Consider the following 72,089-nt stretch of genomic DNA (forward strand, 5'->3'; position numbering starts at 1 on the left):
TATGGCTTAGCCTATGTACGTACATACATATTTGTGTTCTGAACTCCCAGCAAAACAATACTTATTAATATACACATATGCATCTACATACAACCGCACACACAGGCCGCTCACTTTATTCCTGTAAATGCGTATGTCGTCCAAAGCTAAAATTCTATGCCTAGCGACTACAAGAACAAAATGCATTAATAGGCGCAGGCGTAGCGGCCATCATCCTAGTTGCAATAGCGCTGAACAGTCGCGGCGGCGCCGAACAGTTTCAACTATTGTACTGTGCAACAAAAACTCATCATCAAAAAATTGATTTATAAATTCGAGCTCATAGTTCTAAGGGCAAGTACTTTCATTCATAAAACGAGCCGCCCATATGCTAATTTTCTCGACAATTCGAAAATAGTCAATATTGGAATATTTCGCGTAGAATTATTTGCCAATATTCAATTTTTGTCAAGTCGAGTGCCCGCGGCTCCGTAAATATGTTTGCACCCATATATGTATGTAAATATATGTTTCTAAATGCTCGACAACCGCAGCTGCCTGTTCAAGGTTACTGTACATTAGGCCGGGTCGATTTGTGGGAAGGCAAAAAAATCGCCCATTGCTCTGTGAAAATCATATTCTAGGGATCAGAATAAGAAATTTTGCCGAAGGAACCATACCTCTAAAACGATTTCTGATGTCCCCCAATATGGGTCGAACTTTTTAGTTTCTTTTCTACAACTCACATTCATTCATTTACATATGTTCTGACTAAATAAATTCCTTAAGAGAAAAAATAGATAATATTATAAATAAATAAAAATAAAGAAAAAACATAGCCATTTAGCTGATTTTTTCATGTAAAGGCCAAAAATGGTGATATTTTGAAATTGGGGGACATCAGAATTCGTTTTAGAGGTATGGTTCCTTCGGCAAAGTTTCTTATTTTGATCCCTAGAATACGATTTTCATAGAGCAATGAGCGATTTTTAAATAGACCCGCCCTACTGTACATGCAATGCTGTGCCTATGAATGCGCGCTGGATTTCTTGAGAAATTTTACCGTATGTTTTGCTGTGGCGAGGCACATATGTACATACACACAACATATATACATATATCCGCATATATACATACATATATAAATTCACAAATTTAAATTTGCTTATGCCATCCTTCTGTGTGCCTGGTAATGAAGCATTTTCTATACATACATATATACAGTAGGTTCTGTTTTTATGCGGTAGATACGTTCCGCAAGAAACCGCATAAAAAAAAACAGCATAAAAAAGCTACTAGTTCTATAGTAAAACTATAGATACGTTTCAAATGCTAAAACCGCATAAATCTGAAATAATGTAATAAAATCGCATAAAAAAGGGCACTAGTCCCATATTATTACTATAGATACGTTCCATAGACCGCATGAATCTGAAATAAATAAATAAAATCGCATAAACAAAATATTGTATCTTTGAAAATTATATCTTTATATATCTTCCATACTTGTAGGGTTAGCATTTCTGATGTAATCTGTGATGAGTTTTTTCTTAGCTGGTTTAGAATCTTGTTTATATGTATATTACAATTCCCGATAGCTCGACATGCATTTTGTAATTTAAAAAAAAAACCGCACTATTTCAAAACCGCATAAAAAAAAGCCGCATAAAAACAGAACCTACTGTATACGTATATCTTTTTTCTTCTTCTTTTTGGTGTCGCTTTTTCGTTTCATCGAGTCTCAAATCACTCCCAACGATTCTAAAGAAGTTTTCACTTCAAAAATCAAATGTGCTATCATTTTGACGCTGACTGTATGTAACACTATAAGAATTGAAGATGCAATTGAACTTTTGCGCAAACATAGCTAATATAATATATGTATATATTAAAGTACAGAAACATACATACACATTCATATGTATATCAATATACCTATGAATTCTCGTCTAAAATTAATTTCGACTCGAAAAATTAGTAAACATTTTCATCAAATTTGTATGAAGATTTAAGTTTACTAAAACGCATACAAAAAATATCAGGTCGTTTATAAAGTATTTTTCTTCGTTTTAAATTAAATCAACAAACATTAAAGTTACTTTGAATTTAAATGTTGGCGCATATAAATAATTTCAAATTAGGTTTGTTTGAAAACATAAATTGAATAAATTTTCGTTTATCAAGGGAACATAAAATGCACAAGCAAATTCTTTGTAAAATGCCAACGGCTATTCGTCAATTTGATTTCCTAGAGAAGCCAAAAACTGTGCAGAACCAATATACTAAAGAGGAATTCACTGCAATCAACACCACGGCGGTGTTTAGACTTCATTTTTGACAATTCACAAAATTCGTAGCTCGTGAGACTTCTCTATACATTAACGTTCTCTGCACATTGTAACATTGCCAAAAATGAAGTGAAACTGCGAAGACTTTTTCACCTCGTTCAACGCGACCGCGGGGAACTTCTTAACAGAGCTGATTACAGTGAATTATGTACAAGTACATTGGCTCTGCTCAGTTTTTGGTTTCTGTATGAAATCAAATTGACGAATAGCCGACGGCGTTTTGCAAGGAATTTTCTTGTGCATTTCTATGTTCCCTTGATAAACGAAAATGTATTCAATTTATATTTTCAAACAAACTTAAGTGATTGATTGATGAATGAAAATGGTTATCTATTATATAGATAATAGCCAACAAAAAAACGTTAACATATTTGATTAATAAAACAAAGTTTTCAAAATTTACGAGAAAGGAACAAAACACATGAAATATGGCGCCACTCAAAATTACCCAGTTATTTAAATTTCGTTATATACATAAAAAATTATAAATTTCCTTAAAACTAATATTTTGTCGGGTAACCTCTTTGATTTATTACCGATTTTAACCTATGGATTCCACGATTTTTTTTGTACAGTCTGGAGATATTTTCTCCCACTCCTCTGTTAGGGCAGTCTTGAGGTCGTTTATATTTGGTATTGCTCGGTTCCGAATTTCAACTTCCAATTTTTGCCATAAATTCTCTATTATATTTAAATCGGGAAACTGTGGAGGTGTTTTCAAGACTTTACGGCAATTTTACAATAACCATTATTTGACGATGTGGGCAGAATGCTTTGGGTCGTTATCTTGATACAAGTTAAATGTATTCTCCATTCCCAGCTTTTGTGCACTTTGTTTTAGATTTTCTCGCAAAATTTGCAAATATTGAAATTTGTACATATTCCCCTGCCCGAAGCATAAATTTCAGACCTGAAGCCGAACAAACAGACCACACCATCACGTTCCCACCACCGCGTCATTTTTCATGTGTTTTGTTCCTTTCTCGTAAATTTTGAAAACTTTATTTTATTAATGAAATATGTTCACATATTTTTGTTGGCTATTATTTATAATTTAAGAAAAATAAAACAGTTGAAAAACAATATATACCCTTTTGGAATTACACCACGTTTTGTAAACTTTTTTCATGTACGCCATTTTGAGTGGCACTCACTGTATATCAATATATACATATATTATGTTAGTTACGTTTGTGCAAAAGTTCAATTGCATCTTCAATTCTTATAGTGTATGGGTATGCACACTGCAGCAACCATGAACTATCTCACGACGCATGGCCTCATCATATTTATGTATGGTACATTTGAATAAGCATTTATTTGTTCCTTTGCCAAACGAATTTTTTTTTTCAATTTATATTTATTACAATAATATAGTATGTATGCATTTTATAGATAGTATAAAACATTGAAATTTAAAATAAATAAAAGAAAACTTTAAAGAAACGTATTTGTATGGGACAACTAAGTTCAATTGCATCTTTAATAAATATAATGTTGCACGCATATTTATGCACTGAAGCAACCATGACCTACCTCACGAGCATCGCCTTATCATATTTCATGCAATAATTAGGGAGTAAATATCCTAATAATCAAATTCCTGCCTAACAAATGCTAAAACAATTATCTTTTGCATATGCATGCACATATTTGTATGTGCGCATGCACAAATGATGCCCTAGCCTATGTACGTACAGATTTGTGTTCTGAACTTCCAGCAAAACAATGCTTATTAATATACACATACGCATGTACATACAACCGCACACACGGGCCACTCACTCTATTGCGTATGTCGCCCAAAGCTAAGATTCTATGCCTAGTGACTACAAGAACAAAATGCATTAATATGCGCAACCGTAGCGGCCATCTCTCTAGTTGCCATAGTGCTGATCAGTCTGAAATACATAGTCGCGGCGGCGCCGAACAGTTTCAACTATTGTACTGTACAACAAAAACTCATCATCAAAAAATTCATTGATAAATTCGAGCTCATAGTTTCATTCATAAACGGAGCCACCCATATTCCAATTTTCAGGACCATTCGAAAATAGTCAATATTGGAACATTTCGCCTTGAATTATTTGCCAATATTTGGTAAGTCTTGAATTTTTGTCAAGTCGAGTGCCCGCGGCTCCCTACATATGTATGCATCAAATTATGTATGTAAATATGTCTTTCTAAATGCTCGACAACCGCAGCTTCTGTGCGTCAAGTGCGTGCATGAGCATACCGTAAGTTGCAGAAAACAGCACAAGTAGTATATAAAAAAGTTCTGTGTCGGACATTTCAATACTGGGAGAAAATCTCGAAACAATTATTTTTTGTTCTCTGATAGTAGGTTACTAGTTAATTAGTAGTTTACTTTACGTACATATGTATGTAGTTCTTCAATTGATAAAAAGTGCGCAAAACATATGCATACATCTGCAAGGTTAGAAACTTACTCTGAAATCAGAGTATTTGAAGGTTCCTGTACATATTTGAAGGTTACTATACATACAATGCTGCGCCTGTGAATGCGCGCTGGATTTCTTGAGAGGTTTTTCCGTAATATTTTTTGCTGTGGGAAATGCACATATGTACATACACACAGCATATATACATGCGCATATGTATATAAATTCACAAATTTAAATTTGCATATGACATCTTCCTGTGTGCCTGGTAATGAATCAATTCTTTATAAAGGATTTTGATTTGGTTGTTCATAACAACAGCACAATGCTTGGCCATTTTTTGCGATATTTTTTCTCTGGCAAGTGCACGCGGCCGCATATGTATAAATTCACATATTTAAAGTTGCATATGCCATCTTCCTGTGTGCCTGGTAATGAAGTGTTTTCTATAGAGGGAATTCAACAAAGTTTTACAGAGCACCGGACAGACAGACATAATATATGTATATAATTTTGGATGATTTGGAAAAAAAATCAAATTATAGGTCATATTTAAAATTCCATACGTTCCTGTCATTGAGACTTCTTATATAGTAACGTTTTCTGCTTCTTCTTCACAAACAAGTAATTTCCCTTCCTTTTGCTTGTTTATTCATCCGCTCTTGCGAGAAGGCGAATTCGTAAGGTGGAATCGTTATTCTATCATTCTTGGTATCACTCTATACTCGGCGTATTTTGACAGAAGAGAACAGTTGATATAGTTTATAGTTTTGGTTTTGAGTGATTTGAGATTTCGTGCTATTCAAAAAATATTTTCGCAATTTAAAGAAACGAAAACTTTTCGCAAAAATAAAAGTGAAACTAAGTTCGAAAAATTGGGATAAAGAAGAAGCGTTGACTGATGCGTCTACAAAACTATTTTTCTTTGATCTTCAACAGTGCCTTGCTGCGCCTTTTTCTTTTTACAAATATTCCGACACTTTCACGTATAATCCAACACTTACAGAATTTGGAAACTGGTACGAAACAAATTATTGTTTAAAAAGATCAAGCGGAGAAAGACTTGGCTTCACTTGGTGTGTCCAATTGGCGCCAGTTAGCACAAGAAAGAAACGTAAGCGGTTATCGCGCCAATTAAGAAGAAGAAGAAAAAAGTAGGGTTGAGATAATTCATTACATACCGACCACGCTTTAACCCTACAGTAGTCGCGCCCCTGAAACTGACGTAATTGGTCGCGCGGTCTACATATGTAATCCATTTTAAAATAAAAAAACAAAAGATAAATATTTAATTCTTCCATTACTTTTGTTTTAAATATTCTTGATATTGCTTAATTTATTAATATTAATCAAAAATAACATAAATAAACTTTTTTTTAACAAAAAATTAAGATACTTCACAAAAGTATAAAATATATATAAAACAACCAGAAGATAATTGAGATGTTTTAATTGTTTTCAAAACATGACAAACATACAGTCTTGGAATGATCAGAACAAATGCGTTTATTGCGAGCGTTACTCACTTTACGGGTGCTTTTATTACGGGCCCTTCCACAATCGTAGCAACGACCGACGTAGTTATTGTGCGTTGGACCTTGATGAGATACAACTTGTGGAAGATCCAGGAAGTCTTTTATTTTAAATCTCAGTGTTCTAGGTAGCGTGGTAAGTGTTAATCTTTGGTGAGCCAGTGGTTTCATCCAAGACCATAAGAAATCAGAGTATATGGAGAGCGGAATCCAAATTTTGAGGAGCATATTGGATTGCCTCTAGCTATTCTAAATTCCCGGGGAACTTCTCTTTTATTTGTTCGAACGATAGCAACCATTGTAATTCCATTATCAAACAATTGCTTTGCAATTTTCAGAGAGGAGAACGAATTGTCCATAGTAATATTGATATGTCTATTCGAAATTGGTTGCACCATTCACATCACGATATCAAATCTCTCGTTGCTTAACCGAAATGGACTTTTGGGTGGTTGGCCGGCGTAAATTTCTAAGTTATAGGTGGCTAGTTTATCGATGCTTGCACGATCTTGACGGTCAGTAATATCATCAAAGCGTATAACTCTAGGAAGGAACTTAAATCGTTGTTGAGGCATGGTCAAATATATTGAACCTATTCCAGTATGTTTTTCCTTATCAAATATTTGACTTGTACTTGAACGGCTAACCTTTAACACACCAGCCATTAGTAAAATTCCTAAAAATCTTTTGATTTCAATTTCATCTGTTGAAGTGGCATCCCTTTCACGTGCATATTTAGTCTTAATACTTTCAATTTTTATATTAGTATATTTTATAATGAGGCTAATTATATCATCGCCTAAAAAAAGTAACATGCAGTCCTCGGGTTTTTTGTCGAGCGATTCCTTTAGGACCGGGGGGACGAACACAATATTATGCCTTCTTATTCTACCACTATTAGCGGAGGCATTCTTGGTCCACAAAGTATTATCAACACCTAGGTATATTTCTCCACGTCTGTCTCGCTGAGGGGGCTCATTATCGTAGTCAGATACTTGATTACAAACGTCTTGCTCTTGCTCGGATTCTGTGTTATACCACTCCTCTCCAATAAAGTCCTCTTCGTCTTCTGAACATGATAAATCGTCATCGAATTCATCACTTTCAATTTCGTCCAACCACGCTGCAATCTGATTTTCTTTCCTATTTGCCATGATCTCCAAACCCAAAGAAATTTATATGTACGAGCAGCATGCATATGTAAATATTATCAGAAAAGTTCCACAAAATTTTAAAATGAAAAAGTATGACAAAAGTTCACTTTTCTTTACAAAGTATAACTAGCTATTAGCATAAAACCTAATTTAAAATACTTACGTAATCGGTCGCGCGGCATATTTACGTAGACCAGGAATTTCACGAACCTCTAGCGCCACAACTGCGCGCGACAATTAACAGCGGAACACTGAGAGTGACTCTCTATTTGTTAGTTACAAGTAGCAAAAATCTCCCATGAAATCGATGCACGATTTTCAAGAAATTTAAAATTTAACAATGGTGGATTACATATTATATGTAGACCGCGTTTACTGCAGGGTTAATTAAAAAAAAGAGTAATTTCTCTGTTAATACCGATGCACAAAAATATGGATCTGAATGATATGAATAGGTCAAATGACTACTTTTTCTCTGCAAAATTAATTACAGCTAGAAAATCATGATATTCAAACAAAACTACTCAGCAATTCATAGTAAGAATAAATCTTAAAAAAAATCTGGATTTAACAACCATAAAATATAATTAACACCTGTGCAGCAATTAATGTAAACGTGTAATATAAACAACTTCACTTTCATTAATTTCGCCGTCTTGGTTGTTAAGATTAAATTCTTCGCAACATAATTGTCCAATTACTTCTGAACGAAGTGTGGAACGTTTACGGTTTTGTAAGCGTCTATTTAAGAATAGTGGGAAATTAATGGATCTGAAGTATCGACAGCCCTATTAAATACGTCTAACAGATTATTGGTGCGGTTGCTTCTGCGAGCGTGATGCAATCTGTCAGCTTTGTATATTTTATGGCGCGATTCAGCAGAATCTTCACCAAAAGAGCCAATTGAAAGTACAGTGTTTTTTATAATTTGTTTTGAGTGTATAAGTACATTATGTAGCGTAGAAGGCATTGGCAATCAGGACTTACTTGAATTAATTTTGAACAAACAGGATAAACAAATCAAAATTATTTTCGAACGAAATAGTCAACATCAGTTATTTCAGAAAAAATGGCATGTTCAGTAAAAGTTCGTCGAGCAATGTTTCCCCCATTTGTGGAAGCGAAGCCGCCTACTATGGGCATGTCTGCGCAAAGTCCAAGCTTTTTCCAAAAATCATTTTGTATGTCTCTTTATCTTGTTAGAACATACCTTATCCTCTCCTCTTATCTGCTACTTCTTCAATTTACACTTATAGCCTAAATGCAATAAGAATTCGAAAAACCTTAACCAGCAATGAAGGGGACTAAATCCAAATGTTAAGTTTCCCTCTTTTGCACGAAATATTTCACTTTTATAGTTCAATGTATACATAAAGTCCTTAGGTGTAGCAGCACAAATGGGGCAAGCCTGGTTTGACTTAGTTCCAGTTATAATGTTTAAAACTTTGCCATCAATTATGGTCAAAAATAATTTAAATGATACTTCAATAGATTTTCCAGCACCAATAGAAATTCGTAGATTTTTCAAAGCGTTAATTTCTTCTTTCAAGGCCAAGTCGTCCTTTAAAATAACTTCTTTTGTCTCTTCTACGAGCTTCAATTTAATGGGCCGACAAAATCTTACATTATTATTCCAAATTGGTTTTACCGATAAGAACAGTAACCTTAATGGAATTACAGTAGTGGCGAAAAGAGAGGAATCACTGCTATTCGAAGAACCTGGTACATCAAACGTTTGTATAAATTGAGCTTGACCAGTGCTACTATCAAATCCATAGCTTAATAATAATTGAGATTTGCATTATACTGCTCTTTTGAAAAATTATTTTCAAGAAGGAAAGCTAAAGCGTCATCTGCAGGAAGTTGAATTGGCGATTTGGTAGCTTGAATACAGAACTTCCGCATTTTTAATGGCCTTGTTGGGCTTTCCATACTTTCTTTTAGGATTGCAGCGAAATCGGTATGCCCTTGCTTACGAGCCGATGTTGTTGCTGCACGAACAAGAAGATTAGTATCAGCTTTTTCTGTTGAAAGGTCTGCTGCTTCTTTTCTTTCCAAATTCTGATTTTTCGCTGAATGGCACACGCGGAAGACCAACAATGGTATTATTGCTTTTTTGGGAATGCTATTTACCACCAACTTTAACTCCGAGTTCAGCCACACATGATTTTGATCCTTAAAGACGTTTATTTTTCTGTGGCATTTCTCCCCCTTTTGCGTTAATTTTACAGTAAAGACGTTTATTTTTCTTAAAGACGTTTATTTTTCTGTGGCATTTCTCCCCCTTTTGCGTTAATTTTACAGTAAAAAATTATTTCTTGCATTAAATTAATTTCATCAGAAATATTAATGACCTTAATTTTTCCAAGAACATGATTAAAAACGGCATACTTTTTTTTGTGAACGTTCTTTTCACCATATTTCAATCATATCGTGTTTTTTTTTATACAGGGAATGCTTAAAGAAAGGTGGAATTACTCTTAAACCGCAAAAAACGCAATTTGGGGTCAAAATTTTATAGGGCTTCCAGAAAATCAATGTGGAACATAACTTTTATCACTTCAAGGTTATGTAGGCTAATAAGTTATTTACAAATATAGCAGCATAAATATAAAGCGTTTTGATTAAATACATACATATACATATTTTCCATTTTACACTAATGAATTATTTTCAACACAATTCGAGAAACGCGGACTTAAAGTTCACCAAGCACTGCTGAACTGGCAAACAAATTTATACGACAAATTGCGTCGATTGACTTTGACGCGTGCCTGTGTAACGGTGCTTTTTATTAGGTGAAAATAAAATCCACGCACCTCTGTTTTGAATTATTTCTAGTTACGAAACAACAACAACAAAATTAAAACGGCACTTTCATTCCTATCTCTTTTGCACTGCAAAAACGGTCATTTGACCTAAAGTGCAATGGTTAATATTCATCGTTCTCGAGAATGGTTCCAATTTATATGGACGATTAGGATCAAGAACTAATTTTCGGGGTACCCGAAATGCAACGTGAAAACATTTTGGATTTTGCGTTGAAGGGCAAAAATTCAGTTGATAAGAAATAAAGAGGAAAGTTTCACTAAGAATATGGGGATATTTTTGTAAAATATCACTAACTGAAGAAGAACCTTTTAGGCTAATCAACATAAAAAAACAAGTGTGAACAAAACTCAGGTGAAAGGCTTGGAAGGTTGTTATTATTCATCAATACCAATGAGCAATAAAAAGAAAGTTAATTTATTTGAAATGTTGCCGTTAGTTGAGGAAAATTATAAAAACTTTAATCAAAATTTGGTCATGCAAGAGTAAAATACAGATTTGGCTGAATTCGATGAAAATTAATAAAAAAATGAGTGTTAAGAGCAAAACATGTGTCCGCCTTATCATGACATACACAGTCGAAACACGCGCAGATATGACCACAACACAGCGTATCCTTACCACCAAGGAAATGCAAACGCTTTGTAGGAGCAAAAGGTTTAAATATATCAGAAACGAAGAGATCCGTTTATTATATGATATTCAAGGCATCTGCAAATGGGGCCCAATGCGACGGAAAGAATGACAAAAGCATCTGAAGGAAATGGGTGCCGATCGTGTAGCAAGAATTGCACTAGAGAGAGAACCAATCGCCAATAGACCACCAGGAAGGCCATCGGAAGAAGGACACGATTGTTGGACGTCTGAGTCGCAAAATGACTGAATTATATACATGTGTATCGAATTGTTTATTGTTAAATTTTTAAGAAATCAGTTTATTAGTGAATTCAGAATTGTTGGTGAATTTGCAATTTGAATGCATTGTGCACGGATCTATGTACCAAATTGAAAAGTTGGATGAAGGTAACTATGACTCCTGGAGAATGCTTAGCGTTTTGGTGCAGGCAGAGACTTGGAAGGTAATGGGCGGACAGTGCAGCAGCAGAGCTGGTATGGGCTCAACAAAAAAGCTTTGGTAATGATCACATTAAGCGTATCGCCTTCGCAGTTGTGCTAATTAAATGAGAAGTTAGCAGTCATAAAATTGCTCTCAAGTTTGCAGTATGAGAATTTCGTAATAGCCATGGAAACACGCTACAGTTTGCAGAGAACGTTAATGTATAGAGAAGTCTCACGAGCTACGAATAGTGTGAATTGCCAAAAATGAAGTGAAACCGCGAAGACTTTTTCCCCTCGTTTAACTCGACAGCGGGGAACTTCTTAACAGAGCTGATTACAGTGAGTTATGTACAAGTACATTGGCTCTGCTCAGTTTTTGGTTTCTGTATGAAATCAAATTGACGAATAGCCGACGGCGTTTTGCAAGGAATTTTCTTGTGCATTTCTATGTTTCCTTGATAAACGAAAATGTATTCAATTTATATTGTCAAACAAACTAAATGATTGAGAGAAGTTTGAATTATGCAACATTTAAAATCAAAGTAACTTTAATGTTTGTTGATTTAATTTAAAAAGAATAATTTAAACAAAATGAAGCATATGCGTATACACACTTGATTCCCTAGCCTATGTACGTACATATTACACTGTGTGACAAAAAAAAAATATTATATACTTTTATGGAGATCTAGCACAACTTGTGGCTATAGAAAAACTAAACAAAATGGTATAGGAGAAATTTCCAATACACCCCCAAAATCTCATTTTATGGCCATAAAACTGTTTTTCGGTTGGTTGATGTGAAGAATCACTCCTAACATCGCCAATTTCCATCCGATTTCGAATTTGTTTTTTTAGTTCGAAAGAATAAAAACAAGCCTTTTTGACAGTATGTTGACAATTTTTCTGAAATGACAACTGACGAGACTGTAGACGGAAGTATTTGGAATTTTTTTATTTTTTCTCTATTTTTTCAACTTTGAAATAATTTTTACGATATTATCCGATATTGAGGATTTTTTTAGTACACTACTGTTATAGTAAATTTAATTTTGCGTCGAATGAGCTATATTTGACTGTAATTGAATTAAAATTAATAGAGTTGTGTGAGTTTTAAGATTTTTTTTTTTTTTTTACTAATTTGGTATGTAGGCATCGAAGCATGAAAATGATAACAAGTGTCATTATAAACACATAATATTTATTGGAGTATTGTGCAGTGCAGCACTGTACGGTATGGTACGGTGCGGTATGGTGCAGTACACAACGGAACTGGTTCCAAAATGCATTGGAAACGGTCTTTGGAGTTTAGTATGATACGGTACATTTGTCATTCTCTTCATAAGTTTTGAATACTTCTCTGTAAGAAATTCGATCATCATCATTCATCTGAAGTCGTATCAACTAAATTCAATTGTTTAAATCAAAAAGCGAGCGTTTCAGATTGTCTTCCCGATAGAAGTAAATCCCGAGAAAGATCCTGAAAGTCTGAATTTGATACAATGTGTCGTTCTGAAGACTTAGAACCAGACGGAAAGTACTCTTCATCATCAGGTTTATTGTTATCAGTTTGATCATCATCAGCAATGAGTTGAACTTCCTTCAGTTCCCGCAGTTGAGTCAATCATATCGTCCAAGACTACGGGGTTCTTAACAATTGCAACATCAGCATACTTTATGTGCTTTCGAGCTTTATAATGATGGCCGTTTACGTCCGTTTTATAAAAATAACAATCATCTGGTATATGATAAGGCTGATGATGCCACATCATCGGAGAATATTGAGAAATTCAACTTTTCTGGCAACGTTTTGATTTATATCTCTTGAATTTCAATGAAACAAACAATAAAACTTTGACGTTTTAATAAGGTTAAATTATAATAACAAACTTATTTTGTTAATCAATGTATCAAAGTATAAACTTTGGTACACTTGAAAGCTTTTTCATATTTCTATTGAAAAAAAAAGTGTGATAATAGGTATGCCAGATATTTTCGTAAGTTTTAACCAGTTCTGTTGTATGCAGTACAGTACATATATACTCCAATAAATATTACATATCTATAATAACGCATCAAAACACGTCCTTATTCCCATTTAGCGTAAGTTATACCTACATACCAAATTAGTAATTAATTTTTAATCAATTACAGTCAACTATAGCTCATTCGACCCAAAATTAAATTTACTACAACAGTAGAGTACTAAAAAAAATCCTCAATATCGGATAATATCGAAAAAATTATGTCAAAGTTGAAAAAAAAGAGAAAAAATAAAAAAAATCCAAATACTACAGTCTCGTCAGTTGTGATTTCAGAAAAATTGTCAACAAACTGTCAAAAAGGCTTGTTTTTGTTCTTTCGAACTAAAAAAACAAATTCGAAATCGGATGGAAATTGGCGAAGTTAGGAGTGATTGTTCTCATCAACCTACTGAAAAAACGGTTTTATGGCCATAAAATGAGATTTTGGGGGTGTATTGGAAATTTCTCCTATACCATTTTTCTTAGTTTTACTATACCTACAAGTTGTACTAGGTTTCCATAAAAGTATAAAATCACAGTCGCACAGTGTTATGTGTTCTGATATACCTATATACATATATATTGATCAAATCAAAAAATTCTTTTTAGAAAACGCTTCATTACCAGGCACACAGGAAGATGGCAAATGCTAATTTAAATATGCGAAGTTTTTATACATATGCTATATTATGGCAACTAGAATCATGGCTTAGCCTATGTACGTACATACATATTTGTGTTCTGAACTCCCAGCAAAACAATACTTATTAATATACACATATGCATGTACATACAACCGCACACAAAGGGCACTCACTTTATTCCTCTAAATGCTTATATCGTACTAAGCTAAAATTCTATGCCTAGTAACTTCAAGAACAAAATGCATTAATAGGCGCAGACATAGCGGCCATCATGCTAGATGCCATGGTGCTGAACAGCCTAAAATAGTCGCGACGGCGCCGAAATCATCAAAAAATTCATAGATAAAGTCGAGCTCATATTTCTCCGAGCAAAGTACTTGCATTCATAAAACGAAAATAGTCAATATTGGAATATGTCGCGTTGAATTATTTGCCAATATTTGGTAAATCTTGAATTTTTGTCAAGTCGAATGTCCGCGGCTCTGTGTATATCTATGCATCAATACATGTATGTATGTAAATATGTCTTTCTAAATGCTCGACAGCCGCAGCTTCTGTGCGCCAAGTGCGCGAGTTATGTTCCTATCTTTTAAAGGATAGAAAAAAAACAATGCACTACTTTGTTTCACCACTGAATTACAACTCATTCTTTTATTAAGAGTGTTTAAAAATGAAACTTATAATTTAATTACAAAATTGCTTATTCTGCATTTAATACTAACTAAATCAATTTCTCAATAATGTTAATATTGCTTAATTAGCATTTTACAAGTTTTTGTTAATTCGGCAATCGGTAATATGAAGCTTATAAATTTATTGTAAAATTGCTTATTTTGTATTCTAATAATTCTTATGAACTCAATTTAATTACAATTTGCTTATTCTATATTTTAATAGTAATTCTTATAAACTCAAATTACAAATTGCTTATTCTATACTTTAACAATAATTCTTATGATTTTAATTTAGTTCATTGACTTAGTTATTATATAATATACTAGCGAAAACCCGCCCGTTCCGCTGGTCATCTTTAAAAAAATCTAGATTGATAAATTAAATTAAGCCGAAAAATACTGTGTTTTTTATAAAAATTCTCGCGCATGAATAGTAATGAAAGAAGTTTTAAATAGTAGTAGCAATTAAAACACGTTTGATGTGATTTACTTCATTAGTTTTGTTATTGTAATGCTCTTTGGTATACAATATTCTTCGTTTTTCCATGCGTTGTTGAATAAATGAACAACACCGATGGCTTACCAACTCTTGAGCATGAAACATAAAGTTGGCCATGAGAAAAACATGGGTATTCTAAATCAATACCACAAATTGATAAAGTTTGGCCTTGTGACTTATTAATAGTAATCGCGAATGCAAAGCGAACAGGAAATTGAAGACGTTTGAATTCAAACGGCATATCCGATGGTATCATTGGTATTCGCGGTATTAAAATTGTTGCTTCAATGACGTTATTCATCAATCTCTTAACTGTTAATCGAGTGCCATTACATAGTCGTGGTTGATTTATGTTTCTCAACATAATAATCGGTGCTCCTATTTTCATGTTTAGCATGTGTGGCGGTAATCCAGGTAAATCAAGGGAATTCAATAATTCAGTGGGATAATTTACAATATCATCTTGATTTGTAACAGTGTCAACGGATCGATATGTTTGTTCTGGACTTGGTATGTTAGCCAAAATAGCCGCATTTATTTCATTCACATCTTTATTTTTGATTTCATTCACATACTTATTTGACAAAAGTTTGGTTGTAAAGTTATTAAGCAGGTTAAATTATCGACAGGAACTTTGCCATTTCCAATATCCAATAATTGCTGTGAAAAGTCAGCAGCTGATGGATCATTTTGCATTAGAACACGTACATTTGTAGTTAGTTTGAGTGTTTGCACATGTCTCCACAAATATGATGATTTCAAACATGCAGCCAATTCATCTGCTACAGTTGCTCGAGGAATAACAGGCAGTGTTTGTCTAAAATCGCCTGCCAGCAGCACTAAGGCACGACCAAACATTTCATTTTTACTAATAGGACTATGAATAAGTTCGTGCGGTTTTTTTCGAAATTTGAAACTTTATTGACGTAAAATGGTTACAAATTTAATATTCAAAATATTGTCCATCGCTTACTACTACTTTTTCCCATCTTTCTGGCAATTCACGGATTCCCTTTGTGAAAAATTCGGTCGGTTTTGCCGCAATCCACGAATCGATCCATTTTTTGACTTCATCGTAATTACGGAAGTGCTGGTCAGCCAGGCCATGTTGCATCGATCGGAAGAGATAGTAATCGGATGGCGCAAGGTCTGGACTATACGGCGGGTGGGGTAGGACATCCCATTTGAGCGTTTCTAAGTATGTTTTGACCACTTGTGCAACATGTGGCCGAGCATTGTCATGTTGCAAAATAACTTTGTCGTGTCTATCGGCGTATTGCGGCCGTTTTTCTCGCAGTGCTCGGCTCAAACGCATCAATTGTCGTCGGTAGACATCCCCCGTAATCGTTTCATTCGGTTTCAGTAGCTCATAATACACAACACCCAGCTGGTCCCACCAGATACACAGCATAACCTTCAGGCCATGAATATTCTGCGCCGACGTCGATGTTGAAGCATGGCCAGGGTATCCATACGTTGCCCGACGTTTTGGATTGTCGTAATGGACCCACTTTTCATCGCCAGTCACAATTCGATGCAAAAAACCCTTTCTTTTGTGCCGTTGAAGCAGTTGTTCGCATGCCATAAAACGGCGTTCAACGTCTCTTGGCTTCAATTCATACGGCACCCAATGGCCTACCTTTCGGATCATTCCCATGGCTTTTAAACGTTTGGAAATGGTTGATTGATCAACTCCCAAAGTTTTTGCAACCTCTTCTTGCGTTTGAGCCGGATCTTGATCGAGCAATTCCTCCAATTCGGTATCCATGAACTTTGGCGGCGCACCCTCGCGTTCTTCGTCTTCCAAGCCAAAATCACCACTTTTAAAGCGTGCAAACCACTTCTGGCACGTTCGCTCAGATAGAGCATGCTCACCATAAACTTCCACCAAGATACGATGACTTTCGGCTGCTTTTTTCTTCATATTAAAATAATGAAGAAGAATTCCCCGCAAAAACACATTATTTGGCACGAAATTCGACATTTTCAAGTGTGGTAAAAATATTGTTGTTTACGCTTCAAATAAAAAACTTATACTGACGTTTGTGCCTTACGACAGTAGCTCTCCAATGAATGTTTGGAAATGTGGATCGATGGAATAATAATCAAGTTACGCCATCTGTTGTAAAACCGTAACGAACTTATTCATAGTCCTATTACGTAAATCTCGTAATGTCCTATCAAGCGCTTCCAGTGCCATCGTGCACTCATCCCATACAATTACGTGTGCGAAAAAGCGGAGAAGGAGAAGAGAACTGTTCTATTTCCCCCCGCTTTAACCCAACTATGTTTTCAGGTGCAAATGACTTTTTTGCGTGAAGTCTGATATAAAATAAGTTCTAATTACTCTTCTTAAATTTATATAAACTTTTTCAGGCGAAGTAAAAAAACTGACATATATTTGCTTCAACCGTATATTTGTGAGTACACAGGTAATACGTAAATATATGAATGATATAGGTAATATCTCATATTAGCATAACCTTTCTGCAAAAAATTAAGGACACGATCACCAATCACGCCGGCAATGATACAATGAGTTTTTCACTATGACTGACTTCAGATTAACGATTATATAATAAGCGTATATGTATATTAACATTTTAAAATTTTTTTAGATTTTTTTTTAATTTTTAATAATAAGTGGTCTTCCTCTTCCTGGAGCTATTCCTTTTCCTCTTCCATCTCCATCTCCTTTCTTTATCCCGGAAACGGGCAGTAATTATTACTTCACTTAAAAGCTTTCATCAACAGCTTCCATCTGATACCCATATTGTAAAAACACATCCAAGGGTACCTTGGTCCACCTTTTCGGCTATATCTCGAGACCCTGGTCACTCAGAGATCTAAAAATACTCTGTATTAAAGCACTCATCAGTAGCTTTGATTTGATATCCACAATGTAAAAACACATCCTAGGGTTACCCGGATCCTCATTTTGGCCTTCGGCAGCGCCACCTGGTGGCGAGTGGAACCAATAAGCATATTATACTAACCTTCACCTTGGAAAAATATATATATATATACCAAATTTCATAATAATCGGCCTAGACACACACGACCAAAATGTATTCCATTTTTTTTTCTTTGTAGATTTCGCCGTTGACATTGATTGAACAGTTGTTGTAGTAGAGGAGAGCTGTACCCTTAACTTCGTAAGTGTCGTTGTTGCAGCTAGTTGTTACGGTAGTCTTGTTTGTATTGATGAAGAGAATATAGTTTGGTTCAGGTTGTATGATTAAGTTTATATTGCCAACATCTTCTAGGTCGCACAGAGCATCTTTGTTGTTTATTATTTGTCCAATGCAGGTGGAGTTGGTTGTATATTCAGTATATGGTGATTTTTTGCAGTAGTAGGTGTTCTCGACTCTTGGACAAGGTTTGTTAAAAAATTGGATGTGGTTTTTATTGTATGTTAAATATGGTTTTATTTTTATCTTTTTAGTGTTATTTAAGGGGAGTGGAAGTATATGATAAAGGTCATAGTTTTCTTTTGATACATTTGGTATTTGTACATTGAATATAATATTTGAATTATTATAATATGCTTGTAGTCCAAGCAGTTCGTATATTTGCTCTTTAGAGCTAATTTTTATTGATTGATTTTCCATATAGTTATATATTTGGTCTAGCTCTGTAGTGCTTAGTATGAATTTCGATATCACATTTAGTTTTGCTAGGACAATTGATTCCGCAATGCTTTCTAAGAGATTGTTTAAAAGGTCTATATTATAATTAATTTGGCTGATATACTGAAGTTCAAAAAGTCGGTCATCTCCTTTCAAGATATTGTTTGCTATTTTGTTTATGTACAATATGTTTCTATTTTATCCTGTTCCTTGTTTATGTGGATAGTGACGTTTTGCAATCTTTCTTGCATGATTGAATTTATTTGGTTCTGGTTATTCAATATAGTCTCGATATGTGTTGTATTAGTTTTAATGTCTTGAATTTGTTTATTTATGGAAAGTGCGTCATTGGCATCCATATTCCCCGTGATGAATTTCACGGCTGTCCCTAGTCCGTTGATGAGTCCACGTTTATGTCGTTTATGTGGAGTAAGTGTCTGTACTTTATTTTCTAGTTCCTTGAGTTTTAACCTAGTTACTTTTGTCAAGCTTGTAGTTCTGAGGGTGTTCTCGAAGACTGAGACAGTGTCCTGTATTTTATTGACAGTTTTAGTGTATTCGTCCAGGTTAACAATATGTATGAGGTAATTGTGATTAGTGATTATTCTTGCGGGTCCTAATCGGAATCTAACTACTTTCTGATGTTTGTTTATTTCTGTTATGTCTATCGTTTGAGGAAATGCTAGTGGTATCCTATGAATGAAGAAAAGGTTTAATTAGAAGTTTTTGGTTTTGAGTGTATCTTTTTTAATTTTGACTTGTGAAATTTGTTGTTATGATCTGTTATAATAGTTACTCTACTTCTCTTTCTTCACTTTGTGTTTTGTAAATCTGGGTGTAATTTTATTACGTTTTGCTTCTTTTCGATAAATAGTTTGATTTTCTAAATTTTCCGGGTCTGAGCGGATTTCGTTCAGTTTGTTTATCCTATTGCTAGTTGCATTTTCCATTTTTTCTTTGATTTGTGGGTATAAAACGTTTTGGAATTCGTTAAGTTTTGTAATGTATTCATGTTCGTTGTTGAAAGTGACAGTATTACTAAATTTGAAGGTTCTACCGAAAAATAGTTCGAATGGGGTAAATTTCGTAGTACTGTGAATTGAGTTGTTGTAAGTGACTAACGTTTCTGTAAGTATGTCGTCATGGTCTTCGCTGAGGTGATTCTCTTTTCTGGTAGTTAACCCTAGAACACACACCCAGAAAATACCACGTAAACACACACCCGGGATACGTTTGTACCCGGGACCTTATTTTGCGGTTTTTTTAATGCTTATTCAACCGATTTCTATGATTTCTTTTTGAAATGTATATTTTAATATATAGAAAGTATTTTGTCTTTTGTTTCATTCGAATATTCCTACTGGTTCCAGCGATATGGGCAAATAAAGTCAGGACATGCAACAGTGGATTTTTGTTTTTGTTGTTGTCCTGATAAATGCAAAACAAAATAATATAATTTATAATAATATACTTGTAGAGTAACAACGAATACACATTTTGGTTTTTATTTCATTGAAATATTCTACCTGGTTCAAAAGATATGTGCAAAAAGGTCGCGCAAGGTATGGAAACGTAGGTAGCAAATACGCTGGTATAACTGGTTTTTGTATTTTATATGCAGCTGCAAGGGTTGTTTTCACACGAGGTGTTGTTATAAATGCTGCCTGTTGATATTTTCATTATTGTTTTGGTGCTCAAAAGTGTTAGAAGTGAAAATATAAGTGAAAATAAATATAACTGAAACTATAAATAACTGGATACGAAATGACTTCAAGAAGAAACGAATATATATTTATCAAGTGCAGCATATAGAAGGTAAAAAATGTAAAATAAGCAACAATGTAAACATATACTAATTTTTTTTATTATGCAGGCTAACTGAGGAACAGCGAGAATCATATATACAATCTTTATTTGATGAAATTTGTGACGATGACGCTCCCTATGACTTTGACTCAGAAGATGAAGAAGAAATTCAATTCAATGACATTGAAATTGCTGATGACGATGCTGAAGTTTCGCAAAGTGCCGCAGAAGTATTACCTGATTATGCGGACTATGAGGATGATGAAGAAGAAGAAGTAGAAGAAAATAATGAATTACCTGCTAGTGGCGAAAAATTTGTTGCACGTGATGGTACTGAGTGGATGAAAGAACCAAATGTAAGTCGTCAGGTACTCAGACAAAATATTATAAGAGAACGTTCTGGACCAGCTAGATGCACTGAAATGTTGTCAATAGAGCAAACATTCAAATGTTTCATGAACGTTGAAATGGCTGATATAATTATGCGCCACACAAATAAGTTAGCAAAAGAAACTTATAATGCTTACAACAATGCGCATCCAAACACAACTCCTAAGTCATGGACGCCTGTGTCAATAACAGAGCTGTATGCATTTTTTGGCATACTTATTATGACTGGTGCGAACCATAGCAATGGAGAACATGTTCGAGATTTATGGAGCGTCAAAAACTATCCTTTATATCGCGCCACAATGGGAGTCAACCGTTTCTGTTCGATATTGCGGTTCCTAAGATTTTACGATAAAAACACTCGTGCCACACGCTTACTAACTGATAAAGCAGCACCGATCAGTGAGTTGTGGACGATGATGAACAATAATCTTGCTGCACATTACAAGCCCAGCTCATGCTTGACGATTGATGAACAATTATTTCCTTACCGTGGACGCACACGGTTTACGCAGTACATACCATCAAAACCTGCTAAATATGGTGTCAAGGTTTGGTGGATTTGCGATGCCACAAATGCATATCCACTGCATGGACAAATATATACTGGCCAAGCAGAAACTGGTAGGGAAACGAACAAAGGCGAACGAGTGGTGAAGGATTTGTCTGCCAAATACCAAGGAAGTGGCCGAAACATTACAATGGACAATTTTTTTACGACCTTGCCAGTTGCAGAACTGCTTCTCACCTGGAAACACACGATCGGTGGAACTTTGCGCAAAAACAAATCATATATTCCTCAAGAAATGAAGCAGAACAAAAACAGGACAATTGGTTCAACGACATTTGGCTTCAAAAATAATGTGACAATGTGCTCTTATGTTCCCAAAAAAAATAAAGCAGTAATTTTGCTTTCGACCATGCATAATGATGCTGAAATAGCTGACAGTGGGAAACCTGAAATAATTGAATATTATAATCGTACCAAAGGTGGTGTTGATCGAATGGACCAAATGTTTGCGGAATATCCAACACAAAGACAAACAAAACGATGGCCACTAGCGATGTTCTTCAACATGTTGGACATTACAGCTCTTGCAGCCTACATTGTCTACGATTTGAATAACCCTATGTTGCCTTGGAGAACAAACAACAAGCGTAAGCAGATCCTGCGCAGCTTGGCTGAAGCATTGTGTATGCCCATTATTGAAGCCAGAGCCATAAATCGTCAAGTGACGCGAAATTTTTCGACCAAAATTGCTATTGAAGCATATTTCAACCGACCGCTGGAATCAATGGTGTCAACAGCAGCATCAACATCTGCCGCAGCGCGCACGCCAAAACCTGTGTCCGGATCTTGCTACTTATGTTACGCACAAGAGGAAAAACGCCGTAGAAAAACCAGAAAGCTGTGCGCCAAATGTAAGAAGCCAATGTGTCTTGAACATTCGGTCACATCAACAAATTGCTCTATTTGCCATGATTTTCCTTAGCTATAAGATGCATTCTTATAATTTTTATAATAAAAGTCAATAATATAATTTGTGAAATGAATATTTTTAATTTTTCAAATAAAAAAATAATATAAAAAATGTTTGTTTTTGATTATTATGAGGATTTTTACTATTGGGGTACAAACGTATCCCGGGTGTGTGTTTACGTATATAATGTGTTTGGAAGGCTGAAGCTCCTGAACCAATGGTCCGATCTGGTTCAAATTTTGAATTTGAACTCAAAACTAAATAATCTTCCTAGATCCGAAGTTAGCGGTATAGAGGTATAGCGGTTTAAAAGTTACAACACTTCAAAGTTGAAGTGGATACATTTGTACCCGGGTGTGTGTTCTAGGGTTAATACAATTCTGTATATTTCCGTTAGGGTGGAATGTAGTCTTTCTACAGGAGCGTTGCTCGTGCCCTGTTAAAATGAGTTAATATGCAAGTGAATTTGGAATTGCCTACAAAATTCTTTGAAAATATTGGCTGTGAACTCCGAGCCTTGGTCAGCAACTATTTTCCTTGGAATACCGTAAAGGTTAATGAATTGTTTTAGAGATTTTAGTATACATACAGAATGTCTTGATGGGAGTGTGTATGCTGCTGCAAATTTTGAGAATTTGTCAATAACTGTTAGCATTTGTTTGTGGTTTATGCTGTAGATGTCTATATGTAAGATGTCTAAAGGTTTTAAGGGGGTTTCCGGTTTTTCAAAAAAGGGTTTTGGGGGATTTCTGTCATATTTAAGGGTTTGGCATTTGTCACAGTTGTTAACAATCTGTGTTATTTTGTTTTTCATAAAAGGGAAATAAAATTGTCTTTTAAGATGGAGAAGCATTTCGTTAATTCCGCGGTGGTTATTATTTTCATGGTAATTCTTTATTAGTTCCTCTTGTTTGTCAGTGTCTGTTATGTCGTTAAGTATTTCTTTACATTGTATTAAACGAAACATTTTATTATTTGAAAAATATTTTGAATAAACGGACTGAACAATGCGAAAAGTGTCATCGTCAGCAAATATAGCGGACAACTTATTTGGATTGAGAAATTTTTTAAAAATATCTATTATTACTTCTTCTGTGTATAAAGGTTTCCTGAATATCCTACGTTGCTTGTTTTTGAATGGCATAATAACTGACATTTCTGGAGTTTCTGATGATTTTTCGAATATGAGCTGTAGGTTAAAGTCGTTTAGGGGTTTCTCAGAGATATATATGCCGTCATTTAAATTTTCTTCTGCTGAATGCACTGTGGTACCAGACGTACCTTTATTTGAAGCAGCATCATTTACGTTTATTTCTGATAATTTAGGTATATCTATTTTTATTCGACTTAGGGCATCAGCATTTGTATTTAATTTTCCTTTCTTGTATACTATCTCATAGTCGAATTCTTCCAGTTTGAGGCGCCACCTGACCAGTTTTGAATTAGGCTCTTTTAAACTCATTATCCACGTGAGTGGTCTATGATCAGACACAATAAAGAACTTACGTCCAAACAGGTAAGGGCGGAAATATTTTGTCGCCCATACTATCGCCAATAGTTCTTTTTCTATTGTTGAATAATTGCATTCGGATTCTGAGAGGGTTCGACAAGCGTAGCATATAGGTTTATCGTTTCCTATGCGACCTTGGGATAGTATAGCTCCTAACGCAAAGTTGCTTGCGTCCGTGGTTAGTATAAAGGGTTTTGCAAAATCAGGATACTGTAGAATGGGGTCGTTAGTTAAGATAGACTTACATGTTTCAAAAGCGTTCATGTATTTCTCATTAAAGTCTATGTTTTTACCCTTCTTGAGGCATTCCGTTAGGGGTTTGGTTAATTTGGAAAAATCCTGAATGAATTTTCGGTAATACCCGATGAGGCCAATGAAGCTTTTAATTTGCTTCTGAGTTCGGGGGATTGGAAAATTTTTTATAACATCAATTTTTGTCGGATTGGGTCGTATTCCCTCTGTTGATATAATATGCCTGAGAAACTTTGTTTCTTTTTTTAGAAATTCGGATTTATCCGTTTGAATTTTAAGGTTGGATGATCGAAGCTTATCGAAAACTAACTGGATGTTTTGTATGTGTTCTTGTAGGGATGTGGAATAGATAATAATATCGTCTAGATAGACTAGGCATATTTTACCTACTAGTTCACCTAAAACGTTATCCATGACTCTTTGGAAGGTGGATGGTGCGTTTTTGAGTCCAAAAGGCATTCTAAGATACTCAAAATGTCCGCCTTCTACTGTGAATGCAGTTTTTGGTATGTCTTTATCATGCATCTCAATTTGGTGAAACCCACTTGCCAAATCAAGTGTAGTAAAGTACATACATTTACTGAATTTGTCTAGAATTTCGCTTATATTGGGGAGGGGATACCTATCGGATACGGATATTAAGTTTCCTGTAATCTATTACCAGCCGCCATTTTTGTTTACCGCTGGCATCGAGTTTTTTTGGAACTATCCATACAGGGGAACTCCAGGGAGAATAACTTGGGCGTATTATTCCCTGTTCTAACATATCTGCTATTTGTTTTTTTTACTTCAGATTTGTGTACTTGAGGGTATCTATAGGATTTTGTATGCATAGGGATATCGTCTGTTGTTGTTATTTTATGCTTCACTTGATTGGTGAAAGTCAATTTAGTATTTTCCTTAAAAAAGATATCCTTATAATTTTGGCAGAGTCTTATTAGGTGTAATTTTTCTTCACTGTTTAAATGCTCTGTTCTAAGAGTTTCTAAAATATCGTATTCAGAGTTTCCTGTTTGAATTGATTCGAAGTTAAAGGCTTCTATGAACTCATGACAGTTGTATTTAGTAACTTTCAATGGTTGCTCTATGTATAATATCTGTTGTTCGTCCGAAATGTTAATAATTTCAAGTAGGCTGTGCCAGTCTTTTGCTTGGTATATGCCTTCAGGTATATAAAGTGAAGCAGTGATAAAGGTTTTTTCTATGTAGATATCTCCGTCCCTCACGTCTACTGGAATTTTTTGTATAAGTTTGGCATTATCAGGAATAATATGCTTCCCTGATGAGAAATTCGGCTTAAATTCTAAAGGAATTATTGAGTTCTTTGTTACAATTTTATTTTTTTCCAAATCTATTTTGGATTCTAATTGTGAAAGGATGTCAATGCCTATCAGTCCATCGAAATACTTATGAAAATTAAATAAAAGAAATCTTAGTTCACCTGGTTCGTTAAACTCAACGAATTTTGGAAGCCTAACCTCTTTGTTTAGTTCATATTTGTTGAGGATCGTTGTTATAGCAATTGGTTTACATGTTGTTTGATCTGAAGGATTTATAAATTTTGGGTTTATAAATGATGAGGAGGCTCCCGTGTCAATTAAGAATTTAAGAGGTCGTCCGAATGGGGAAGAGATATTAATGTAGCCTAACTCGCTACCATGCTTATTTATATCTAGGTATCCTGTCTGTTGTTTGAGGCTAAGTCGCGAAAATTTGTGTTGTCCTCAATGTTCGAATGATCTTTTGTTTCTTGGTACTGATCTAAGTTTTGTTGGTAACCTGCGATTGGTGGTAATGAATCTAGATAGTGGCTGCTTTGAAGGTTATAAAGCTCCCTACTCTTATATTGATTTCCGGATGCGAGAGTACGCATCGTGTGGTCAGTTTTGAAGGATCTTTGAGTTGTTGTTGGTGCTTGAGTTTTCACAAAGCTGGAGCTTACATCCATAGGCTCTGGCTTACTGTATCCTTGAAACGTGTTACCTCTAAATGGGTTCTGGTTGTAGTTTTGGTCCGGGAAGTTGGAGTTTATCCTACGTTGAGAGGTTTGGGCGTTATAATTCACTATTTCTTTTGACTGTTGGGGACGTGTATATTGATTGTTGTATGTAAACTGGTTTTGCTGCGGAAAAGGTGTAAATCTGTTATTATACCTGTTTCCACCATAAAACGAAGTGTATGGCCTTGGCTGCCATTTATTTTGGTAATGGGATCTGTTTTCATATAAAAAATAGTTTGTTCTTTAATGCATAATGAAAATGCTTCTGCTAGTGAGTCTGGCTTGGATGCCCTTATGGTCGAGCCTAGTGGTTTCCTTAATCCAATCAGAAAGCTATTTAGACACATTTTAGAATAAAGTTCTTTCTTAGATCTTACTACCCTTTCATCTCCTTCGTGTATTTGGATATTGTTAAGTAGAGCTGCCTGGATTTCTATTATTTCGCTGTAAAATTTTTCTACATTATTGAATTTTTGGCGAATATTATGGAGGTCTCTAATTAGAGAAGTTTCGGTCCTTTTATCTGAGTAGTGTAGGATAAGGTTTTGTCTAATGTCATCCCAAATAAGAGGTGTTCCGTACATATTTAACACCTCATTAGCTTGTCCGATGATTTTGTTGCGGATGGCGCGCAATAGTATCTGAGCCGGTGCACAGTGGTGCAAAACTGGAATTTACTATTCAAAACAGTCTACAGCACACATTTCTTGACCGATTTGCAATTTATTTTTTTTGAATTGCTCAGGATAAAATTTCTTTTTTTTTTTGCTTTGTATTTGAAATAGATACAATATTTCCTTTTCTTGTTTTTTTGTTTTTTCTCAAAATTTTGGTTTTATTACAAATTTCCACTGTTTCAGTTTTCCCTTATTACTTTATTATTGTATTTATTTATTTACTTTTATGGGCTCTTCTAACCTGGAGGGTCCGGCTTTAAGGCTACGGAATCGCAGATTTGAGTTTCTGTTATATTGGAGGGTCCTTCGATAGGAATCTCAGTTTATTGTATTTGGTTAAGGCTGTACAAGCCTGTTTGTAATAATAATAAACTTGTTTTTTTTCTTTCTTTTTTTTTTTTTTTTTATAGGCTCTTCTAACCTGGAGGGTCCGGCTTTAAGGCTACGGAATCGCAGATTTGAGTTTCTGTTATACTGGAGGGTCCTTCGATAGGAATCTCAGTTTATTGTATTTAGTTAAGGCTGTACAAGCCTGTTTGTGATAATTTTTTTTTTTTGTTTTTATTATATATATTTATTTATACACATCACAATTTTTACTCACCAAATTAAGAGTACGATTTTGAACATGTTGCTCCTGGTGGTAAGGAATTGAAATTCTCCGATATTCGATATTTCTTCAAAATGTTTTTCTGTGATATGCCCTCACAGTCCTTCAGGGGGTACTTTAAATTTTCCTTCGATATTCCCTCGAAGTTATTTTCGTACTGCTTCTGTGATGTTCCCTCACAGTCCTTCAGGAATTGTTTTTACTGTAAATCGAAGTCGTCCACCAGGCCTAAGCCGACTGCGCCAGTTATGTTCCTATCTTTTAAAGGATAGAAAAAAAACAATACACTACTTTCTTTCACCACTGAATTACAACTGATTCTTTTATTAAAAGTGTTTAAAAATGAAACTTATAATTTAATTACAAAATTCCTTATTCTGCATTTAATACTAACTAAATCAATTTCTCAATAATGTTAATATTGCTTAATTAGCATTTTACAAGTTTTTGTTAATTCGGCAATCGGTAATATGAAGCTTATAAATTTATTGTAAAATTGCTTATTCTGTATTTTAATAAGTCTTATGAACTCAATTACAATTACAATTTGCTTATTCTATATTTTAATAGTAATTCTTATAAACTCAAATTACAAATTGCTTATTCTATACTTTAACAATAATTCTTATGATTTTAATTTAGTTCATTGACTTAGTTATTATATAATATATGTAACCTTGGAGGTTAACAGAAAACAGCACAAGTAGCTTATAAAAAATTTCTGTGTCGGACATTTCAATGCTGAGAGAAAATCTCGAAACAATTATTTTATGTTCTCTGATAGTAGGCTAATAGTTAATTAATATATTACTTTACGTATGTAGTTCTTCAATTAATAAAAAGTGCACAAAACATATGCATACATCTGCAAGGTTAGAAACTTACTCTGAAATCAGAGCATTTGAAGGTTCCTGAACATATTTGAAGGTTACTATACATACAATGCTGTGCCTATGAATGTGCGCTGGATTTCTTGAGAGGTGTTACCGTAATATATAAATAGGGCGGATGGTTCCATGTGTAGAAGTCCACGCAAGTGGGGAAAGTTACTGATCGCCAATCACTTGGGAGTGGCCAGGACGATTCTTCTACATATGGTTCAAGCAGCTCACAACGGCCGGGATTAGCCCACGTATCCTCCGGGTAGCTTCCGAACATCCGTTCGGGAGTGAGCTAACGTGAGAAGGCGAAGCATTCCAGGATAGCTGGTTGTGCGCTGGGTTTGGGACCCGCCACTTAAAAATCCCCCCCAATGAAAAGAACTGCAAGGCCTCGGATGAGAACTGCCTTTACTGATGACGACTCCTGCAAACGAAATAAGGAATATGATTTGAGGGCATGCACCTGGAATGTTCGGTCCCTTAATTGGGAAGGTGCCTCTGCCCGGCTGGTTAATGTCCTCGTGAGAGTAAAGGCTGACATCACTGCCATCCAAGAGATGCGATGGACGGAGCAAGGTAAGAAAACCATAGGACCTTGCGACGTCTACTACAGCTGCCATATAAAGGAGCGCAAATCCGGTGTTGGATTTGTTGTGGGAGAGAGACTTCGTCGCCAAGTACTGTCGTTCACTCCGGTGGACGAGCGTCTAGCAATAATCCGCATCAAAGCGCGATTTTTTAACATCTCGCTAATTTGCGCCCACGCCCCGACGGAAGAGAAGGACGATGCGACCAAAGATTCCTTCTATGAGCGTTTGGAACGTTCCTATGAGCGCTGCTCCCGCCACGACATAAAAATCGTGCTTGGCGACTTCAACGCCAGGGTGGGCAAGGAGGGAATTTTTAGTCCCACAGTCCCTGCACAACGAAACATCCGGTAACGGACAGAGGCTGATCGACTTCGCCGGAGCCCGAAACATGGTAGTCTGCAGCACCAGGTTCCAGCATAAAAAAATCCACCAAGCTACCTGGCTGTCTCCTGATCGAAAAACGCGAAACCAGATCGATCATGTTGTGATAGATGGAAGACACGCTTCTAGTGTATTAGATGTACGCACGATCCGAGGACAAAACATCGACTCGGATCATTACCTTGTTGCAGCCAAACTGCGCACCTACCTCTGTGCAGCAAAAAACGTACATCTTCCTAAACAAAGAGTGTTCGACATCGAAAAGCTGCAATCACAGCAGACATCCAGAAGATTCGCCACTCTACTCTCACTCCTGCTCTCGGAGAGCACTGCCCAACAAACCGGCATGCGCGAGCAATGGAGCAACATTTATCGTTCCCTACGTACCGCCGCCGAAGAAGAAATCGGATTCCGGCGAGCCCGAAAAAACAATTGGTACGACGAGGAATGTCATGCTGCCGCAGAAAGAAAGGATGCTGCCTATAGAGCCACGCTGCAATCGGGCGCAACGCGAGCCATGTGGGATCGCTACAGAGAGCTGAAAAAGGAAGAGAGACGTTTTATCCGACAGAAGCAACGAGAGGCCGAAATACGTGAGTGCGAGGAGCTTGAGATGCTGGCCAATAGGAACAACGCCCGAAAATTCTACCAAAAAGTTCGGCGGCTTACAGAAGGTCTTAAGACCGGGGCGTTTTCCTGTAAGAACAAAGACGGCGATCTGGTGACTGACGTACAGAGCAATCTTAAATTATGGAGGGAACACTTCTCGAACCTGTTAAACGGTGGCAGCTGCGCATGTCATAGAGAATGTGAAGATCCCGATACCCCAATCGTTGACGACGGAATTGTCGTTCCGTTACCCGACCATGACGAGGTGAGAATAGCAATATCACGGCTAAAGAACAACAAAGCCGTGGGCGCCGACGGACTGCCGGCTGAGCTATTCAAACATGGCGGGGAGGAGCTGGTAAGGTGCATGCATCAGCTCCTATGCAAAATATGCTCGGATGAAAGCATGCCTGTCGATTGGAATTTAAGTGTGCTTTGCCCAATCCATAAGAAGGGCGATCCTGCAATTTGTGCCAATTACCGCGGGATTAGTCTTCTAAATATCGCCTATAAGGTTCTAGCGAGCGTATTGTGTGAAAGGCTGAAGCCCACCGTCAACCAACTGATTGGACCTTATCAGTGTGGCTTCAGACCTGGAAAGTCTACCATCGACCAAATATTCACAATACGCCAACTCTTGGAAAAGACCCATGAAAGGAGAATCGACACACAACATCTTTTCGTCGACTTCAAAGCTGCATTCAACAGTACGGAAAGGAGTTACCTGTATGCCGCTATGTCTGAATTTGGTATCCCCGCAAAACTAATATGGCTATGTAAGATAACGTTGCTCAATACCAGCAGCACCGTCAGAATTGATACCTCCTGTCTTCAAACAAACAGTCGGCGCACTAGCGTATCGGCACTCACGTCACTGTAGACAGTTATAATTTCGAGGTTGTAAAAGACTTCGTCTATTTAGGAACCAGCATTAACATCGATAACAATGTCAGCCTTGAAATCCAACGTAGAATCTCTCTTGCCAACAAGTGCTACTTTGGACTAAGTAGGCAACAGAGCAGTAAGGTCCTCTCTCGACGAACAAAACTAACACTCTACAAGACTCTCATCATGCCCGTCCTAACGTATGGCGCAGAAGCTTGGACGATGACAACATCCGATGAAGCGATGCTTGGAGTGTTCGAGAGAAAGATCCTGAGTAAGATTTTTGGACCTTTGCACGTTAGCGACGGCGAATATCGCAGACGATGGAACGATGAGCTGTATGAGCTTTACGACGACATAGACATAGCGCAGCGAATAAAGATCCAGTGGCTTCGTTGGCTGGGTCATGTCGTCCGAATGGATACAAACTCTCCGGCTTTGAAAGTATTCGATGCGGTACCAGCTGGTGGCAGCAGAGGAAGAGGAAGGCCTCCTCTGCGTTGGGAAGATCAGGTGGAGAAGGACTTGGCTTCACTTGGTGTGTCCAATTGGCGCCGGTTAGCACGAGAAAGAAACGACTGGCGCGCTTTGTTAAACTCGGCCAAAATCGCGTAAGCGGTTATCGCGCCAATTAAGAAGAAGAAGAGAGTTACCGTAATATTTTTTGCTGTGGCAAATGCACATTTGTATGTACAAACACACAGCATATATAATATATATGCGCATATGAATATAAATTCACAAATTTAAATTTGCATATGCCATCTTCCTGTGTGCCTGGTAATGAATCAATTCCTTATAAAGGATTTTGATTTGGTTGATCAACTAAGACAGGCATAATGTGACATATGTGAACTGTTCAGCGCTGTTCATAACCACAGCACAATGCTTGGTCATTTTTTGCGATATTTTTTCTGTGGCAAGGGCACTCGGCCGCATATGTATAAATCCTCAAATTTGAATTTGCATACGTCATCTTCCTGTTTTCCTGATAATGAAGTGTTTTCTATAGAGGATTTTGATTCAGTTGAAGGGAATTCAACAAAGTTTTTTTCAGAGCACCAGACAGATAGACATAATATATGGATGATTTGGAAAAAATTCAAATATATGGTCATATTAAAAAGCTACCTAACATTCTCACTTCTAATCAACAACAAATTCTTATCAGACCATTACTGTTAACTTTGGGTGAAAAAAGTGTCTGTGGTGATTAGTCTTCGCGAAACGAGTACCCCTCGAAATTCCATACTTCCTGTCATTGAGACTTCTCTATACATTAACGTTATCTGCAGGTTGCCTTCATGAATTATGTTCCAGAAGAAAATGTAGTGCTGGCGGGCAACAACGTTATACGTGCAGTAGGCAGAGATTTCTGTGAGCTGAAATTAGAGAACATTTTGCATGTCCCACAAATGAAGGGGAATTTCGTTTCGGTTAGTCGGGCGGTAGTATTTAAGTCAGCACGGCCAGGAGGTTTTGAAAGCAGTTAAACGAAAGAAAATGTTTGTATTTTAAAGAAACAGCGCCGTATGCTTTATATGGTCATTTTCTTGGCTGGTGGACCCATTTCGTGGAAGTCCGAGAAAACAACAGCAGCATGGAGGCTGAGTATGTCATAGCATTGTCGTCAGTTGTGAAGAGAGCGTTGCATTTAAGACGCCTAATGATTGAGATTGGCTGTGGTAAAGTTAATACACCAATTGTCCTGTATGATGACAAGCTAAATTGGAAGTATGGCCTGGTAATGTAACAGCAATGGATGAGTACGAATGTGGTCTGATGTTGTGTTGTGACGTTTCAATTGATTCCCTATTGATTTCTCTATCTCGCAAGTAGCGACGGTATCAAGTTTTCTCTTAGAAAGGCGTCTATTAATCGCTCTAACGTCTTTAACAGAAATGAGGAAAGGCTAATAGGTCTGAAGCTTTTAGGTTTCGTATGCGAGCTCCTACCAGCCTTTGGTATAAAAACTAACCTGACTTCTCTCCACCTTAGGGGGACGTAATTTATTAGTAGTGTTGCTCTGAATATGGTTATCAGCCATTTCATAATGTTGCCCATTGTTTGTTGCAGTTGCACTGGGATTATCCCACCTGGGCGCGGGTTTTGTACGGTTGGAAGTTTTCTACAGCCCAAGTTATCTTGGCTTCTGAGACAATGTTGAGGATATCGGAACCTAGTACCCCATCTGAAATTTGACTATTGGTGGTTATCACTTCCTCTAAATTACCTGGAAGTGAGTATTTAGTAGTAGATCTAATGATTTTTCGGTGGATTCTGTCCTGGTGGAGTTTGGTTCTGAAGATACCCTATGGATTGAGCGGACTGGTTAGGATATTTCTCAATCGAGATGCTTGGGTTTTTTAATCCACTTCAATAACCGAACCTACAGAGTCCACGATATTTGTTTTGAAAAAAATCCTAAGTCAACTTTTCAAACGAAACAGACGGAATTATCATATATCGACTATTACAGACAAAGTCATAATATCCTCAAAAAGATGAAGCTCAACCATTAATAATTAGTATAAAAAAATAAAAAACCGCGGAAAAGCAAGCTGCTGAAATAAGAGTGAAATTTTTTTGTGTGAACATGTGTATGTTGCTTGCAAATTCTTGAGCATCTTTAGCGAATCCTGATAATTTTTCTGTGGCAAGTGCGCATAGCCTCCTAATATATAGGTACATAATTTCATATATATGTATATAACTTTTTTTATATTAATCGCAAAAATATTTTTAAAAATGGACCTTAAAGCTAAAGAGTAGTACTTTGCAATGCCGTTGTCGAAAATTAAAAAAAACTTTACCTTGCTCAAAAAAGTTTTAAAAATGACCAAAATCTGCATTTTTTGACTATTTAACCTCAAATTGCTAAAAATCCTGACGTGCTGGAGCATTTTCAAGGTCATATTCGTTTTCAGCATAAAAAACCTTCAGGAAACACCCATAGCGGTTTTAGAAACTGTAAAAAAGCGAAATTTCGCAGGCCTGTGTAATTGGCGCTTACACCCTTCTTGGGTGTTTGGCCGAGCTCTCCTCCTTGGCGTACGGCTTGGATGTTGTTTAACAAATAAAGGGACCTACAGTTATAAGCCGTGCTGTAAAATTATGGTGATCATTTAACAACAATTTTCTGAAGAGCAACTGGCAATGTCTACATTTTTCGCCCTTTTTAACTTCAGGTAGTAGTCTGGTCAAATACTCATTTTTTATAGATATTTTTTCGGAATTTTTCTTAAGAAAATAAAATGTGATTGTTTTGATTTTATAGCATGTTTTTATAGACATCAATAGTATACGAAATTTGAGACCTTTACCTTTTTTTTTGAATACACCTCGTATGAGTGAATGCTCGACTGTGTATGGGAGTTCGAGGTAGTTTCGACTATCGTGTTGTGCATCATATATTACACCGTGGTATTTACACAGCCCATGTCGGCAACATTACATCTCTCGTTTTAAATAAACTAGGCCGAGCTGGGGGCCTTTTACCTTTGCAATGATAACCGAAAATGCGCTATTTCCAAATCAGCTCACATTGTGTGTGATGTTAATAGTGGAATTTATCTAATGGATATGTAGGTAATGCATGGAAATCAATTGTCTTCCTAATAAGCTGTGAATTTCCTTACAGGAGTGTAATTTACCTGTAACTAAACCAGTTATACATTTTTTCAAAAAATATAGGGGATTGTTCACTTAAAAAGCCCGCGTTACACATATATCTAAATTTTTTTTGCTGGAATGTTGGTACAACTGTCCTCTATAGTGTCGCAGAGTTTGTCAATTAGTTTTTTGGCATTTAATTGCATCAGTCAACCGCAGGTGTGCTATGCGATTTTCACTAAGGATAAAAATATCGAACAAAAAACTTGTCTTAAATTTTGTGTTTTCAACGGGATTTCGTGTGCCGAATCGTTGAAAATGTTGCTGAAAACCTATGGCGAGTGTGTGTTATCAAAAACGCGGGTATACGAGTGGTATGGGGCTTTTGCAGAGGGCCGAGAAGTCGTGGGAAATTTGCCTCGATCTGGTCGCCCATCAACGTATCCACGGGTGAAAACATGCACGGGTGAAACCATCATTTAAGTTTGAGGGATGTAGTGTTATAGTGTCTCCCACTATTACTTATTAAGAATTTTACTAATTAGTTCTTTTACTTTATCCGCTACAAAACAATACTAGTTCTAAGGAATGTATATATTAAAACTTTATTTTTATTATCATATAATTGTCCAAGTGCATTTCCGCTAACGAAAATGCAACAATTAGCAAATTGCACCAGACAAATTTCTTAAGAATTATTATGCAAACATTTGTTTTGGTTACATGCTTCCAAATGCCACGGAAAGCAAAAGTATTTAAGAAAGTGTAAAATAAAAAAAAGCTTGCTTATTTTTGATTCAACTTTAAAACCACAGTCGGTAGGATATCGGTGTTTCCTTGTGTATAAATCATTCAGTTTTGAGGATATTGGATATTTTAATATCCGTAACGGGTTATAATAAAAATAACAAATCCTTTAAAAAGATTAAAGGACGTAAAAAATTTTATTGTTAAAAAAAGAAGTTTAGTTAAGGTGACTTCGAGTCCCTTAAAAGATTAAAGGACATACAAAATTTTTTTGTGAAAAAAATAGAACTTTAGTTAAAGTGACATTTAAACTTCGAATCCTTTAAAAGATTAAAGGAAACACAATTTTTTTTTCTTAAACTAACTGAACTCCGAAAAAAAACACCAAAAAAATTGAAGAAAATGATAAAAAGATTAACCCTTATCAATAACGAAGACGGGATATATAGATACATCCATATTGGCAATTCATCAGTCAAATTTAACCTCAACAGTGGAAACACTGAACCAAGCACAAAGCATTATAAATTTTCCGCACCAGCAAAGAACATCTCAAAAAGTAAGAATTTGATTAATTATATTATATTTATTTATTAATATCATATTTGTAAATGTATGTAGCTGTAAAGTTAAGCATAGAAACAGAAATTGAAAATTGAATTGAACATTACTGTATACGTCCAGATTACAAGAATCAAAAAAGGTGCAAAAATTCCTACATAAAATAAGCTCGATAAAAACCAAAGCAAAGAAAATTATATAAACATTAAAGTAAAAGAGAAAAACGCGTTCGTGTATAAAAAAGAAGAGCATTTTTTTTCTCTTTTCCCAAATCTATTTTTAAAACTAAAAATTAAAAATGGCAGTACCGGCTGAAAACTCAATGAACAGATTAAATATAAACCATCTGAAATACTTACACAACTTACCTGAATTCTTTGGCGACACAAAAGATTAACAGACGTTCACTACACTTACCGACAGAATACACCCACACTTACAAACATATGACGAACTGTCCCAACTACTTTTTTCAGTCGTGATAAAATCAAAACTCAAAGGAAGAGCAAGGCAGGCAATCGAAATAAACTGCCACGCGACTTCTTGGACAGATATTAAAAACACACTACAGAACAATGTTGGGGATAGACGTTCCTGCGAAGAACTTTTTGACGAATTACGAAATGTGACTTTTAGAACAAACACTTTAGATTTCTACAACTATGTGAAAAACAAGTTACACAGACTGAACAACAAATTAGTAGTTATTCTTGGAGAATCCGAAGCAACTAGACAGAGCGCGATGAACAACAAACGCACCACCCCCCACATCTTTAAAAGCAAAATGCCTGAGCCAATGAAATCCATCCTATTCTGTAGGAACCTAGAAGAAGAACAGGCTATTGATTTACTGTTTCAAGCCGGGTACGCATATATTGGGAACAATAATGGGAACGGCCCAGAGTTTAAAACTCATTCAAGTAATAGCAATAATAACTATAGAATCAACACACAATACAATAAAAAAGATAGTAGGAATAGAGCAAAATACAGGAACCCCAACAACCATTCCAAAACCACTGAAAGAATTTCCATTCAAAATAACGGAAACGATTACCAACGACCATTCCAAAAACACCGCATATACCAACAAGCAAACCCACAAACCTCAATGCTCAAAATCCATCATTTCACAGACCAAATTTAGGAACCAACCAGAACCGATGGGCATAGGAAAAATAGAAGTGGCTGAACATTTTCAGTAATCAACCTCAAGAATAAATTACCATTTATAATAATAAAAACGAAGATAGGTTTTATAAAACTTATAAAAAACACAGGCGCAACAAACTCAATTTTAGGTCCGGGGATCTGTGACCCCAAAAGAATTCATTCAACCAACCCACTTTTAATTAAAACTCTTCAACACCAAATTTACGTTAACGAAAAAGCCTAATACCTATTTCGAGGAATTTAGCGACATTGGAACAAATAAAACACTAGAATTGTATATAATATGATTTCATAATTTTTACGATGGTCTAATAGGTAACGATATATTGAGACCACTAAATGCCTGTATCGATTATAGAAAGAAAGAAATAGCCATCGGTAACAAGAAACTCACAATGCACTTCGAAAGGGAATACTTAAATAAAAAAAGGATAATACAACCCGAGAACTCCGACCTAGTATACTATAAGGATGAAAACGGCGGAAATATTTTAAGAGAAGGAATTTTAAATGTGGAAAATAGAGAAGTAGAGATAAACTTGTTATCTGAAACTAATCGGGTGACTACGCAAAAGGTAGATCACGAAAATTTTAGCATAATCGAAAGTAAAGAATTTAAACCATTGAACGACTAAATTAGAGTAGGACACAACTATTACAAACAATAAATAGATATCATAATATTTTTTACCAAGAAAATGATAGACTTTCATTTACCTCCGCAATAAAACATAGAATTAGGACTACAAACAATATACCCACATTCTCTAAGTCATATAAATACGCGTACGTACATAAAAAAGAAGTTGCAGATCAAATCCAAGAGATGTTGGAAAATAAGATTATTAGGAATAGCAGTTCTCCCTATTCAGCCCCAATTGGGATCGTGCCGAAGAAGGCCGATGCCAGTAGAAAACCAAAGTGGAGACTTGTAGTCGACTATCGCAAACTGAACGAAGTAACGATCGATGACAAGTTCCCCTTCCCGAACATAGGCGAGATACTTGGGAAGAAGCCAGTATTTCACTACACTCGATCTGGCGAAGGGTTCTCACCAAATCGAGATAGAGGAAGAACACATCCACAAAACCGCTTTTAGTGTCGAAGGAGGACACTGCGAATATCCTTCAAGATTACATGAATAAAATCTGCTTGGTATACCTGGACGACATGATCATATTTTCAACATCCTTACAAGAACATATGATTTCACTCAATCTTATATTCGCAAGAATACAGGAGGCAAACCTGAAAGTCTTATTCAGTTGGACTTTCAGAATTTCTAAAAAAGGAAACGGAGTTCGTTGGGCACATAATTACAACCGAAGGAGTCAAGCCCAATCCAAAAAAGATACAATAGAACACGTTGTTAACTTTATAATACCCAATACTCAATCCTCACAGGCTACTACCGAAAGTTCATAAAAGACTACTCATCTACCGCTTAACCAATGACTAAATATATTACTTAAAGGAGAATTCAAAGATAAACATAAATGACCCAGAGTACGAAAAAAGTTTTAACACCCTTAAGATTCTACTAACACATGATCCTAATATTGCATATCCAGACTTTTCTAAAACATTTACATTGACAACGGACGCGAGTAATTACGCTTTGGGAGCCGTGCTTTGGCATGATAATCACCCAATATGCTATTCAAGTCGCACCCTTAATACACATGAAATAAATTATAGTACAATAGAGAAAGAATTATTGGCTATCATATGGGCTACAAAATATTTTAGGTCCCACCTCTTTGGTCGCAAATTTATAATAGAAACGGATCACAAGCCCCTAACATGGCTTCTATAAAGGAACCCAATTCAAAACTTATTAGGTGGAGATTAGGACTATCTGAATACGATTACGAAATTAGGTACAAAAAAGGAACAAAGAATAGTAATGCCGATGCTTTGCCAAGGATTGAAACTGAACCCAGCATAAATACACTAGAAAGCGATAATGTTACAATAAAAAGTATTACTTCACCAATTAATATGTTTAAAAACCAAGTAGTTATAATGAAAACAACTTCTGGATCATTAAGAATAAAAAATAAATCTGTTTTAAGAATAAAAGAAAAATAATTTTTATGAAAGACATGGACAGGGAAACAAAAATTACAATACTAAAGAATCATTTTAATCCAACACAGCTGAACGCTATTTTTATCCAAGATGAATTTTATACAATGTTTAAAAATGTTTATGAAGAACTTTTTTCAAATAACACAAATTTTAGGGTACTTAGATGTAAACTCATGACTGAAGACCAAACATAGAGGAATTCAGGCGGTTTATGAGTAATTAATTACGTGAATTTTCAATCTGAAATTGAAACAAAGAATAACTTAGTTCAAAAATAATTGTAAAATTTGTAACTTAGAAAAATATGACAGGAAACCTCCAAATATCCCTTATAAAATTATGGAAACCCCATATAAACCTCTCGAGATATTACACATATACGTATTTTATACCTTAGATAAGAAACCCTTTATGACAGCAATCGACAAATACTCAAAATTCGCTTTTGCATTTCAAATAAATGGTAGAAGTTGGACGGAATTCAAAACAAAACTATTGCTGATAATCAATACCTACGTGGAAATAAATAAAATTATCGTGGACAATGAATTAGGATTTAAGGTTATACCGATGCAGGAATTTTTGAAAAAAGAGAGCATAGATATTCACTTTACCTCAAATAGCAACCATACGTCCAACGCCGATATTGGAAGGTTACATAACACAATCAATGAACACATACGCTTGCTAAGAAACGATAGAGAAAACAAAGACGAAAGTATGGAAGATAAAATGATTAGAATAATAGGTTTTTATAACAACACAATACATAGCACGACCGGCATCAAGCCGATTGATTTTGTAAATGGCAAAGTACAAGAGGGTAGAGATATATAGAAACCGTGATCTTATGAACGCAAAAAAAGAAAAATATACTCAGAAGTTAAATGAAAACCGGGAAGATTTTGAATTGGAAGGAGGGCCAAATTATATTAAAGAGATATGAGGTGGAAAAAAACCACAGAAAATATAGGAAAGTTAATGCAGAAAGAATAGACGACGAACACATACAGACGACAGGAACTGGGCATAAATACTATAAAACTCACGTTAGACCTACGAAGAAATACCAAGACAAAAATTATCTGAAAATCAAGGCAACAATTAAATAAATATATTTTTGTTTTAGATGATTAAATGGATCATAATAATTGTAACAATTGTTCCAACATTGAAGGCTCAAACCATTGACTTTCAAGATCTATCGAACAACAACAAGATCTATCAAACATGCCAATAAACACCACGTAATACGAAGGAACTATAGGAATAATCAAAATCAACATTGACTCTGTAAAGACATCTAGTAGCGAATCAAAATAATTAGTAAACAAGAACTTTATGCTATTAAGGGCAAAAATAGAAAATCTTAATCCTCACTTCCGAAACGAACGGGCCCTCTTAAACATTATAGGTAAAGGTCTTAAAGTCATTGCAGGTACAATGGACAGCGACGACGAAGAACAAATAAGTAAGACTCTTAAATTACTACACGCAAGTGACGAGAACATAACAAAAAAGATGAACAAACTAACTTATATAAGCAACGTCATGAACTCCCAAATCCACAACATAACTAATCATATAAACTATCAGCGACAAACTATCGGAGATTACTTAAATAAAATCAAGAATATTATAGGAAACAAAATTTCAATCATAGAATACGAGATAATATTTATATAACACATATATCAGATTAACAACGACATTTCACTTTTACGGCACCATGTAGACGACATCGGACAGATTATTTTCTCCGGGAAACTGGGAATCATCCTCACAGATATTCTAACCCAAACCGAACTAGAATTAATCACGAACTTTGACAGCTATACCAACATAAAATTAGCCATAGCACTTCACGAAAGTAACATTATAATAATTCTCTCCATACCACAATATTCGCAAGACCCACTATCCACGGTGACATTCGTACCCATTCCTGACAAGAACAATAAGTCCATAAAGCTTAACTATTCTGATGTTCTCATAGATTTAGAAAACAATATTTATAGTATATGTGTTAAGCATAATCTGAAAAGAAATCTTGTAAAAATTAATGATAATTGTTTAAATAATATATTGTACTAAACTTTGAAGAAGCTAATTGCAAAACGCAAACATCAAATACACAAGAAATAATCGAAATAATTCCAGGAATATTAGTTCTTAAGCACTTTAACAATACAATATCGCATAATTGCAACAAAGCTAAATTGGAAATTACGAGAAATTGTTTAACCAAATTTGAAAATTGTGAAATAAACACACTGAATACAACTTTTAAAAATGTTAAAATAAAATTGTACGATAAAATTATCTTACCTAAGATATATCCAAAATTAAAGACACTAGTAATACAACACTAGCAGACATAAAAATTGAATCCTTATATCTAAAACAAACAGAATACGAAAAAGCACTGCAACAAGTACTACATACAGATAAAAATTCAAAAAATGATTAGTTATAGCATAGATAGCTTAATCTTAGTTACTTTTATATACTTTTTTAAGAACAGACAAACAACATACAAGTTGGGCCATATAGCGTTTGCTTTTTGAACCACCTTTTTTTGACATTGGTAACACAAATGACATGTCAAATATGTTCATATTTTAAAGGTTTGATATTTACGAAATGGGACGCTATACGCTTGAACAAAATTGGGAAATATTATATTGAAAACCTATTTCCAAAGTGGCGAGTCTTCTTCTTCTTTTCTGATTTTCACATCGGTGGCTACGTCAATAAGCAAAATTGTCGGACTTGGGGCTCAGAAAATCCATACTGTTTGGTGCGGTTTTTGGTCTGGCGGCATCATCGGGCCATATTTTTCGAAAATGAGCGAGGAGCTACGGTTACAGTAAATGGCGAGCGTTACCGTGACATGCTCAACGAGTTGTTTCCAAAAATTGAAGAGTGTGACATGGACGACATTTGGTTTCAACAGGACGGTGCAACTTGTCACACTGCCAAAGTTACACTCGAACTTTTGGCTACCGTTTTAGAAAATGGAATAATCAGCCGAAATTCCGATATCAATTGGCCGCCTCGGAGCTGTGATTTAAGCCCGTCGGACTATTTTTTGTGGGGAGCCGTTATGGACAAATGTTATGCGAACCTTCCAGAGACCATTGATGCTTTAAACACGAAATCGAAGTTGCCATTCATTCCAATCGAAAATGTGCTTAAAAATTGGGTTGATCGAATGCCCTACTGTAAGGCCAGTCGTGGCAGTCATCTGAACGATATTATTTTCCATTCATAAATGACAATGTTGAATCTTCAAAAAAAAAAAGTTTGAAAAAATATTGATTAGTTTTTTTTATAGTCGATTCAAAAAGCAAATTTTACATGGCCCACCCTATATATCCCCAAATCTACAGCTAAAAAATGAAACCACTATAAACCACCCAATAAAAATCGTTTCCACGACAGTCGGTTCTACAGTACCGAAACGACCCGGACTTATATCCGGCCAAGGACTGTCACTCCAGCAGCATTCCCCGTATGTAAGTATGGGGAATGTTTATGCTGCTACAACAACAAGCCAATAAAAATAATATAATTTCGTCGGAGCCTCAAACAAACGGTGGGGGTGTTATAGTTACTTATTAAGAATTTCACCAATTATTTTTTATACTTTATCCGCTACAAAAAATACTAATTCCAAGGAATTGTAATATATATTTATAACTTTATTTTTATTATCATATAACTGCCGAAGTAGATTTACGCTAACGAAAATGCAACCATTAACAAAATGCACCAGTAATTCCAAATAATTTTAATAACTTTATTAATTGTATTCGTTTTTTCTAATCTTCGAAGCACTTCAAAAAATCTTCTTTTTTATCTTGTTCAGCTCCTCCTTCGATGCCGTCTTTATCTCGTCAATCGTAGCGTAGCGTTGTCCTCTCATGGGCCCTTTCAGTTTCGGGAACAAGAAAAAGTCACAGGGGGTCAGATCTGGGGAATACGGTGGCTGTGGCATCATTAGTGTGTTGTTTTTGGCCAAAAAGTCGCGCACAAGCAACGATGTGTGAGCAAGGCCAATTTTTGCTCTTCCACAAATCCGGGCGCAAATTGCGCATAATTTGCAGATAATATATTTCTTATTGACCCTTTTACCCTGTTGCAAGAAGTCATAATGCACAACGTCCCTGTAATTGAAGAAAACGGTAAGCAAAACTTTACATTCAACCGAACTTGGGGCGCTTTTTTCGGTCTTGGTTCGCGGAGCAGCTTCCATTGAGATGATTGAGCTTTGGTTTCCACGTCATAACCATAAACCCACGATTCGTCACCAGTTATGACCTTCTGGAGCAAATTTGGGTCGTCGCGGACAGAGTCCAATATCTCAACCTATATCTCAGTTTTGGTACGAATTTTGCGGCGTCCCGTCTTATGCCCAAATCATTGAAAAAAAATCGAATGGCACAAGCCAATCGATATGTCTAGGTTCTCAGCAAGTTCTCTAACGGTGATTCGACGATTGGCCAATACCGTTTTCTTCACTTCATCAATTTTTTCGTCTGTTGTTGAAGTGTTCGGGCGTCCGTCACGCTTTTCGTTGTTCACATCTTCTCTGCCTTCTGAAAACATTTTGTACCACCGATAAACGTTGCTTTGGTACAAAAAGGCGTCGGAATGCATCTTCGCACTTAATTTCGCTTTTCACACAAAATTTGATACAGGTTCATTTTGATTCATCTTTTTGATTAGGTAAAAATCGAAGACGAGCCGAAACACGTGGAAGCAAAGCACCTGTCAACAATGAGTCAGAGACATGAGTACCAACATATTGCCCCAAAAAAATCGAGATTTGAATATACGTAACCTGCGAAACTTCAAAATTCTCGATACTTTTTGAACACACCTCGTATGTATGCATGCTGGTAACAAACAGGACAGCCCTTTCTGTTTAAATTAATAAGCTTTTTTAAGTAAGGAAAACCTGTTGTACAAATATAAATCAATCAACGGGACAAGAAATTGAAATTATAGGGTTTTCCTATCGAGATATGATTAATTTTGACACCCATAAAGCTTGCTTGGTTCGTTCAAAGATAGCTTTGCTATTATTTAGGGAATTACTCGGTTAACCCTCTCAATTTGTCCATTTCCCCTTGGAACTCCTGTTGTACTTTCAATGTGTTTAATATTGTTTGTTTTGCAAAAATTTTAAATATATTTCAGCCGAACACTGGCTAACAATTCGCTGTGGATTGCCAAAAACTACAATCCATGACTCTATATGCTTAATAACTTCTTTAGCATAACTATAGCGAAAACATACTTATAATTTTTAGAAATTGCATTTAAAATACCCAGATGGTCGACGTGTATAGTTGCAAGCAATGTAAAAAATTTTCTTGTTTGCTTACACTTGCGATTATGAATTATATTTGTTGTGGTTAAATTTTGGAATAAAAAAATCGTGGTGTACGGCATGCATAGTTTTCATTGCACCCATATGCCCAAAATCGTGCGCTTTCCTGATTATTTCTTTTTCCATACTTCTTGGAACTGCTAGTAAATCTTATCCATTAATTTGTTTAAATATGACCCCACCTTTCACTATATAAACTGCATACAGTTTTTGCTAAAGAACTGAAGGAACTGCCTTAAGATGATCATCACTTTGTTGCGCTCTATACTCTGTGGGCAAAAAGTAAGGTGAATTTATTTTTCAAACTTCGCGGGATTAAAATTTCGCTCTAGTTATTTTTTTCATGAGTTGGCAGCACTGTTAATAACATCTGGGCCAACTTTCATGTGAATGCCATTATCAGTAATATATTTACGCTTGTGTTTACCAAACGACCAAGAGTGCATTTTTCGATTTTTACAATGCCTGATTTGATTGAGCAAAGAAATGCCATCAAATTTTGTTTGCGGAATGACATTTCGGCTGCGGAAACGTTTAGTATGTTGCAGAAGGCATTTGGTGATTCGACCATGTCGCAGAAAAATGTTTATAAGTGGTACAAAGACTTCAAAGAGGGTCGAGAACGTGTTGATGACTTGAAGCGCTCCGGACGACCATCGACGTCAATAGATGACCAACACGTCAATAAAGTGAAGGAGTTAGGGGTCAAAAATCGTCGGTTGACTGTTAAAGACCTTACTGATATGATCGGAATATCAGAAGGATCTGTGAAAACCATTTTGAAAGACCATTTGGACCTACGAAAAGTCAAATCTCGTTTGGTACCGAAAACTCTCAATTTCTTGGAAAAAAATCGTCGCGGTGATGTGTGTGAAACAATGCTTTCAGACTATCAAGACAAGCTGAAACAACCGACCAATCAAGCGAATATCGTGCTAAAGGCGAGGCCAGACCGAAAAGAGCACGTCAAAGTCGTTCAAAAATAAAGGTCCTGATGACAGTTTTTTTCGATTTTCGTGGTGTGGTGCACTATGAATTCCTTCCACCTGGCCAAACTGTTAATAAGGAATATTATTTGAGTGTTATGCGTCGTTTACGTGAAGTAATTCGTCTAAAAAGACCAGAATTATGGGCCAAAAACTCTTGGTTTTTGCATCATGATAATGAACCGTCTCACACTGCACTCGTTCTTCGTGACCATTTCGCCAAAAATTCCTCGCATATCGTTCCGCAATGACCGTATTCGCCTGATTTGGCTCCATGTGACTTTTGGCTATTCTTAAAACTCAAGAGACCACTCCGGGGAACGCGTTTCGAGTCGATTGAGGAGATAAAAGCTGAATCGAAGAAGGTGCTGATGGCTACACCGGAAATGGACTATTTAGCATGTTTCGGGGATTGGAAAAATCGTTGGCATAAGTGTATTGCATAGAGAGGGGATTATTTTGAAGGGGATGAAATTGATTTACAAGAATAAATAAAGATTTTTCATTTTACAACCAAGTTCATCTTACTTTTTGCCAACAGGTAAATACGCACACGTATCTCGGACGTTACCAACGTGACTGGAAAACGACTCAACCCATCTACATGCTTCATTATTGCGCCTGCACGATGTTCGATGTTGAAAAAAAAATCTTGTAAATACATAAGCCATTGGACGGCTTCACGTGGAACTTCTTTCTTGGATGCTGCTTGTTTAAACGCTGCGCAGTCGGTAATCAAATCAAATTCTAGGCCCAGCAAATATGGTGGTGTCGTAGTCTTTTCGTGGCTAAATACACTGATTTTACCTCTAAAAAGTAACTGTGGAGCTTTTCCTCTTAAAGTGGCGTCTTTCGACTCCAGAAAAACACTGGATGCCACTTACCATCAAGTTGGTGCATTAACGTTGCACCAAACCCAAATTTAGACGCGTCTACAGGAATTTGCGTTTTGCTTGATATTTTCAAAATAGGCACTTTGGTTAATGCTGCGCTCTTATTGCTTTCTGCTGTTCAACATCAATTTTAAATTCGGCATCTTATTTTAATAACTGTGTCAAAGGTTTAGCAATTGTAGCATACTCCACAATAAACTTTTTAAAATTACCCGTAATGCCTATATAAGCTTGCACCCCCCGGAAGTATGGCCCGGCAGTAATGGATGAGTACGAATGTGGTCTGATGCTGTGTTGCGACGTATCCATTGATTCTCTATTGATTTCTCTATCTCTGTGACCAGTGAATTTAGTGCTGTCTCTGTGGATCTACCTTCAGAGTATGCATGTTGTGATCTCGCCAGTATTGTCATTTTCCACTTCATGACCCAGAAAACTTATGCTCTTTTTTTAAAATTGACATATCGCCCATTTAATTTTACGACCAGATTTTTCAGCTCTCCGTAACCCTTTCTTTGGATTCTGTTAACATTCGTCTGCGGTCCGTCCGAAAACCACAATATCGTACACATACATTTACATAGTGTCATCGTTTATCAACTGTAGAAAAATGTATTTTACATACCTCACAAAAATAGCCGGTGAGTTACAAAAACAAAATGGAGCTTTGGTGCTTTTGGAACTTATATAAACCCACCTTGGTTACAAACGCAGTGTATTTGCGGCTGGTTTCTTCCACGGGAACGTGAAAAAATGCGTTTCTAAGATCCATCACCGAAAAAACTTGGCTTAAACTTACTCGTACCGGAAAATGATATTTTAGCACGGTCGCATTCAATTTACGATAATCGATGCACACTCAGTAGCCTCCATATTTTTTTGGAGTTTACTCCTTAAGAAACGATATATAAGGCCCATGGTATGAAAAATATGGGTAGTAAAATCGTGTGAAGTGTACGCTGACGGAAGTGACGCGTTTCCCTTTTTCTATATTCTAGTGAGAAAAAGCACTGCCTACCTTGTGGCGCTACTTTGTTGGTGCAAACTTGTAGGAAATATATTTTCCTTGTGGGTGCTAATTTCTAGTGAGAAAAAGCACTGCATACCTTGTGGCGCTTGTTTTTTGGTGCAAACTTGTAGGAAATATATTTTCCTTGTGGGTGCGAATTTCTAGTGAGAAAAGGCACTGCATATCTTGTGGCGCTTGGTTGTTGGTGCAAACTTGTAGGAAATAAATTTTCCTTGTGGGTGCTGATTTCTCGTGAGAAAAAGCACTGGATACCTTGTGGCGCTGGTTTGTTGGTGCAAACTTGTAGGAAATATATATTTCCTTGTGGTTCCTAATTTTCAGTGAGAAATAGCACTGCCTACCTTGTAGCACTTCGTTGTTGGTGCAAACTTGTCAGAAATATATATTTCCTTGTGGTTCCTAATTTCCAGTGAGAAATAGCACTGTCTGCCATGTAGCGCTTGGTTGTTGGTGCAAACTTGTAGGAAATATATATTTGCTTGTGGTTGCTAATTTCTAGTCAGAAATAACACTGCCCACATTTTGGTGCTTATTTCCGTTTCCTATCTAGTGCTTGTGCGTTCGTTGAGAACCTATATACATATACCAGTGATATCCTCTGAACCTTTGGAGGAGATTGTCTTCAAAAACCCTTACAATGGTTCATCTGCCAATTACACGCCAGTGAACTACCGCTTAGACATTTGTTTGAATACATTGATGGCTCTACGTTTGAAAGCTTTAACGGTGAAATAGAGAAACAATTGAAGGATTGTGAGAAGCTTTCTTTCGTCAATTATAAACCAATTATATTCACACTACCAGATATATCCAGTGAAAAAGATTTAAGTACGGATCAAAAATACCTATTTGATATTTGTAGTGCTATTATAAGTGGGCATTGCAACGACAGCTTAAAAAAGAAAAACCCCAAAAAAATTGTTCATTCCAGGTGGCTTACTATAGCGAATAGAATAAATAAATTTATATTTTTCCAGTAATATAGAAAAGGTCTTCATTTACTCCTTTTGCATATTAAATATATTTTTAAATATCACGGTAATCGTTCGTAAACTCCAGTCGCGTGTCGGAGCTGACACACACACCTTTTATTTTCTGTCTGTCACTTCAGAAGTTTGGGAAAATTGATTGATCGTGCGGTAAAAAAACATCCTCGAAATATTAAGTTTTTTCAGCAGTTTGGAGATTTCACTTGCATTTTTACCACACTTTTAGAATGCAATGACTGCAATGCGATTTTCCTTAGCTCCCCACTCCATTGCTTACAAGTTAAATCTGCCACGGAACTTTGTATAATTTATGAGTAGACAATGCATACGAACAAAAGCAAGAATAACGGAACTTTTTTCTACGAATTTTTTCCCGCCGTATGCATCGTAAAATTTTTCACAGAATTTATGGCAAGGCTAAGTATATAACTGCGTTTACACACTTTTTTTGTGTTTGGTCAAGCTCCTCCTCTTATTCGGTGTGCACTGCCAAACGGCAGATATTTTTTTTTATGAGGAGCTTTTTCATGGCAGAAATATACTCGGAGGTTTGACGTTATCTGCCGAGGGGCGACCACTATTAGAAAAAAACAGTTTCAATCATTTTGGTGCTTTATGCACGGACACTCGAACCTACGCACTTCCGAATAGTAGTCACGCAGTGATTGATTATTACAGTGCACCTGCAAGTGTTGGCGCCAGTCTTTTTGATTTTGTACGTGTGGATGATTACGATTTTGTGCAAGTGATCCTATCTATTGAATCAAATACGGTGGGATTTGATGGATTTAACAGGTTTCCTTAACCCTGAAAAGTTACACTTATTTTACTTAGATTAAGGTTATACTTCTTCAAATCGACGAGCTTCATTTTTTTTCCTCTTAACGGAATAAAGTTTGACTGAAATATATAATGGAATTCTTTTGGTTTAAATATTTTATTTAAAAACTGATAGTACACAAAGAATAAAAATAAAAATAAAAAAAGGTACGAGTTTTTATAGATGAGTCCCGGTGTACCTGATTACGACGATATTCTGCAATCGGCATCAATATCTGCCAACATACATAATCACTAGAGCTGTGATAGTCATTAGGGTGGCCCAGGCTACAAGGGGGAATTTTTTTTTTCGGAATTTCAATACGCATACCCTTTATTTTTTTTCCATTTGACTCTAAAAACTTAAATATAAAATATTATTGAGATCGGATGTCATTAACCCGTGCCGACTTGATGTCAAACTTTAAGTTTAAAAGTTAGTATGAAAGCTATAGGCTCACAATAGAGAAAAGTTTAATTGAATTTTTAAATTAATTAAATAAATAAAAATAAAAAACATATTTCGTATTTATTTTATTTTTATTATAAAAGGGACATCAATCATCAAATTTTCTTTTCAAAGTTTGCTTTTTACAGTCGGGATATACCTGTCTGTGTTCTTGTACGGAACGTAATAAAAATTGTTTTTGCTCCTCTTGAACAGTGATCAAACCATGGAAGTCTTGCATTAACTTAACCGCTCTTTCTGCCGTATCATTAACTGATTTCAGTCCTAGCAGCTTATTTTTAGCCTGTAGAAAGGAATCATCATTTGACCACGAAGAGGGGCACTTGTTCAGAAAACTGTCGTCAATCTGGAATCGATTAAACAGGAACTTGCTTTTGACAGAGACGAAGTCATCAATGTTTTTCTCTGAAATTAAAACAGATAGATCAGTTATCAATTATACCTATTAGCAAACTTAGTAAAAGAACAAAATCAAGGCTTAATTAACGTACCAAAGAGTGGGCCACAGAGTTCTTCTTTGGATGCAATGTAACGTTTATTGTGAGCTATTGGGTTTTCTCTAGTTAAGTTAGCAATCATTCTTACTTTAGTTTCTAGATTGACACCATCAAATAAAGCCAGAATAGATACTTCATCTGTCAAATACCACAAATGCTGCTAAAACTTCTGCAAAGCTGCTTTTGAAATGCTTTTGTCTATTGTTTCGTAATTTTTCATGGCCTTCAAAAAACACAAATCCTGATACCGTGACTTTACTGCTAAAATACATTGGAGCCAGGGGTTTACGTAGGATGTCACGATGAACAGATATATGTACGTCCAACAGAGCTGCCTTATCCTTGTTTGAAATTCTGAATTGAGAGCTACGTAACGATATTTTTAATGAATAAATGGCTCTCGCCATCCATCGAGCCTGGTGCATAGCACCTGGTGCCGAATCTTAAATTTCTTCTCTGAATCTCCGCCAAGAAATATAATTGAAAGCTCAATTAATTCGCGATAGTCATCTCTAACGATTTCTTTGGTTAATTCAGTTTTGTAGAATTCTAGCAGTTTGTCAATTTTCGCAACATTAAAACAAGATAGCTGTACAGAAAGCTTTGTTTTTTCTCGGGATCGATATTTTTCCAGTTTTCTCGGAATTTCTTGAATAATGGGATGTCTGGGCTTGTAGTTACCTGACTGATTTTCGCTTCAAACACGCCTTTAAGTACTAATTCGTAAACGTGATGACGGCAAGCAAAAATAAGCACTTCTCTACCCAGTTTTTGTTCGAGAAGCACACATCCTCCATTTATGCGGCCTGTGTTAGAAGCAGTAGTATCACAACAGAGAATCTGCACTTTGTCTTCAAGGTTCCAGTTCGTAATAGCATCCCAAACTGCGGCTGCCTGTTCTCTTCCTGTCGAGCTATCCAATTTAGGAACAGCAATAATTTGTTCTTTATTATCGTATGTAATAACTACCGGTAGGTGTTCTTCTTTACTTTTACGTCGTGAATCTAGAGCTGGCAACAGTTTTCCGTCCCAGTGGACAGTTATCATGTCCGGGACCTTGTTTTGAAAATAAATTTTTATAGCTTCATTTCCGTATGAACTCTATGGATGGAGGACTTGCTTATAGGGAATTCATCCGTATTGTGCCCCACAGCCTCAACAGTAGCTTCAATTATAAAGACAGAATCCCTCACACTTAACTGACACCTGTGTAATGCGGCAACTAACTTGGGAGTTATGATATTTTTCCGCATAGAAGTTTTATCGCGCTGAGAGGAGGCTTCTCTTGCGCTGGGCCTATTTTCTTCTAATTCTATTATTTCACAATCAGAAGAGGACTTTTCTAGTGGTGGTTCGCAAGATGATGTTGATGGGGCTAAGGATGAAACATTTTTAGCACGTCGCTTTTCCTCCTCGAGGATTCGAAGGCGCGTCCTTTCCTCTTTGTTTGTTAGTTTTTTGTCCACTCCGGCTAAGTGACCGGGCCGACCTGGTTCCCTTTGGCGCTGCAAGAAGATCTTATCTTCATTTATTGTAATCGATAGAAGAGCATCGGCATGTGCAATGTCAAACAAATTCTTTAAGTTTGAAAAAAACTCCCTTCGACGCTGTTCAAACACTTCTTGAGTTTTTTTTGCAATTCACTCCAAACTTGGTATAAGTTAACTAGTTTCTTAACACATTTATATATTGATCTGGTCGGTATACGTGGCTTTTCCCAATAAATAACACACTCACGAATTGTGAGATTTGCACTTTCATTGACACTTAAGTTCACTTCACGAATATTAAAGAACAAAACTGCCAGCACTTGCCCGTTAGAGGGAAGTTTAGAACCGGTGATTTGATGTTTTACGTCCCCTATTAGAAATATCTCCTTTTTGGAACTTCGACACTGACATGTTGACTACACGAAAAAAACGCGATTACTAATAAAATAAACAATAACACATGCAATCAATCCGACAGTTCGCGCGCGCCGTACTATACAAGTACCGACAGGTTTCCGCTCAACTCGACACGGGTTGCCGTGATTCTAAATAGACGAAACTTTATTTTTGGATGTTTTGAGACCATTCAAACAAAATAAGAGGGTATGCGTTAAAAAAAACACTTTAATTTTTTTGGGACACTCTAATAGTCATGCAAGTTAAGCAGAAATAACTGCTGGCCACCTTCATACACGGATATGCTCTCTGATGTGTTCCTACCAGCGAACATCTTAAGCATACGACTTTACAGCGCTTCTACAGTTGCAATGCAAGTGTGAGTCGACTGCTGTGAAAGCGAGTTCAGTTAACAGCGAACAGCACACGCATTACTTGCAGTTACAATGAAAGTGTGAGGCGACTGTTATGAGAGCGACCAGAGCAATTAACAGCGATGAGTAATAAAGTGTGAAACTCACTATTGTCCAATTAGAATTTGTAAATGGGAGTTCTGTTGAAAATGGATCTTTCTTTTAGCAGATGACTCCGGTGGTAAAAGGTTGTGTTAAATAAAGTTAATAATTTTTATATTATAAAAAACTTATAATTTTATAATTGGCGCCCAACGTGGGCTAGCAAAAAATCAATAGCCTCAATTTTATTAAAATTTCGGATTTCAAGAAATACTGAAAAACCCCGAAAAACTAAACCTAAGACGTGGATATTGCTGTTCGCTGACCAAAAAGGAACCCGTCCACAGAGGAGCTTCAAACCACGTTTTTCATTTTGCTTTAAATTGGATGCTTTGGGACGAAGGCATGAAAACCTAACCATTGCTGAAAAAATTACTAAGTTCTACCAATTTTTGAAACACCTGCTGTGGTATCTTACGGCTTTGGCTGACTTTTGAAAAAATAATCTTTATGGATGTAACAAACTAAACCACGTGCTTAGAGAAAGTAAATTACGTAAGTGACTTGCTCAGTGCCTTTTGTCTTAATAAATATATTTAAATACTATGATCATCATTGGAATTCAATGTATTTTTGAAATTTTTTTATAAATCTAACTTGATTGTGATTGAGACAGGACGGTATATTATTATACCGGGTTTTTGCGCGGCCAATACTTTAATGTGCGACGTAGATTTAGCGAGCCTTTGTAATAGTTTAGTTCTGAATGATAAAGATCAACCAAAAATGAATACTGAGGAGTTAACTGCTATAGTAACAGCTGCGGTATCAGCCGCCTTAAGTTCACAAAAAGAGGTGTTCGACAAAAAGTTGAACGACATCTCAAGAAGATTTACAAGTACGTCGACAGCTAACGTGGAGAGTTTCGAAGAGGTTAGGATTTCAGGTACCGTGCGTTGCGAGGAAACTCTTGACCTAGTTAAATCTTTGCCTGAATTCGATGGTAGGAAAGAGACTTACGTCTCATGGAGGCAAGCCGCACATACGGCCTATAAATTATATGAACCTTATGATGGAAGCGCTAAACATTATCAAGCAGTGGCCATTATAAGGAATAAAATTAGAGGCGCTGCAGATGCTGCTTTAGCGTCTTTCAACACTGTTCTTAACTTCACGTACGCTGATAAGCGGCCAATATATTTAATCGAACAGGAGCTAACTACCTTGAGGCAAGGAAATCTGATAGTGTTGAATTTCTACGACGAAGTCGAAAGAAAGCTTACGTTGCTTACCAATAAAACTATCATGACATATGAAAGTCACATAGCTAACTCAATAAATGATAAATATAGGTTAGATGTATTACGTGTTTTTGTCTCTGGCCTAAGGAAGCCCCTTTGCGATATACTCTTTTCCACTCGTCCAACAGATTTGCCTTCTGCTTTGGCACTTGCCCAGGAAGTAGAAGCAAATCATGAACGATACAAGTTTGCATCAAACTACTCTAAACATCTTGAGGACAAGGACCGGTGTCACCCTTCAGTTAAGAAAATAGATGAGACCAAGAACAACCAAATAGAATCACGTAGCGGTCATAAAAACCCCTACTTCCAAAATAGACAAGAAAAGCGCAATCTTTCGAGTACTAATAGAGATCAGGGCACTGAACCAATGGACATAGATCCATCCACATCTCGTCTCCCAAAATATACAAATCTCTAATAATCGGCAAATCCCTTTTAATACAGGCAATCAAGGTCAACAAATTAAGCAACCTTTTATATCAGATAGAAGTACTGGTCCAAAAGTCCAGAGAATCCACCACATATCGGATACATCGGAAGATGTAGAAACAAAAACTACGTACGATGGTATTGTGGAACTCGAAGTCGAAGAAATTAATTTTTTAGGGAGGGTGCCCAGCTCCCTTGGGTCAAACGAACAATAGGAGCTGAGGGCAAAGAAATAAAAATGTTAGTGGACACAGGAGCTTCAAAAAGCTATATAAAACCCCTTACTGAATTAAAAGGCATTGTGCCTTTAACGAGACCGTTCGTAGTTAAGTCAGTTCACGGCGAGAGCAAAGTTGGGCAAAAATGTAAAATTAACTTGTTTGGCATAACTTCGGATTTTATTATATTACCAAACTTGATAAACTTTGACGCGATAATTGGGCTTGACCTGCTAACGCAAGTCAATGCAGTCGTGGACCTTCAAAAAGGTGAAATAGTTCATGATTTTGGAATTGAAAAATTATTTTTTATAAAAATTGACAACATTAATGCTTTGAAAGTTCAACAGGAAAGCGTACCTCTTGCAATAAGAGGGGATTTTTCAAATATGATTAAAAAAAGATCACAGGCTTTCGCCGATCCCAACGAATCTCTGCCCTATAACACAAATGTAGTTGCTAGGATTCGTACAAAACATGAAGAACCGATTTATTCTAAGATGTATCCATATCCAATGGGGGTAGTTGACTTTGTTAACAATGAAATAAAAGAGCTTTTACGAAATGGTATTATAAGACGATCTACGTCTCCCTACAATAACCCCATTTGGATCGTGGACAAGAAGGGCATTGATGAGTTTGGCAATAAAAAAAAGCGTCTCGTGGTAGATTTTCGCAAACTGAACGAAAATACCATTGACGACAAATACCCAATACCAAATGTCATTTCGATTTTATCAAATATGGGACTTGCACAATACTTCACAACCCTTGATTTGAAGTCTGGGTTCCACCAGATCGAGCTCGCTGAGCGAGAAAGGGAAAAAACGGCCTTTTCCGTTAGCAACGGAAAGTATGAATTTTGTAGGCTACCTTTCGGATTAAAAAACGCTCCGAGTATTTTTCAAAGAGCCATAGACGACATCTTAAGGGAAAAGATAGGAAAAAGCTGCTTCGTTTACGTGGATGACGTTATTATTTATTCCGAATCTAAAGAACAACACATTAAAGACATAGACTGGGTCTTGAAGAGTCTATATGACGCTAACATGAGGGTGTCAGTCGACAAATCCAAATTTTTTAAAACTGAAACAGAGTATCTCGGATTTATTGTATCAAGGGGTGGCATTAAGACGTGTCCAGATAAAGTTAGCACAATGCTAAACTTCCCAACCCCTGAAACCTTGTACGGTCTCAGGTCCTTTTTAGGATTAGCAAGCTATTATAGATGTTTCGTGAGAGACTTTGCCAGTATTGCCAAACCATTGACTGATATTTTGAAAGGGGAAAATGGAAGAGTCAGCGCTTACAGATCCAAAAAAGTGAAAATACTTTTAAATTCAAAGCAACTGCAAGCATTTGAGACACTTAAACAAATTTTAGTATCGGAAGACGTAATGCTCGCTTACCCCGATTTTAAAAAACCATTTGATTTAACTACAGATGCGTCTAACCATGGCCTGGGTGCTGGTCTTTCTCAGGAGGGCAGACCAATAACTATGGTTTCCAGAACCCTAAAAGACAATGAACTTCACTTTGCCACTAATTAAAGGGAACTTTTGGCCATAGTCTGGGCACTAAAAAACCTTCGTAACTATCTTTATGGTGTACGCCAGTTGAATATTTTTACTGACCATCAACCGCTAACGTTTGCGGTTTCTGACCGAAACCCAAATGCAAAAATTAAGCGTTGGAAAGCATTTATCGAAGAACATAATGCGAAGCTTTATTATAAGCCTGGAAAAGAAAACTACGTTGCCGATGCTCTTTCGCGTCAGCAAGTCAATATGATAGATGGAAATATGAACTCAGATTCAGCCACGATTCACAGCGAAGGATCGTTAACGTACACCATAGGGGTAGTTGAAAAGCCTGTTAATTGTTTTAGGAACCAAATAATTATTGAAGAAAGTGAGTTTCCATCAAAACGAACTTTCATTATTTTTGGGAATAAAACTAGACACTGCATACAGTTTTGTGACAGAAGCACGCTCTTAGGTACTATTCAGGACATTGTGAATACCAATGTAGTTAACGCAATCTATTGTAATTTATCCATACTAGCCTACATTCAGCATGGCTTGGTACAAATGTTTCCAAGTACAAAATTTAGATACACTAAAACATATGTAACGGACATTTTTGACCCGAATGATCAGCTGAAAATAATAGCTACGGAGCATAATCGTGCACACCGTGCAGCACAGGAAAATGTTAAGCAAATCTTGAGGGACTACTTTTTCCCGAAGATGGAAAAGAAAGCCAAAGAGGTTGTGGTAAACTGCTCGAAATCGAAGTACAATAGGCAGCATCGGAAACATAAAATAGAAGATACACCCATCCCACTATACTCAGGAGAGATCCTGCATATTGACATTTTTTCTACCGACTCAAAGTATTTCTTGACTTGTGTAGACAAGTTCTCAAAATTCGCAATCGTTCAGACCATAGCGTCGAGAACAATTTTGGACATAAAGCCCCAATTAATACAAATTTTGAACATTTTTCCAAAAGCAAAAATTATTTATTGTGACAACGAAAAATCGTTGAATTCAAACACTGTCAGACAACTTCTTTCCAATAATTTTGGTATTAATATCGTCAATGCTCCACCTTTGCATAGCTGCTCCAATGGTCAGGTAGAGAGGTTTCACAGCACTTTAATTGAAATTGCTAGATGCCTGAAGTTGGAAAGATGTATTGATGACACGGTGGATCTAATCTTGCTGTCAACCATTGAATATAACAAAACAATACATTCTGTTACTAAATTGAGGCCAGTAGACATATTTAGATCCACCATTGATGAACCGAATAATGAAGTATCTGAACGTATTAGATGTGCGCAACAAAAAGAGCTCACAAGTCACAACAAAAACAGAACAGAGCGCGTTTTTGAAGAAGGAGATAAAGTAATGGTGAAAAGAAATACTAGACTAGGTAATAAGTTAACACCACTTTATGAGGAACATACAATTGAAAAAGACCTAGGTAGTAAAGTTTTAATTAAAGGGAGGGTGGTCCATAAAGACAATTTGAAATAAATACTAGTCTGGCCCCATTTCTTCTTTGAAACTCCAATAACAGAAACCTAGGCTTATTATAAAAAATTAAATTTTGATACATCGAATTCTATGGTGACTTGGTAACTGAGCATTTCACGAATATTCATTTCCACTATGTAATTCTGTACTTTGAAATTTTTGTTAACTATAATGAAATGGAAATTTATGTTAAGTTATAACAATAGTTAGTAGTTTTAAGAAAACCCGATTTGACTTTGAAATGTTTGTTAACTATAATGAAATGGAAATTTATGTTAAGTTATAACAATAGTTAGTAGTTTTAAGAAAACCCGACTTGGCTTTGAAATGTTTGTTAACTATAATGGAATGGAAATTTATGTTAAGTTATAACGATAGTTAGTAGTTTTAAGAAAACCCGACTTGGCAACCACGTAATTGCAACTTACTCACAAATACCAGCATATTAGAGCTCTCATGGATTTATCATACCGCTGCTAAACTGCTATTAAATTTCACAATGCTCGACCACTCATTATCGTCGTTCTCTCTATCTCAGTCATTAACTTGTAACTCATTTCTGTTGCAATTTATGTATGGGTCTGCGGAACTAATGCCAAAAGTAAAGATGACTCAACCATAACCATACAAAATTATAACTCAACCTTTATTTATTTTATTTATTTATTATGATTAGGCACAATAATACAATTATTATACTTAATAACTAACAGGAGTGCTAGCAGCCAAGGCCTTCGACTCTCTTTTAAAATTGCGTTTTTGTTAATCCTGTAAAATGTACATATACATGTATTGTGTTTAATATCTAAGTACAAAGTTTAAAATTATTTAGATTTTATGTAGTATATTACAAGCTTTAAGATAGTTTATAAATTTAGACATGTTTTCAAGGTTTATAGTAGTTAGAAGTATGCTGGGTGAAATAGTTCCGAAAAATTTTAGTCGAAAGACATTTAGTTGACTGCAGTCGTTTAAAATATGCTCTGTGGACAGTGTGCTGTTGCAAAAGGCGCACGCTGTACGTTGTGAATTTTGTAATAAGTGTTCATGTGTGAGGTGAGTATGGCCAATACGAAGGCGAATGAATGTTTGTGTTTGCTGTCGAGTAGATGTGCTTGGGAAAATAGCTTTTTCTCCATGTTTATTAATCAATGTGTACTTATTATTATAATTAAGCCATTTAGTTTGTTTATCAATGTTGTTAATGTTCTGTAAATTGCGTTTAAAATGTCATTGTTGCTTGTTGTGTGAAACGTGAAGCAAGGTGTTAAATGTGTATCGTCTGCAGCGCGGTCTGCGAGTTCGTTTCCTTCTAAACCTTTGTGCCCTGGTACCCACATGATTCGGATTTTATTGCTGTTTTTAATACATGTCGTTCTGATTTCGGATACGATATTGTTAGCGTTGCCTATGTTGCGTATTGCATTGATTGCGGATTTGCTATCGGAACAAATTACAAATTTCCCCTTATTTTTTTTTGCGTAATCGGTAGCTAATTTTAAGGCTAAAGCTTCGGCTGTAAATATTGAGCAATGTTGGTCAATGATTCCTCGGGTAATTAGCGTGCCACTACTTCTCAAAACTGCAAACGAAGTGCTATAATCGGTTTTCGAACCGTCAGTGTATAAAAAATTCCACCCTTTCTTCCGGTATGGTTCAATTATATTAAGGAAGGATTGTTTAAAGGTGGCACTGGTAGTACTTTCTTTAGGAAATTTCTCTAATTCCAAAATAAATGATGATTGGTTTAAGTTCCAGTGTGGTTCGTTTTCCGGTTTGATCAGTTGAGGTCGAAGGATGATTTTTAATGTTTTAGCAAAGCGTACACATCGCCGAATCGTTGACTCGACCTTGTAATTTTTTTTGCTTTTAATTGTTGACAAAACATCCTTGTAGAGGAGCTCATTGTGGGCGTTATAAAGTTTGGGGATAAGCTTGTATGTAGATTTAGGTACTAGCTCCAAAATACTTGGTAGTCCTGCTTCAGCAAGGATGGCAAATGTGGGCGAAGTTGGGAAGGCATGGATGCTTCTTCTCACTGCGGTGTGGTAAGGTTTGTAAATAAGTTTCAAATTACTGACAGCGCACCATCCGTATACGGGCAGAGCGTATTCGATTTTTGACAGTATTAATGCTTTCGTAACGTTAATTAGGGTGCTAACATGAATTAAACTGTGTTTTGGGGAAAGAAATTTTACAATATTTAGTCTGACTGCTAGGCTATTTCTTAAATTTATATTGTACATTGTTGTTTAAAACTAAAATTTTTTTCGAAAATTATTCCTAAAATTTTAATATGATTAACAAATTCAATATTTATGCTGTCAAGGTACAAATTAAATTTCTTACAGTTAATTTTTCTACAAATGTGAAGCATTTTACATTTATTAATTGATAAATTAGCTCCGGACGAATTGCCCCATGTTTTTATGTCACTTAAAATATTTGTGAATAGTGATTTTATTATATCCATGTCAGTTATGTTTGTGAACAGTATAGCATCGTCAGCATAAATTGAATGTTCTATTTTTTTGTACTTGGATATTATTTTGCTCAGTTGTTCAAAAGCAATTATAAACAGAATCACCGATAATGGCGATCCCTGGGGCATACCGTTGTGAAGAGGGAAGGTATTTGAATACTGAGAGTTCATTGTAACCCGAAACTTGCGGCAGGTCAAAAAAGCTTTAACTACATTAAAGACTTTTGGACCAGTGCCCCAAGCTACGAGTTGCTGAAGGACCACATGCACACCGATGCGGTCGAAAGCTCTTTCGAAATCCGTTGCCAATATGGTAACGTGATTTCTGCATGAAAGTGCATTGGACACGTAATGTTGCAGGTGCAGCAGCACGTCGGTTGTACTCTGTTTACCTCTGAAAGCAGTTTGGTTGGGGCTAATTAAGTTGCTTCTGGTAACAAACCACATTATCCTTTTGGCAATAATTTTTTCGAATGTTTTGGCAACGCACGATAAAAGTGAAATAGGTCTGTATCCGGAAATTTCCGATGTAGGTTTATTTGGCTTGGGGATTGGAACAACCACTGCCGTTCTCCAGTCTTGAGGGTAAATGCCTCTATCAAAAATGTTATTATGAATCATTCGGCTTTTAACTGTCGGAGGAAGGTTTGCTATCATGGGGTAGTTGATGCGGTCGAAACCTGGGGTTTGCCCCTTTGATCTTTTTAGTGCTTGCTCTAATTCTACAGAAGTTATATTAGTTTCTATTTTCTTTGCAAGATTTGAGATGCTGGATGGTCTGTAGTTGTTGTGTAGTATTGCGTTTTTCTGCCTAATAAACTCTGCATGGAAGTTTTTGTCTTCGGAACAGAGAGACCAATTTGTACCGAAAAAATTTGCAATTTCTGAAGCGCTTGTTATGATTTTTGAACCGGTGTTTACTAGTTTAATAGAAGTATTAGTTCTGTTACCTGTCAGAATTTTTATGTCATTCCAGATCTTTTTAATAGGGGAATTTGGGTTAATTTTTGAGGTAAGGTTTTCTAGGCTCAAGTTTTTGGCGTCTTTGACCGCCTTTTTAAAGTTGTATTTGGCTTTTTTGTATAAGATGAGGTTTTCCTCGCTTCTAGATCTTCTATAGTTTTTCCAAAGGGTTTGTTTCTCTTGTCTGAGCTTCTCAATGTTTGAGTTCCACCAGGGTATAACTGATTTTGCGCGGAAGGGTTTAGATTGTGGAATTGACATATTTCCTGCAGAACGAAATATTTTGTTTAATTTAGCCGCTTCTTCATTCATGTTGTGTGAGTGATTAGTTTGAGAGGAAAAATGAGAGCAAAGATTTTGGTATAAAGGCCAGTTTGCCATGTCGGTTTTAAATTTAAGTTCAGGTCGAATTAGTTCATAGACGAGCGTGGATTGCATGCTAGTGACAATTGGGAAATGGTCACTACCGTGAAGGCTGTCCAGAATTTGCCAAGTGCACTTTGCGGCTGGTATAGAAGAGCATGTGGTGAGGTCTACATGGGTAAACGACTGATGTGTGGAAAAGTGGTGGCTGATCCGTCATTCAAAACTACCAGGTCTTCGCAAATAATAACGTCTTCGATTAGGATACCTCTTTCATTAGATTTCTTTGAACCCCATAAAGGGCTCCAAGCATTAAAGTCGCCAGTGAGTATTATTGGGGGTGTGGCGTTGCGGGTAATTGTGGCTAATTCGTTGGTGGAAAAATTTTGGTGTGATGGAATGTAAGTATTTATGATTGTGAAACTAAAATCAATTGCTATTTCAATTCCTATCGATACGATCGATGAAGTAACATGTGTTTTTTTATGAGGTATATGATTTCTTATCAATATAGCAATTCCCTGTTTAGAGGAATTTATTGTAGGTAGATTTGCAAAGTATCCGGTGTACCCTTTTGGGAGTACTGTGTTGTTTTGAGTATGGGAAAAATGCGTTTCTTGAAGACATATAATATCTGGGTTGAAATTGTTTATCAAGAATTGGAGACCGAGAAAGTTATTCCAGTAGCCTTTAATGTTCCACTGAAGTATACTAAACATAAAAGAAAAATAACTTAAAAAGAAAAACAAAAAAAGGGTTTTGTGTGTGATATTGATATTGTTGCTATATGAGAGTTAAGAGAGTATTTGCTTGGTTTATTGTTTTTTTTTTTTTTTTTTTTTTTTAACTGTTGGTTGTACTACTTGTTATGCTTAGAGATTTATTTCGTTAATCATCTTCTGATGACATTGTAGTGTCATCAGCGAGAGGTAGGAAGCTGTATTTAGTTTTAACCATTGGGAGATTTGTGTTATTTGTTTGTAGGTGATCGGAAGAGAAGTTTGAAGTTGAGCTCAAATCTGTGGTAGTAAAATTTGGGGAATGAATAAGAGAAGAGTGAGAGTCTGTGTTAGCAAAATTGATAATGGATGTTTCTTGGGTTTGAGCGAAATTCGAAAGTGAAGAGTTATTTATTGGGAGATCTTCTGTTGAATGAGTGAATGTTGGGGCTATGAATAGAGTGGTTATGTTATTTAGAGTTAAATCGGATGCGGGAAGAGTTTTTTCTGCATTATTGTACAATTGATGTTGAGTTAATTGTGGATGTGGATTGGAAGGTGTTATTTCTGGAATATTTGGCTGACAGTTTTCCATAGAAAGAACTGTTGAAAAGGAAAGCGCGTTTTCGGGGAGGGAGGGAGTAGAGCTCTGGTATATTTTAATAGCTTCCCTCATGGTACATTTATTAGTTGTTTTAATTTTTTGTATGTCTTTTGCCTGAATAAATTTAGGACACTTGTTCGACGAAGATGGGTGATCTGCTAAGCAGTTAGCGCAAAGAATGCGAGTGCAGTTATCCGGCTGGTGGGGTGGAAAATTACAATTAACACATGCTGGCGAGCGTTTGCAAAATTTTGCTGTGTGCCCCAGCAGCTGGCAGTTCTTGCAGCGCATTGGGTTGGGGATATATTGCCTTATGCGGACGTTTCTCCAAGCAATGTCAATCTTGTCAGGAAGGTGAAATAGGTCGAATGTTAATAAAACGACCCCGGATGGAACTAGTTTATCATTGGTAATCTTCTTTTGAAACTTATAGGCCGCCACTACACCTTGTGCGCTTAGCTCACTTACGATTTCACTTTCATTGACATTATTGAGAAAAGGCGCGAACACGGTGCCCTTATTAAAGTTAAGATTTTCATGGTATTTTGCTTTAATGTTGCATATACCAGGAAGCTCTTTTAAGCCAAGGAATCTTTCTGCCACGCACTTGTTATTGACTAATAACAGGATGTTGCCGTCACGTAGTTCAGAAATGGATTGAATTTCTCTGCTTACTGCACGTATGGATTTGTCAACTGCAAAGCACGAATAGTGACTCAATGGCTTATTTTTGTCAGTTGCCTCGAGGACTACGAACTTGGGGTTAGGTTTTTTAACACTAGGAAGGCCAGGGAAAAGGTCTTGCAAGTTAGTCGTTAGGGACTTATTCTTTTTGTCTTTGGATTTTTTATTCTTTTTGATGGTGGTGCTATCGGCTAGTAACGCAAACCGATTAGTACCTAAATTGGGAGGCCCAGGGGCCATGTCGAATGTTTTAGGTGTAGCACTGTATACTTTTGGATTTTGCCACTCCGAATCAAAACACGAACTTAGTTTTATTTAAGTGAAAAAATAGACTAGGTAAACACGTGTCAATTTGTGATTGCGAAAAGCACTAAAGAACACCAGAGAAAAAAAACAACACCTCTGTTCAGCGCGAATGATAGTCGACGACTGGATAACTCAACCTATTATATGTGCAACACTGTAATTGCTCAGAAGTTTATGCAATAATATCGTCGGGATAACCTACCAAACCAATCATACAAATGAAATTAATTTTGGCATTATTGTTGAGGATCGCGGACGTCCCTCATTTAGAAGGAGAGGAGTTAAGCAGAAATAACTGCTGGCCATCTTCATACACGGATATGCTCTCTGATGTGTTCCTACCAGCGAACATCTTAAGCATACGACTTTACAGCGCTTCTACAGTTGCAATGCAAGTGTGAGTCGACTGCTGTGAAAGCGAGTTCAGTTAACAGCGAACAGCACACGCATTACTTGCAGTTACAATGAAAGTGTGAGGCGACTGTTATGAGAGCGACCAGAGCAATTAACAGCGATGAGTAATAAAGTGTGAAACTCACTATTGTCCAATTAGAATTTGTAAATGGGAGTTCTGTTGAAAATGGATCTTTCTTTTAGCAGATGACTCCGGTGGTAAAAGGTTGTGTTAAATAAAGTTAATAATTTTTATATTATAAAAAACTTATAATTTTATAATTTGCAGATGCATGTTGCATGAATATTTTGCATGTTTCGTCCATAATAGCATATTTCGATTTAAAATGCATGTTTGCATATTTTTTGAGTAATTTTAAAAAATATAAATCATTCCTCTAACCAAAACATAAAGAAAAACAATTCGCAGCTAAACTTTCGTTTAAAGAATAGATCTATAATATTTTATACGCCCATCTGTTTCAATTTTTTTTTATTTGCTTTCTCCAATGAGGCGACAAATTTGTTTATAAAAATGTGGCTCGAAAATTTCCACGAAATCAGTTTGGCGCAATTATTGGTTTCTATGATTTGTGAAGAGAGCACAACGGCAATAACTATGCGTCACTTGTGTTAGTATGAAATGCGTAGTAAACGAAGTAAGTTATTGCAGTAAGTTGTTTCGTCTCAGATATTGCATGGTATTTGAAGTAATCGGTTGATTGAAAATTGGGTTAAGATGACAAAAGATAGAAAAGAAAGGCCGGGTGAATTTATTGTGCGTATGAAAAACCAATTTCCCAATGTTTTTCGGTCGGTTTCAGTTTTATCAGTTTTATTTTGTTCACATTGCAATTGTTTGGTTTGTGCGAAAAAAATATTTCAAGTCAAACAACACATTGATTCAGTGAAACACAAGGATGCTCAAGAAAGAAGAAAACAGAATTCTGAACGTGAAATGAGCCAATTGTTAATATAATTATCAACAGAAACATGGGAGAAATCTTTCGGAATTCAATATGGATTTATGTAAAACTTTAATCGAAGCCAACATTCCATTAAATAAAGTGAATCATCCGAGTGTAGTACAATTCATAGAAAAATACACTTCACAACCAGTTCCAGATCAAAGTACACTTCGTCGTAATTATGTGCCACATTTTTATGAAAAATCGATTGAAAAATTGCGTTTAAAAGCTGTTGGAAAACATATTTGGGTTACTCTGGATGAAACAACGGATATTGAAAAAAGATCAGTTGCGAATTTTGTTTTTGGCATATTGGATAATGAAAATGAGCGCGCGTTATTTGTTGAACGTTAAAGAATTAGACAAATGCAACGCCAACACGATCCCAAATTTTTTTACTGAATCATTGTTTCTTTTATGGCCTAAAGGTAAGACTTTACCTAAACACTCGAAAAACGACTCAATTTTGAATTTTTTCTTTGTGTTTCTTTTGTATTGAAGGAATTCAATATGAAAATGTTATGCTCGTTACTACCGATGCTGCTGCATATATGATTTCGACAATGAAGTCCCTTCAAGTTTTATTCCCAAGACTGCTACACGTTATATGTTTTGCCCATTAATTGCATCGATTGGTAGAATTTATTCCTTCAGAGTTCCATGAAGTAAATTGGTTGACATCAAGAGTAAAGGCTACATTCGTCAAAGTACGTATTGCTCTTTTTATCTATAGTTCAAATTCTTATATTGAAAGAAACCATTAAATTCCTTCACAGTCAGCAGCTCGCCGACAGCTGTTTAAGCAAGCAAATCCGAACGTTCCACTGCTACACTTGGCTACAAGCATAAGATTACTATGCTGACAAATTTGACGCTGTAAAATCGGTTGTTGATTATTTGAATGATGCAGATTCGGAATGTATTCGAGATGCAAAAAAAGCGTTTAGAGCGTCCAATATTCGAAAAGATTTGGCATTCATAAAAGCTAACTTCATGTTCATCGCCGACAAGATCAAAATATTAGAAATTATTTTAATTAACGAAAGGACTTGAATTGAAAAAGTGTATAGAGCTGTATGAAAAAGTCCATTCTATCTTAGGCACAATGACCGACGGCCGTTTTTTGAAGAAGTTCGAAGAAGTGTTATCTCGGAATATTGGATATAGTTCTTTGCTTGAAATTAATGATATTTTGAATGGAGATTCACGAGCTAGTGATACAAATGAATATATAACAGCAATGACACCATGTGAAATAACATTTTTTAAATTTGCTGTTGCTATATCGGTGGATGTAAAACGTTCCTTCTCAACCTACAAGTCAATTTTAACTGAAAAACGGCGGTGTTTCTCATTCGATAGTCTTAAACAACATCTTGTTTTGACTTGCAATAATGAATTACTATAAGTATCTGGCTAACTAAAATAAAAATGTTTACTAGGCCAGGAGAAAAAACTACCTTTTTTACATTTTCGATATTTTTTGAGAGATTTTCGAATATTTTGGGCTTTTTTTGCATGTTTTCATACATATTTTCGTGCATATTTTGTCTTTTTTTGAATTTTTCGTGTATATTACAGAGTTTTTCATGCATTTTTGCATGCATATTTTGGCCTTTTATTTTGCATGACTATCACAGCTCTAATAATCGCCAACATCTGCAAGCTGCTCTGTAACCACCCTAAAGCCCCATGGGAGCACGTGCACTCCATCCAAAACCAGACCAAAAATATATACAACCTAGAGAGTCATTTGAGTTATAATGTCATGTCATGGCAACAAGAATATTGAAAGTAATTATACTATATACTATGTATTTAAAAATAATGGTATACTTACCATATATTCACACTTCAACATTTTCTAATAATAAGTGGTTATTGACCCTAAAAAAATATTTGTAAAAGTAATATATACTATACATATGTGTAAGACGATAGCCCCGAAAGCTGGTGCGATCACACTACATTAATTTATAGTTGCAAACATGTAATATGTATGTATGTATATGTAGATACGTAGGCAAATACTTCTAAGAGCAAAAGAACGACAAGAAATAAACGAAAAAAATTAGATCTTATAAATATAACTATCATATATATGGATGTACTTATACAGTTATGTGCGTACTTTTTTATGTACACTCAAAACTAATGTTTTTGCAAGCAGCCACATATACCTACAAATGAATTTAAAGAGAAGAACGAGAGAGCGAAATGTTAATAACATCCCAGATGTTGCTGGGTGTGATCTTCCTATTTTTTATGTCAAATTCACTTTGGAGGATGGTTCCATATGTAGACGTCCACGCAATAGGGGAAAGTTACTGATCGCCATTAACTTGGGGGTGGCCTGCACATGGTTCAAGCAGCTCACAACTTCCGGGATTAGCCCAAGTATCCTCTGGGTAGCTTCCGAACACCCGTTCGGGAGTGAGCTAACATGAGAAGGCGAAGCATTCGAGGATAGTTGGTTGTGCGCTGGGTTTGGGACCCGCCATTTAAAAATCCCCTTGATGGAAAGATGTAAAAAGCCACGGATGAGAACTCCCTATACTGATCACGACCACTGCGAACGAACTGAGGACTATGATTTGAGGGCATGCACCTGGAATGCCCGGTCGCTTAATGGGGAAGGTGCCTCTGCCCAGCTGAATCATATCTTCATGAGACTAAAGGCTGGCATCACTGCCATTCCAGAGATGCGATGGACGGGACAAGGCAAGAAAAACATATGACCTTGCCTTAGGACTTAGAACGTCTACTACAGAGGCCATGTAAAGGAGCGCAAATTCGGTGTCGGATTTTTTGTGGGAGAGAGTTCGTTGTCAAGTACTGTCGTTCACTCCGGTGCGCGCATCAAAGCGCGATTTCTTAACATCTCGCTCATTTGCGCCAACGCCCAAGAGAAGGACGATGCGACCAAAGATTCCTTCTATGATCGCCTGGAACGACCCTTTGAGCGCTGCCAACGCCACGACATAAAACTCGTGCTTGGCAACAGTGGGAAAACTCAGCCTGCACAATGAAACATCCGGTAACGTACAGAGGTTGATCGATTTCGCCGGAGCCCGAGACATGATAGTCTGCAGCACCAGATACCAGCATAAGAAAATACTCCAAACAACCTGGCTGTCTCCTGATCGAAAAACACGAAACCAGATCGATCATGTTGTGATAGATGGAAGACACGCTTCTAGTGTATTAGATGTTCGCACGATCCGAGGACGCAACATCGACTCGGATCATTACCTTGTTGCAGCCAAGCTGCGCACCCGCCTCTGTGCAGCAAAAAACGTACATCTACCTACGCAAAGAATGTTCGACATCGAAAAGCTGCAATCACAACAGACAGCCAGAAGATTCGCCACTCGACTCTCACTCCTGCTCTCGGAGAGCACTGCCCAACAAACCGGCATGCGCGAGCAATGGAGCAACATTTCTCGTTCCCTACGTACCGCCGCCGAAGAAGAAATCGGATTCCGGCGAGCCCGAAAAAACAATTGGTACGACGAGGAATGTCATGCTGCCGCAGAAAGAAAGGATGCCGCCTATAGAGCCACGCTGCGATCCGGCGCAACGCGAGCCATGTGGGATCGCTACAGAGAGCTGAAAAAGGAAGAGAGACGTATTATCCGACAGAAGCAACGAGAGGCCGAAATACGTGAGTGCGAGGAGCTTGAGATGCTGGCCAATAGGAACAACGCCCGAAAATTTTACCAGAAAGTTCGGCGGCTTACAGAAGGTTTTAAGACCGGGGCGTTGTCCTGTAAGAACAAAGACGGCGATCTGGTGACTGACGTACAGAGCAATCTTAAATTATGGAAGGAACACTTCTCGAACCTGTTAAACGGTGACAGCTGCGCATGTCATAGAGAATGTGAAGATCCCGATACCCCAATCGTTGACGACGGAATTGTCGTTCCGCTACCCGACCATGACGAGGTGAGATTAGCGATAACTGACTGATTGGACCTTAACAGTGTGACTTTAGACCTGGAAAGTCTACCATCGACCAAATATTTACAATACGCCAACTCTTAAAAAGGCCCATGAAAGGAGAATCGACACACACCATCTTTTTGTCGACTTCGAAGTTGCATTCGACAGTACGGAAAGGAGTTATTTGTATGCCGCTATGTCTGAATTTGGTATCCCCACAAAACAAATACGGCTATGCAAGATGATGTTGCTCTCCACCAGCAGCGCCGTCAGAATTGGGAAGGAACTCTCCGAGCCGTTCGATACCAAACGAGGTTTCAGACAGGGTGACTCGCTGTCGTGTGATTTTTTTTAACCTGATGCTGGAGAGTATCGTACGAGCCACAGAACTTAATCGCTCAGGCACAATATTTTATAAGAGCGTACAATTGTTGGCGTATGCCGATGATATTGACATCATCGGCCTTCACACCCGCGCTGTTAGCTCTGCCTTCTCCAAACTGGATAAGGAGGCAAAGCGAATGGGTCTGGTGGTGAACGAGGATAAAACGAAGTGCCTCCTGTCATCAAAAAAAGAGTCGGGGCAACCGCGTATCGGCACCCACGTCATTGTTGACAGTTATGATTTCGAGGTGGTAAAATACTTCGTTTATTGAGGAACCAGCATTAACACAGATAACAATGCCAGTCTAGAAATCCAACGTAGAATCTCTCTTGCAAACAAGTGCTACTTTGGAACAAAACTAGAGTGTTAGTTTCAAGGCTCTTATCAAGCCCGTCCTAATGTATGCCGCAGAAGCATGGACGATGACAACATCTGACGAAGCGACGCGTGGAGTGTTTGAGAGAAAGGTACTGCGAAAGATTTTTGCACCTTTGCACGTTGGCAACGGCGAATATCGCAGACGATGGAACGATGAGCTGTATGAGCTTTACGACGACATAGACATAGCGCAGCGAATAAAGATCCAGTGACAACGCTGGCTAGGTCCTCTCGTCCGTACCAGCTGGTGGTAGCAGAGGAAGAGGAAGGCCTCTTCTGCGTTGGAAATATCAGGATGGTGCGTCCAACTGGCGCCGGCTAGCACGAGAAAGAAACGACTGGCGCGCTATGTGAGCTCGGCCAAAATCACGTAAGCGGTTATCGCACCAATTAAGAAGAAGAAGAATATATTAAATATCATTTTTTTTGTTTTTAGTTGTTTTTTCTCTAATTCGAAATAGTTAAAGACAACAATGGCTTCATCTCAGACATTGAAAACTCGATAAATACATATGATTGTGGGAATGGTGAAAAAAGAGAACTACGTTGAGGGATATCAGTTTTAGCTGTTGTAGATTCCATGAAACTACATCACTGTATGGGCAAAATTGGAACCAAAAAAACAAATTATCAGGTCAGTCATTGAGTTCGTGCGTATTTTACCCATAATTTCACTCTTGTACGATTTTTGGATACAAAAAATTATTCGCGGAATATAGCGGAACTATTTATATTTTCTTTGATATATTGTGCACTCAACAAGTGCTTTTAATCGCGGAAATAAAATGGAATCTTCGAACGCGTATAAGAGGCATATTTTGTATTTGTTTTATAAAAGTGGTAAAAATACAACAATTGCTGCTGCAGAAATAAACACTGTTCACGGAGAGAATACCGTGGGTGTAAGGACTGCGCAAAAGTGGTTTTCAAAATTCCGAAGTGGTAACTGCGCGTGGAGGATGCCCCGCGCGCTAGTCGTCCTGAAGTCTTTAAGTCCGACGCCTTGCTCGAACTCGTGGAAGCTGAGCCAAATTTGACAATCAATCAGAGGTTAAAGTCATCGAATGGAACAGTTCACAAGCACCTTGTTCAGTTGGGAAAGGTTTCAAAGCTGGGAAAATGGGTTCCGCATAGACTTTCCGTCACCAACCTTAGGCAGAGAGAGAATGTGTGTTCTCAGCTGCTGCAACGGCTTGAAAATGAAAGTTTTTTGAACCGTATCGTTACTGGTGATGAAAAATGGGTTCTTTACAATAATCTTGTTCGCAAACGCCAATGGTTATATAAAGATGAAACACCAGAACCGACCCCTAGTGATGGCCTTCACCCCAAGAAGATTCTCCTGTCTATTTGGTGGGATATGACCGGTATTGTTTATTAGAAACTTCTGGAACCAAATCAGACGATAACTGCTAAGTATTATTCCCATCAGCTAGCACACCTGAATGAGGTGAATAGAAGCAAGTGAATAGACGCAAAGTTTTGTTTCACCACGACAACGCAAGACCTCATACCGCAAGGCAAACATTAGGCAAGCTAAACGAGCTCGTATGGGAGCTAATGCCGCATCCACTATACTCTCCGGATATTGCACCTTGTGATTATCACATTTTCCGTGACTTCAATCCCATATGAGTAACAAGAACTACTCATCAAAAGAAGCTATAAAAAGGGATATCGAAGCGTATTTTGGCTCGAAGGACGAACAATTTTTTGAGCAGGAATGAAGGAAAATATTATTGATTAATAAATACTTCCATTAGTTTTAAAACCACCTTTAAAAACCGCACGAACTTATGGACTGACCTGATATTTATCTTGTCATTATTAATGGTTGGCTATTTCTCGAATTCAAATTTATTCATTCTAATTTAATTTTGCTTATTAAAACTTGTTTGTACTTTTTTAATATTGTATGTGTGCATCTTGACTGTGATGCGGTCATCACACATTATGTGTAGTTTGGTAATGAGGTGTAGAGGTAATTTAATTTTATCGTTCTCTTCTTTATATAAGCTTGTCTAAAATTCTGTCGTATGGATAACTGAGTTGATGCTAGCACGCTGCTTGCACGCTAGGTATTGAGTTACCTTTATAGGTGTATATGTATGGCCACTATACTATGATATTTATGTACATACATATGTGCAAATGTCCTCGACGCAAGCCTTGAATAAAATTCATTTATTGAAAATTATGATCCTGAAGATGACTATAATGTCAAGCATACTTATGGTGATTATATTGACGAATTGAAATTTTATGTATTTGGCGACGCCTCGACAGTTTCCAAAATATAAAAAGAAAGAGCGAGAGAAAAAAGGGTCAATAATTGGCTTAACATGTATCACGGTACAATGTTGTACTTCTCGCAGACGTATTTTTTGCACTTCCTGTACAAAGAACCTTTTGTTGGACAAACAAATTCAGATATATGTATGTTCGATTTTTCGCCGC

This window comes from Anastrepha ludens, chromosome X (assembly GCF_028408465.1).
Source record: "Anastrepha ludens isolate Willacy chromosome X, idAnaLude1.1, whole genome shotgun sequence".
NCBI lineage: Eukaryota > Metazoa > Arthropoda > Insecta > Diptera > Tephritidae > Anastrepha > Anastrepha ludens.